We start from the raw sequence: 70,665 nt of genomic DNA, 5'->3' as shown, positions 1-70,665 counted from the left end.
TTCGAAAGAATTGAGGAAAAAAGTGTCAGGTGAGGGTGATGCCCATGCGGAGGGTTTATTTGTTAGGGGAAGAACAACAGAAAGGGTGGAGTCGAGTAATAGGGGAAGATCCAAGTCATCAGGTAAGAAGAAGGGAAAGTGTAATTATTGCAAGAAACCCGGGCACTGGAAAAGTGACTGTTTAAAACTCAAAGAGAAGGAAAAAGAAGACCAGAAAGGGGGTAAAGTAATTGCTGGAATTGCTGAAAGTTCAGATGAGTCAGATAATGTGTTATCAGTTACAGAGGGCGATTCTCGCTCTAATACCGAGTGGATTCTAGATTCTGGATGTTCATACCATATGTGTCCGCATAGAGAGTGGTTTTCTACTTATGAGGCGGTCAATGGTGGTACAGTTTTGATGGGCAACAACATGGCCTGTAAGACTGTTGGTTCAGGAACGATTCAGCTTAGGATGCATGACGGTATTGTTAGGACTTTATCTGAGGTTCGACATGTTCCGGATTTGAAGAAAAATCTTATATCCCTGGGTGCTCTTGATTCTCATGGTTGCAAATTTCTCGGTGAAGGTGGAGTTTTGAAAGTCTCAAGGGGTGCATTAGTACTGATGAAGGGTCAGAAGCGTGGTAACCTCTATACACTCCAGGGCAGTACAGTTATAGGTGCTGCAGCAACGGTTGCTTCATCCAAGGTTTCAGATTCAGACTTGACTCGATTGTGGCATATGCGCCTTGGGCATATGAGCGAGAGGGGGATGACAGTTTTGAGCAAACAGGGTTTGCTATGTGGCCAGAAAATTGAGAAGCTGGATTTCTGTGAGCATTGTGTCTACGGCAAGCAGTGCAGGGTAAAATTCAGTACAGCTGTTCATCGCACCAAAGGCACGGTGGATTATTTTCACTCGGATCTTTGGGGTCCCGCAGAGGTAACTTCTAAAGGTGGTTTTCGATATTTTATGAGTATTATCGATGATTTCTCTCGTAAAGTTTGGGTGTATATGTTGAAACATAAGAGTGACGCCTTTAATACATTCAAACAGTTTAAAACTTTGATTGAGAATCAGACTGGTAAGAAAATAAAACGTTTGAGAACTGATAATGGTATGGAGTTTTGTCTTGGTGAGTTTGATAGGTTCTGCAGTGATGAGGGCATTGTGAGGCATCACACAGTGAGAAAAACCCCTCAGCAGAATGGTGTGGCTGAACGAATGAACAGGACTCTTTTGGAGAAGGCACGTTGTATGTTGTCCAATTCCGGATTGGGCAAAGAATTTTGGGCTGAAGCCGTTTCCACAACATGCTATTTGGTGAACAGGTCTCCGTCGACTGCTATTGAGTGTAAGACTCCGTTTGAGGTATGGTCAGGTCATCCGGCTGATTATTCTGTGTTGCGTGTTTTTGGGTGTCCAGCTTACGCTCATGTCAATGAGGGTAAATTGGAGCCACGGGCCAAGAAGTGTATTTTCTTGGGTTATGCAGCAGGTGTCAAAGGGTACAGGTTGTGGTGCTCTGATGATTTGAAGTTTTTGATCAGTAGGGATGTGACTTTTGATGAAAATTATCTGATTAAGGGGTCTAAGCAGGTTGATGATACAGTTCAGGAACATAGTGTTCCAAAGCAGGTGGAGTTTATGGGTGAATCTTTCGACTCAGGGAAGAAGCATATTGAGAAGCCAATTGAAGAGGAGTTCAAGAGTTCAGACACAGAGGTTGATGCGTTAGTTGAGCAACCACGCACTATTGCTAAAGATAGGCCAAGGAGGGAGATTCGGCCTCCTGAAAGGTATTCGGCTTATTCTGAGATGGTGGCCTATGCTTTATCAGTTGCTGAGACAGTTGAGTATGAAGAGCCTTCCAGCTATACGGAAGCTATTTCGAGCACTGAGTCTGCACAGTGGTTTGTTGCTATGAATGAGGAGATTGAGTCTCTTCAGAAGAATCAGACATGGGAGTTAGTAGAACCGCTGAAAGGGAAGAGGATTGTTGGATGCAAGTGGATCTTCAAGCGCAAACCAGGTATTCCAGGGGTAGAAGACGCTCGGTTTAAAGCTCGGCTAGTGGCGAAAGGATACAGCCAGAAGGAGGGTGTTGATTACAATGAGGTATTTTCACCAGTTGTAAAACATAGTTCCATTCGCACTATACTTGCTATTGTTGCATGTTATGATCTTGAGTTAGAGCAACTTGATGTCAAAACTGCGTTTTTGCACGGCGAGCTTGAAGAACAGATTTATATGCGTCAGCCTGAGGGATTTGTTGTTTCTGGTAAGGAGGATCACGTTTGTTTACTTCGTAAGTCTTTGTATGGCCTCAAACAATCCCCTAGGCAGTGGTATAAGCGGTTTGATACTTTTATGATAAGCCAGTCATATTCTAGGAGTGAGTATGACAGTTGTGTGTATTTTCGAAAACTTCCAGATGGTTCATTTGTTTATCTACTGTTGTATGTTGATGATATGCTTATTGCTGCCAAGAGTGTATCAGAAATCAACAGGTTGAAACAACAGTTAGGTGGTGAATTTGAGATGAAAGATTTGGGTGCAGCAAAACGTATTTTGGGTATGGAGATTTGCAGAGATCGAGTAGCTGGCAAACTATTTTTAAATCAGAAGTCTTATGTTCTTAAAGTGCTTGAGCGCTTTGCCATGCAGAACTCGAAGCCAGTCAGTACCCCTTTGGCAGCACACTTTCGACTTTCAGCTGAGTTGTCACCACAGTCGGAGGATGAGGAGAAGTATATGTCTCAGGTTCCATATTCATGCGCAGTTGGGAGCCTTATGTACGCCATGGTATGTACTCGTCCTGATATTTCACATGCAGTTAGTGTCGTTAGTCGTTATATGGGGCGTCCAGGAAAGGCACATTGGGAGGCTGTGAAATGGATACTACGGTATTTGTGCGGAACTGCAGGTGTTGGTCTATTGTTTGGGATTGTCAATTCTGGTGATCATGCTGTTGGTTATGTTGATTCGGATTTTGCCGGTGACCACGATAAGAGGAGGTCTCTGACAGGTTATGTCTTTACTCTGTCCGGAAGTGCCATTAGTTGGAAAGCTACTTTACAGGCTACAGTTGCGCTGTCTACAACAGAAGCGGAGTATATGGCCATTGCTGAAGCTGTGAAGGAGGCATTGTGGATGAGAGGTTTGCTTTGTGAGCTTGGTCTTACACAGGGTGTGAGTTCAGTATTTTGTGATTCGCAGAGTGCTATACATTTGACTAAAAATCTGATGTATCATGAGAGGACCAAGCATATCGATGTCAGGTATCACTTCGTTCGGGATATCATCTCACAGAAGCAAGTTGAGGTGAAGAAAGTGGGTACGGCAGATAACCCAGCAGATATGTTGACTAAACCGGTTCCGGTTGCCAAGTTCAAGCATTGCTTGGGCTTGCTTGGTATTTGCAGTTGATCGCCCCTCGGGGGCATTTGGCGAGTGAGAGGTTAGAAGGGGATAGCTATATTTGGTGATTTGGTTCGGTGGAATTCAAGTCAAGGTGGAGAATTGTTGGGAATGCCTTGTTTATGCCTTGTATTCTTTAGTCCCACATTGGTTAACTATGTTGCTCCTATTTATGTAGCCTATTATAAATAGGGCTTTTGGGGAACTTCTATGGTATCCTTTTGGGGCTGTCATATTGGTGGCCTTTCTAGACGAGTTACGGATCATAGCCGGCTCTTTGTATCTCTTCTTCACGTTGGTTAGTGAATCCTCTCTCTCCTCGCCCGTGGACGTACCCAATTTGGGGAACCACGTATATCTTGTGTCTTTGTGATTTCTTGTTTAGTTTTAGTTTTTTCAATTTCTCGTTCTTAGCTTGCGTTCATAGCGTTCGTTACAACACAAACTTCCAGCCATCTCAAAGTGTTGGCCCCCCCCCCCCCCCCCCCCCCCCCCCAAAAGCTTCTAGCCACCCAAACCCAATGGTGGACCTCTCCCATTATAAAATTACAGTATTCACTAATTTAAGTTCTTAGACCTTCTTAAAAATTTAGGCATTGGGATTTCTAGATGGAGGTAGTTATTAAATAAAGCATTTTTTAGATGGCCCATAAAACTTCCTATGAGTTTATCTTACCTAACTAAAGATTTAACTATGTGAAATGAGACCCCCTTTTTTTCCCAATGTAGATAACATCTTCAATTATGGTATCTCCATAGTGGATCCCTAAAAGAACAAAAAGCATTAGCCTTAGAGCAAACTCTTTAAAATATTATTTTTGTTATATTACAAAAAGTGTTAAAAGTGAGGTCCTTAGAGGTTTTTTAGGTAGAGGGTTAAAAAAAATACTCCATTTGACACTTCTAGGTGTTTATTAGTGTTCGTTTGAAGTACAAAAAATAATTAAATTGAGACCCACTTTTCTCCTTTTTTTTTTCTCTTCTCTCTCTTTTATCTCCGCCACTTTCTTGGCAAGGCTAGGCAAACCTTGTCCTCGTATTATTTCCTCACTGTCTCTCTTCTTTTTCTCCCTACAAGATTTTAGCCGCAGCTGCCAATGATCCTAAAATTGAGAAAGTTTTTTTTATTTTTATGTAGTGAGCCCTCTAAATTGTTCAGATGGAGCAACTCATGAATGCAAAATGAAGGACTAAAAATGCTTAATGCAAAGAGCCGAATGTGGATGCTTCCAGGGGCAACTTACTAAGCACAGGCTGATAGTAGACCACGAACTAAAGAAGGCCCGAATTTAGACCCAATCAGGCCATTGTAGCAAATTACTAGTAGAGTACATGGGTAATTCGGCAGCAGAACACAAACTAAACAGCCCAATACTAAACTGGGACCAATATAAAGAAGGCGGCCCAGCTTAAATCGGCCTAATAACTACCTGCATTGGGGTCGTGGTGAAGTCTTGAACAAGTGATTTTTTTGGTACACAAGTCTTGAAGAAGAGTTAATCCCACAGGAAAAATTATTTGCCCCCGAGGGCAACCCTTTTCCATCACAAAGTGTATGAATCTACGGTGACTTTTTAGCATGCATGGTCTTTTGGTTGTTTTCTTTTAATTTTACTAGATTTCAGTCAAAACTTTACGCCATATTGCTTGTGTCGATGAGAAGAATCATGAAAATATAGACAAAAAAAAATCAGATAAGACAACGAAAAAGACCGAAAAGAATGACTTTTTGAGAAAAAAAAAACTTATATTTACAATCTTTTTTGTCTTCTTATACGAACATCTTTTACTCAAATATAGTACGAGATAAAAGAAGTCAAAAAACATGCCAAGAAGACACAATTAAGTTAGGGCCTAAAAAGAGGAGTTACGGCGCCTTATTAGGGAGGTTTGGCTTAAAAAGAAAACAACTTGACGGGAAACTTTTCACGCGAAGAAAAACCCTCAGAGAAGCTTGATGTCTCTTACATGTTGCGCTATACTAGCATTTTCTGTTGTAATAGTTGGATTTATTATCCATGGTATGTGTCCATATGCGACTAGCGTTTAGCATAAAGAAATCCCTTTAATTAATTCCATTGTTAGTTAAGTAGACATTGACTATTGGTTGTTCCTTAGTAGGTTTGTTGTGCTAATTAGATGAACTCGATCGGGTGATGGAGTTGACTTGGAGGACAGCTATGTACCTCGACTTGATATGATAAGTACTGCCGAGGTTAGTTGATTGGCGTCCCTAAATTAATCTAGTGCTGGTTTCAGGAGTTTTTTTTTCCAAAACATTAATTGTATTCTGCTAGCTATATATAGTGTTGGCTTGAGAATGCTCGCATATATATATATATATATATATATATATATATATAGAGTTAGGTTCCGGTGAGGGATCCCTCATTTTAATAAAATGAGGGACTCTCCTTCCCGATTGAATTTCGATGATCCGAGCCGCTCAAAGTGATCAGAACGTGATTTTAAGGGTCCCGGTGAGAAATCAGCAAAAAAAAAGACCGGGAAGGGCTTCATCCGAGCAGTTTTCATTGAACGGTTCAAAAAAACTGCTCGGGTGACGCCCTTCCCGGTCTTTTTTTTTGCTGATTTCTCGCAGGGACCCTTAAAATTACGTTCTGCACACATTGAACGGTTCGGATTTTCAAAATTTGATCGGGAAATGAAAGTCCCTCATTTTAACAAAATGAGGGATCCCTCACTTGAAAATTCCTCTATATATATATATATATATATATATATATAGAGAGAGAGAGAGAGAGAGAGAGTTAAGTTCCGGTGAGGGATCCCTCATTTTATTAAAATGCGGGACTCCCCTTCCCGATTGAATTTCGATGATCCGAGCCGCTCAAAGTGATCAGAACGTGATTTTAAGGGTCTTTGTGAGAAATCAGCAAAAAAAATGACCGGGAAGGGCTTCATCCGAGCAGTTTTCATTGAACGGTTCAAAAAAAACTGCTCGGATGACGCCCTTCCCGGTCATTTTTTTTGCTGATTTCTCGCGGGGACCCTTAAAATTACGTTCTGCACACATTGAACGGTTCAGATTTTCAAATTTTGATCGGGAAATGAAAGTCTCTCATTTTAACAAAATGAGGGATCCCTCACTTGAAAATTCCTATATATATATATATATATATATATGCAAGATATATAGCGCAATTACTTTCGGTTTATTGTGGCTGTATTAATTGTTCTTTTGGTTGTTGACGTGCACAAAATGGGTCAACTAATTAACTTGTTAATTAGAGTACCGAAAGAACTCTCTTGGGTTGGTTCAACTGTGTTCTGTTTGCCTCCAATGTGATCGATCATGTCTTGCCCCCAATTCCATTTTCCTTGTTTCGTTGCATAATCCTGAAGTGTTATTGCATGCAGGTGGCTGGGTGTTATTACTTGTAGCAGTTGGTTGTTGGAACACAGTAATTAGTTGTTGGGGAATTTTGTGCTCCTCCTTTATGGAATGACAAAGGCTCCTATACGCTTTCTTTTTAAACTTTATTTTTCAAAAAAAAGGTAATTTCAATCTCAAATATAATGAAAATGAAAAATAATTTTTTAATTTTTTTTTGCACTGTTTAAAAGATCTCAATGAGATCTATCAAACAAGATCCATATTGGTAGAAAAATTATTTGCATAAACACATAATTTTTGAGCTTAAAATTATCTTTCTTTTCTAAAAACAGTCTTGCTTCCGAAACTGGAACGAGGCCAAAGCCTCATTTACCCTTAATTTCCTTCCTTCTTCTTTCTTTTGTGATTTTCCTCTTTGGAAGGGGATTTTTCTGAATGGGACCGAAATCGAAGAACATTATCAACATAGTCCTCTTGTTTACTTTTTTTCCCGCGTCTTTCCCGTGCTGGAACTGCTGCTGTTGTGCCAATTTATTATTTAATCAGCTACATTAGTCTGAGTTTGCAATACATTTGTTCAGCTGTCCTGGGCTTCTGCAGATTGGAGTTACATGTCAAGAAGCAGGAATGCATGAAATCTGCAAGAATCGTTACTTTATATTGCCGAAGGATTGAGAAGGTTATAGGACCAATGTTAAGAAGCCAATACTGATCTTGAATTCTGTAAGTGATCAAAAGTGTTAACATGTAGTTCTAGTTTTAAATTCTCACACTTACTGTGAATGTACATATAGCATGTTAAACTTATATTGGTTGGATAATATAGTGGTTTACTTGGTAGTATTTGTTTGTTTTCACTTAACAAAGCATGAGTTATTTTTCTAAAGCCAAACTTACTAACAATGCTAAAGTATATATAGTCTATTCTAATATATAAAGGGAGAGCAATAGTTTGGCATCTCCTGTCACAATTTTTCATCTTTCAAATTTATCTTTTTAGAATCTTTTATTTACAAGTTAAATGTCCTTCTTCTTCGATAATTGAAAAATCTAAAAGGACAAAGACGTAAAAAGTCCACCCACAAACTGCTCCACTACGTAACTGCAAATAACTGTTGTACGTGGTTATTGTTTCCTCTTCCCATCTCTACTATTGCCTGCATCTGAGGAAACCAAAAAAAAAACTCTCTCATGGATTGTTGCATGGAGATATAGGCTTCGACCAAAAAATGGTTAGATTCTCTCTCTCTCTCTCTCTCTCTCTCTCTGCTTTATCAAATTGGAATTGATTTTTATACCCAGCTTGATTGGGCTGTTTGGGGCACTATTTTGATGTCGCTTTTTTTAACCTTCTTCATTATAAATGGAACAAATAAAGATAGGTTGGATTCGGTGCATTTGGGGCTTTTTTTATTTATTCTATCTATATGTACTTTCCCTTAGGCGTGTTTGGCTAATGAGTAAATATACGGAATTCATCTTTACAAATTGAGGTATGTTTCTCTGAATTATTATATTTTGACAAAATATGCACAATATCTTTCCATTTATTATTTGATTGATTGAATTTGAAGAAGATATGCAAAATCAAGACTTCTACACTCATACCCCGGCCTATTACAAATTAACTGAAACCCAAATCCACTAACTTGACATAGATCACATGTTTCATGTTTGGTGTATATATTTCTGTATTAGTACATTGTAACAAAAGGGCTCATGTGCTTTTCGAATTCCCACATCTAAAAGCAACCTTCTTGGTCAATAACACAGTTTTGTCCTAACATAAAAAAGGGTTCAATGCATCTTTGAAAGAAACACTCCGCACTTTGGTATAGACAAAATAGTGTCGTTGTGTCAAACGTTAATTTCCCCTAATTACCTACTTGAATTACCCTTAACATTCTACTAGAGACGGAGGCATACGCAATGCCTTTGTAAGTCGGATTTTGACAAATTTTGTACAAAAGCTTCCCACTTATATTGTTTGATCGAATTTTGACAAGTTTTGTCAATATCCACTTACACATGCATCGCGTGTGCTCCGACCTCAAGTAGACATTCAAGGTAATTCAAGTGAAGAACCGGATCCTCTCATTTGATAAAAACAGTGCTCGTCACGATCTTATTTTGAGGATCTTGACCGTTAAAGTTAAACATCTCCATTAATCGTAATCCATTAATCGTAAGCCAATCATATAGGAAATGGAGTTAGTCAGGTATCAATAAGTGTACATGTGATTGAATAATACTTCTGTGTAACGTCTCATTTTTCTCTGTATGGAAAAGAAAAGAAAAGATTCCTTCAGATGACTCGTTTTATTATGGTGGCTCCATGAATAGACCCATATTCTACATGTTAATGTCTTTTCTTCCTTGGACGAAGCAATAACACGTGACGTGACTATCCTGTCGAATTCTACGATCCAGTATGCTAGCCCATCTATTTTTGCACTCGTCCTTTTCTGATAATAATGGTCCATTCAACATGATGAAATTGATCGTAAGTCAAGTATTGCATTCAATTGGAGGAGTACGTCCTTTGAGTTTGAGGTCCACAAAACAGGATGTGATGCGTTCACTCATTTAAACTATATATTCTATTATTACCGGTTGAATTGCAGTAGAAAATATATAAAGACCTTTTTGTTAACTTAAATGGACTATAAATATATGTTTTTACGAATTTCTAGGCAAATTATTTTCTTCACATAAATTAACTAAAATATCATTTAGCGAAAACAACTTCGCTGTTGCCATTAGCATTTAATCCATTTAGTATAGCGAAAACGCAACACTATTTTGCTTCAAATCAACATCCGTCTGTCAAACCCGAGGACAAGGATAGGACCGGAGGGGTTTAGTGGTGGCAACCATCACGACAAGAATTTTAGAAAATGTAATTATTATATTAAAAAAAAATTATGCTCAACTTATATAGTCTCGCCACCACTAAATTTTTTTAGTATACATTTCGCCACTGCTAGGGTAAAATCTTGGTTCCGTCATTGCCCAAGGATGTTGTAAATCATAAGGTAAGCAACTGGTTATCTCTATAATAATAGGTACAAGTTTACCTCCATATCTCAATCTAAATCATTGATCCAAATCGTGTATCTCATTGACTCTGTAAAGAATAATTGTCTTTGAAATCACATATATTTTTCGGAAGTCGATGCATGTGTATTTCAATCAACGAATCGGATGCCTGCCCTAGTTTTAGTCTCTCTCTAGCCCTCTGCTCTTTCTCTCTCTAGAAAAAAAAAACCCTAGCTGCCGCCGCTTGGAGGAGGAGGCCTCCGCCTCTCTCTCTCTCTCCCTTCTCCCCCCCTCCTTTTCGTTCTTCCTCCCTCCCCCTCCTCGCCTCGTCGTTGCCAGGCGTTGGGCTTCCTGTGCTCCCAGTTTGGGGCGCTTGTGGTTTTGGGCCGGCGTGGTTCCCCCTTTTGGCGGCTCTGTCCGGCGACTGGTGGTGCTCCACAGTCCGATGTCCCACTCGGCGGTTCCAGATCTATTCTACTCGGGACCAGCGTCGAGGTAATAAGGTGTGCAACCGAGGTGGAATTTTCCTTTTGTTGTTTTCGTTTTTTCCGGTTGTCATTCCGGTGGTCTTCCGATCTAGGTCTTCCTAGATTCGGCCTGTGTTGGTCTGGGTTTCCCCCAGGTCCGGCGGTTGGGTGGTGGGCAGAATAAGCTTATTAGGTTCCGATGTTCTTGGCCAGTTTTGAGGGTGACTGTGGTCGGCAGCTATTGCAGTGGTGTTATGGAGGTTTTTCGCCAGTGGCAATAGTGGGGTCTCTGTTGAGGGTCTTTGTATCAGCTCCAGTTGGTCTCGTCCGCATTTCTCTTTACTCTGGGCCATCAACGGCAGATCTGTGACATCCCACTTTTTCAGTAAAAAAAAAAGTAATAATAATATTTTTGACGCAAATAATTAAATCTTTTATTTTTCTTTTCAAACTTTTTGCTAAAAAAAAAAAAATGATGGGATGCTTATTTTTGGCATCAGTTACACGTATCGCTTAAAATCCTAAGTTTGGTTAAACTGGGAATGGGTCCCCATAAGTGATTAGTTAATGTAAAAAATAATGTTGGGTAGATTGTGTAATTAGACTAGATAGGTTTTAAGTTTGAACGTGGACAATTTATTAGGGTGAGGAAACGTTTAGGCTTATTTTATTCCAAAAAGTTGAGAACGAGAGGGAGGAAGAGAGAAACCGCAGTTGAGAGTTCGTCGGGTAGTTTTCGGATCGGCGAATCGTCGGGTAAGATTTTTATCGTCTCTTTTTCTTCCTTGTTGAGTATATAGTTTATGGTTATATAAACACATAGAAATAGGGGCTTTGATTTGGGAACAGTGGGGAATTGTTGATGGAGATCAAAGAGATGTGCGTGCAAGTGGTGCCGTGTGTGAATTAGGAAGGAGAAAAGTGGTTTGTGAATGGGCTGTTGGCTAATGGCATTGACAGTGGATTTTGTTGGGTGTCGTGGGTGTGCATGTGTTCGGGAAATCGTGGTCTAATTAAGTGTTAGATTTAATTGTATATTAATCATAACAGTAGTGTTAGGTAATAGTTATGCATACTTATAATTTTATCTGTTTCTTTTATTTGTGATTCAGAATAGCCGATTAGTATCACGCTTCGTATTTGGTGGCATTCATTCGGACATCGAGGTGAGTGGTTAAGCATGTGATCCCTTCTTTTGGATTCCCCTTGAGCCTATCTGCTCTTGACAATTCGTTTACTCGTTGTAATTCGATAAGTGATGTTCTTATTCGTCGCTCTCATATTTATTGATGATTGACGTACCCTTTGGCATACAAGGTTATTGATAGTATTTTTGATTGTTAGATTGCCCATATCTTTCTTGTTGCTTGTTCGTTGCTCCATAATATTATTGTGACTCTGCAACGACACAGAGAATATTCCTGGTGCAGGTGACTCTGGTTTGCCGTTGTTCTTATGTGTTTGGGACCATGGATTATATTTATATTTGTGAAAGTCCAAGGGAAAGACCCGTGAAATATCGTGGTGACTTTGGCTGCTAGGGAAAAGACTTGTGAAATACCCTGTGACTCTAGTGCTCAACGGATAGGGAAAAGACTTGTGAAATACCCTGTGACCCTATTCCGGATCGGCTTAGGAAAAAGGTCTCAGGCGCCATCCTGTGGTGACTCTAAGTATGGTGTTTGATCCAACGGGTAAAGCCTTGAGAAAATATTTGGCATTTGGTACTTGGTAATTGGTGATTATGGTTCCCACTTTGGTTTAGACTCCCGTTTTTCGTTATTCATCTTTGGATATTATTGGACTCTTTGTTTGGTATAATTATTGTGGTGATTCGATTATTGTTCATATTATTCATTAATCCATTATTCGTCTCGTGGATACTAATTGTTGAGCCATTGATTTCGTTAGTTTATTGGTATTATTCGTTGAACTTTCGACCTTCCTTAATTTGACACGATTTCTTTGGAACCCTTATTATCGTTCGTTCATAAGTACACCACTTTGTATTATTACCCTTAGCATGCTTAACTACTCACTGAGCTCGTCAGCTGACGGATTTATTCCACATTATTTTTCAGGTTAGTTCATGGAGCATTATAGTGGACTCTGCAGCGTTTTCGGGACCTTGTGTTTGGACCTCTAGGATGTCTGCATTTTTATTTCTTTTCTATTGTCAAAAAGCTTCCGCACTTTTATTTATTAGCTTCCGCACTTTTATTAATTGGCAGTTCATTATGGAGTTGGAGATTGAAAGATATGAGTTATTGTGTCATTTGCTTGAGAAAAATATTGGTTTGGAATCGCCCATTTTATTGTAATAAAATATCCGGTATTTCTTTATTTGTTTCAAGCTACTAAAAATATTTTTAATTAGGTTTCGTGTCCCATGATTACTTCATGGTACACGGCCGGTCATGCTCCCGGATTTGGGGCGTGACAAGATCGAGGGTGAAGGGAGGTCTGGTCGCGGCCTTGGGCCTGTCGAGGCGGTCACTCCGGTCGTGGTGGTTTGTCCATGGGAGCAGCCTTTCTCTCGCTTGTATTTTGTTCGTTGTTTCGATTACATCTGTTTTATTGTGTAATGGTTTGTACTGGGATTTCGTTTGAGATCTCTCTTCTTTGTCCCGGACGGAATTTTCATATCGGCACCTCGTGCTGATTTGCGTTTGCAGGGTGTCCTAGGGTCCGGATTAGGTAGTTTAGTACACTTATGTATTTTGCGATGTAATCTTCGCCTTCGGGCTTGAATGAATTGACATTTTCAAAAATAAAAATAAATCAACGAATATATTTTAGACTTAAGCCCTCAATTCCATTGAATATAATACAACTAGTACATGCCCATTCCTGAAGGCACGACGCAACGCTTTTTTAAATACAATCTAAATGAAATATCAAACACTGGTAGTTTTTAGATTAAAAAAAATCACTTTTTCGAATTTTTTTGGATACAACGGTTGTTTTTAACTCCATCTCGTATGAGGTGAATTTCATGTATATGTATGTCCCGCCCCATACAAGAAGACGTTACAAATAACCATTAAATTAAAAATAGCACAGAAAATGTGAAAGGTTGGTCTTTTTTCTTTCTTTTTTTTGGAGGGGAGGGGGAGGGAGGAAATCACAGAGGACTATAATGTAAATAAATCTAGTGGGAAGGGAGAGATCTCAATTTTGAACGTAAGATCTGATTAGTGGCAATTGTGCAATTACCACTGTTTGAACGGGGGGGGGGGGGGGGGGGGGGGGGGGGGGGGGGGGGGGGGGGGGGGGGGGGGGGGGGGGCGGAGCCGTACGATTTATGTGGCAAATTAATGATTAGGATTTATGTAGAACATAATATTCAAAAACCGTTCTCCCTTATTATGTAGATTAGATTGATCAAGTTGGTTTTTAAACATGTAATTTTATTTTTTTTTTGGGCTCAGCAACATGTAAATTCTTATGTGTGTTTTTAAACTATTCGAGCTACTGTTATGTGTGTTTTTAAACTATTCGAGCTAATGTTATAGGCGCGGGTGAAACCTACAAAATCGAGCTCGGAATGGTCTCGAGAGATGGGGCAAATGTAATTATAAATTGTGTTTACTGGGAAACTCTTTTTTTGGGTAATTGAAAGTGCATGAAGAAATTAAACATTGACAAGTCTATATATGGTATTCAACCCCCATAGAATCCGCTAATTACAACAAATTAACAATACAACTAGAAATAAAAAGATAGATATGAAATCTCCAAACGGAAATATGCACATCTTTTGTCAACGCGTCCGCTCGTTGATTTGCGTTATGGTTGGCATGCTTGATATTGATCAAGGCTTCAAATCTCTCCCTGAGTAACCCCTGCAGTCATAAATAATAATGTTGCTAAGCGGGTGATAATCTTGAGCAAGAAGTTGTGTGAGAACCAGATCGAGCATCCACTTCTATATATCCCTCAATGCCCATAACTCGATCGAGCATAGGGGTAGCTAGCTAGAAGTTGGCCTCTTCAAGGAATAGTTTAGATTGGACAGATTCCTTTGGAAAGTTATTTATTGAACACATGATTCCTTGCACGATATTCTCGACAAGTCTAATGATAGAGATTAGCTAACTAACCAGTGGTTGCAACGTCACCGGACTTTACACTACAAATATATAAAAGCAAAATCCTCAATTACTGGACTACTAAAAACACAGGAGGGTTTTTGGTTTTCACTTTTCATCACCGGCCACCTACCTTTTTGCACCTACTTATTAACAAGAAGTCAAGCATTTTAGGTTAAGCCACGATCAACTGCTTTTATCCATAATTTCTTTGGAGGGTCATTCATTATGTTGCCTTATCAACTGAAAATGGAAGTTCTAAATCTTTCTCTTTTACCTCATTCCGCATGTTGCGTGTTGGTTTTTTAATAGGATTCTTGTCCCGAATTTAATTGGGCTTCTATCTGGTGGATAATGATAAATCGACAATAGAGCTTTAGTGATTAGTCAAGATGCGTGTATAATTTGGTGTAAATTCTATGATGATTCCCTTATGGTAATTGCTGCTTAAAAGAAGCCCCTCTCGTTAAAAACAATGTGAAAAGTGGATATTATTATTATTAGTAGTATAAAGTAGTAAAAGGGTAAGGTTAAGGATATGAGATATGGCGTAGTAATCACGTGGGCCATAGTTTAGCCAGAGAATATGACACATAATGATACTAAGGTACTACAAGTATTTGACTATTTAGCGTCCAATGCGTCATGTTCTGTGTACCATAACACTGCCAGCTAGCTGACCCACCGCATGCCATGGAGAGATGAGAGAGAAGAGCACAGCACTTCCTCTCTCTCTCTGGGAGCAAGTCATGTGAATTATGGAAGAAGCCAACGAAGAGCAGAGGAATACTACCTCCACCACCCACCTTGTCAGTGTTTTACTACTCCCCTCCACCCCCATCATATCATATCATATGCTCTTCATAACAGATCTATGGACTATTTAATACAAACAACAATCATACATACTTTCTCTCTCTCTCCTCTCTCTCAGGTTGATTTCGTAAAATCCACAACAAAGCTCCGTGCGTGCCTTTGCATCTACTGCACCTCTCTATCTCTAATCCTGTCCACACTCTGCCACTGCTGATCAATTCTGCATTGGATATGGATTTGGTCCTGTATTCATAGGTATGAATCGGAGTCTGAAGGAATCTTTGGCCGGCGGGAGGAATATTCCGGGGAGAATGGAGCACCGGCGAGGTCTGAGTTTCAACGGAGGAATGCCCAAGGAAACCGACGAGAACTTGGATCTCTTCTCTAGGAACCGCCGCAGTCTCTCCGTCGCATCTTCCGACGAATCAGACGGTACCGCTCTCTTTCACCTCAATTTCCTTTTCGTTTCTTCATTCTGCTGCTTCCGTAGACCGATATACCTTCCTGAATTGTCATATATCCCGTCTTAATTGGAGTATGCAATAGGATCACGGATTGAAAAATTATTGGTTTTCTGGAATTGGATTTCGATGTGATCAATGATGTATCGGAACCTTGGATGCCAAAAGTTATCTAGTTTTTTTGTTGACTGAATTAACATTAGTTTTTCATTTGTTCTTTTGGTTCTTCGGTATTTTTTGTTTTGTTTTGTTTTTTCAATTGGAATGGGTTAAGTGTATATTCCTTAGATGGGTTTCGCGCATGGATTGCAGTTTCGGTGAAGTTGGGGAGACTTTCAGTCGGGCCAGCGAAATTGGCCAAGAGTGGAATGGATGATCTACTGTCAGCGGCAGATGGAGGAAAGCATGATTATGATTGGTAACAACCCGCACATGTTATTTAATAGTTGGCGAATTCAATCGTCTGGTTTTGATCGATCGTAGCCCGATGATTATGAATTACTTTTGTTTAATTAAATATTAAGCACGGTACACTGGTAAAATAGAATCTTGAATCGCGGATCTGTGCAAAGTCGATGATACTGTCATTAAACTGCAACATGAACATTTTGCTTGATTTAAGTTCTTTGAACAACTCATTTCCATCTCCAATAACAGAGAGATCACATTGACTTAAACCGATGGATATTAGGAAGCCACTTTTATTCTAGAGTTCCAACTGCCAACACTTTTATTAGCAAGCCTCTTGTGTTCTGCCTTGAATTATTTACTGAAAGGCTGTGAGAGCCAACGCTTGTGTAAGGAATAGGATAGGGGACCATGTCCAGTTGTCCACTAGCATGTTTCACCATGTTCTCTGTTACTATTTGTTTTTTTTTTTTTGTTTTAGATTTTAAGCCTGTGCATTTTTGTCCTTTTTCTCTTTTTGTCTGTTGATATTGTCAATTAGAGAACCTTGCTCAGCATGCACATTCTTTTGTCCCTTGATCATTTTTGTACTGATACGAAGTTAGCTTTTGAGAGGCTTGTATATTTGTATGAGTAAATGCGCTTGCCCGTTGTGGCTATTTTAATTGGCAAACCTAATGCACATCCAGTCTTCCCAAATTGTCACTCCAAAACTAGCAATAAATAACGGCAATTTGTGCTAAATGGACAGCTGTTTGTTAGAACCGCATGAATATGTTTGTTCGATACATTTATTTACTGTCTTGTGGTGTCAGAAACTGACCCATTGTTGGAGATGTTATACCATGATCTGCATTTCTGTAATTCTGTTGCAAATTTTGCTTTTGCTGCAGAAGAACTTCTATGATCCAAACAGCCTCTTTTTTCCCTGGATTTTGACGGACTTCACCAATATTTTATTTTATTTTTTTGGATAAAAACAAAAGACCAGTGAAATATATGTGGATCTTAAAAAGAGATAGCTATCAATCATCCCCTGTTTGTGTGTTTGTATCTCTTGTTATTCTGTTACTTTTTACTATCAAACAGCATGTTCTTCAGGAGATAGATGTACAATTGTACAACCTTATGGCTTTTCTGCCTTGTCCTAATGCTTCTGGGTGTTCAGTGAGCATTGTTTTGCCTTGCACATTGAAGCACTATGTCAAGCAATACGTTGAGTTTCTCCCGAGATAGGAGCCTTAAAGGGGAAAAAAAATTTGTGGTACACTGAAGCACATCTCCTCGTGCATCTTTTGACATTGTTAAAACTAAGTGACCCAATAGAGATATGAAATACAAGTTTAAGCTAGATGTCGTCGTTTTGTTTCTGGAACTTCATCAATTCTATAAAATATTGCTTGGACTTTGATAGTTGCTTTGGTGAAACTTTACTGTAATATCAAGAGACTGTTCGTTGTCGCTTTCTGGTTTATTGTTATACCATTTTGTGTTCATAGGCTGCTCACTCCTCCTGGAACTCCTATTTTTCCTTCATCGGATAGAACCGAGTCTCAACCACCCTCAGCGGCTCCAAGAAGCAGTTCATTGGCTAGATCAGTTTCTACAAATAAGACTTCAAGGGTAAGATATTTTCTTTCTTATAAAGGAGTAATGTCCCTCTATTCAAATATTGCTTGTGCATCTGTGGTGCATTTGCCTTACCTTGGTTTCATTATCATATGACGCATATGGTTCTGTTTGGATCTTAGATTGTGGATACTCTCCACGGCACTCGGCTTTTGCGCTTGACTTGACTTGAATAGAGTTTCTTCTTTCTTGCTCTTCCGAAAGATCCAAACATGTTATAATTATTTCTTTTGGTATACCTTTTGCATTCAAAGACCTATGGTAGTGAATAGTCAGGACTCGGGACATTCTTTTTGTCAAACTCGGCAAAATCAACAAAGTGGATTAGGTTTTGGCTGGGGGTTTGGTCCACCAAGGTACCATATAAAGTCCCCTTGGATATTTTGTATGCTGGCCTAGGTTGCTTCTGTACATTTCTATTTTTGGGCTGCAAGCCAACCTTGCTGAACAAAGCACCATCTGCCACCTGGGTTTACCCGCATAAATTAAGCCATGGCTCACCACTCACCAGTAATGTCTTCTGGTAAATTGTAAGCCTAGCACGTACCCCACCTCATCTACTTCAAACAATTGAGGTCTGTCTTATTTCAGTATTTTCTTTGCAACCATCTAATTCAGCATAGATCTTTTATCAATAATGACTTGTCATCTTAAAAATTTGTTTGGGTGCTAGAGATTTTAATGAGCAATCTTCACACTTTCAGCTTTCAGTGTCCCAATCAGAGAACAATCATCCATCGAGACTAGTCAGAAGCAACTCAGTGACTCGCCCTTCAATCTCAACTAGTCAATATAATACCTCCTCAAATAAATCAACCTCAGTCCTCAACACCAGCTCGGCTTCAGTCTCATCTTACATAAGACCGTCCTCCCCTGCTACTCGTTCCTCAATCTCCTCCTCTACTGCAAGACCCTCCACGCCTTCATCTCGCTCCTCAATGTCCTCATCTACTGCGAGACCTTCCACCCCATCAGCCCGTCCAGTGACATCCAGACCCTCAACTCCTTCTAAAGCTCGTCCATCGCCCACCACCTCTTCCATCGAGAGAATGAGACCATCCCCAAATTCAAGACCCTCAACTCCAAATTCAAGGCCCTCAATTCCTGCAAACTTGAATACCCCAGCCACAAGGTCAGCTTCCCGCCCATCAACACCTACTCGTCGGAATTCAGCACCTTCTTTATCTCCATCAACAGCACCTTTGTCTCCAGAAGCAGGACTTTCAACACCTGTTGGGCGGATGCCATCAAATGGGCGCAATGCAGCAACGTTATCCCGGCCTAGCTCCCCTAGTCCACGAGTTCGGCCTCTGCCTCAGCCAATGATTCTTCCTGATTTTTCACTTGAGACACCACCAAACCTGCGAACAACATTGCCCGACAGGCCGCTTTCTGCTGGTAGGTCCAGACCAGGTGCCGCTCTGACTGTCAAGGGGAATGTAGAAACCCCCACTCCCACAAATGTCCCTAGAAGACAACCATCACCCATTGTTTCTAGGGGAAGAATCATGGAATCTCCTGTAAAGGGGCGTTTGCACGCTGTTTCACAAGTCATTGATACAATGGAGACTCGTAAGGCATCGCATGTTCCAGAGTTATCATTGCGGAAACCAATAAAATCTTCAGCGACATCCACTGAGAGCTCTGGATTTGGTAGGAATATCTCTAAGAAATCGCTGGACATGGCTATCAGACATATGGTATGCACTCTCTTCCATCCCTACTTTATATCAAAATTATCGGTTTCATATCAAAATGCATAGTCTGATATGTCTGCAATTTCGTTGTATGAAAGTGCATCCTTCTAGATGTCTTCACTTTCATTATATTTTGTTTGCGTGTTTAAATTAAAAAATATTCATCCAAAATCGACCATTGTCTTTTAATCTTATCATTAACCATCATGTATTTAATGTTTGGAGCATCTTGTGGTTATCTTGATGCAATATAAATGCAACTATTTCCATCATAATCATCCACTTTGGAAGTTTAGTTAGAGTCACACAATTTGTAATCAATCAATCTCGTTTGGTAACTATTCAAGCTTTGCCACGTTACATAAGATTGACGGCTTCTTAACAATAAATTAAGATTGATTTATTGATTAGAGCTTGGGCACAATAAATTAAGACTGATGAGCAGGCTTCTTTACACATCTAAATGGCAGGAAATTTACCATCAAATGTGGGCTTCAATAAATTTTTAGGTGTATGCTTTAGTATTTCCGATCAATCTTGAATGTGTTTCCATTATACTCGTAGGACATTAGAAATGGAACCAGTGGCATTCGCCCTCTTTCTGGAACCACACGCTTCCCTCAGAGCATTCGGTCTGCTAATCCAAAAAACCAACCTGGTCGTGCTTTAAGTGCTCCAGCTTCTGTCAATGGGAACCTGCCTGTCAGCAATAATGGTTTCATTTCAGAAGATGGAGACTATATAAATAGGTCTCCCGAAAATGGAACGAAAGAAGTGAATTACCGACTTTCAGCGAAACTCAGTGAAATGGACATCTATGAGAGCTCCCGGTATGACACAATTCTGCTCAAGGAAGACTTGAAGAACACAAACTGGCTGCATAGTTTTGATGGTAAGTCTGATCAAGGACCCCTCTTTGACAACGGATTTGAGCCCCTGCCTGAACCTTTTGACCCCTTATAACCTCTGTGAAGTAATTGTCCATCATGTTATTTCTTTTTTCAAAATTATTTTTAGATTTATTTGTTCGGTTTTTAAGAACGGTGTCTTTTGGTTGCGCCATGTTTACAAGGTAAGAGGGTTACTGTACTATACATTGTTGGTCTCTATACGTTGTTTCCTCAACAATGGGAGTGAATAACAGCCTATGTTCTGTATCGAGGAAAAGATTGGCATTCTACTGATTGTTAATTTGTTATGCATATATGTTTTCGTTGAAACTCAGGACGAACTTTATGAGTTTATCTGGCTTGTACCAAAATTAAAGAACCGATTTACCATTTACCAAGATATGATCCAATGCCCTTGGATACCACCACATGGTGCCTCATACCCATTTTCCGCAACACAGTAGGCGTGTGCCCAAGACAATTGTGTAAGCTGCCCCCAAATGTTTGGTGGAAAAGGGGTATGGGGCAATAAACTCTCCCAATTTCCCTCCGTTCTTTAGTGTGTTCTCTGTTTGGTTGATATCTGTATGTTGGAAAGGAAGGAAAAGAAAATAGTTTAAAAATCTTTTGACTAGCATCCCTGATCTTACTATTTTTCTGTCTGGATAATAAAGAATACTTCTAAGAATGGCTAGCCATGTTGAGGAGAACCAAAAATACTGGGAGTTTGATTTTTTTATTTATTTTTTATCAGAAAGTAAACTCAATTTATATATAAGCAAAACACAGTACAGGGAGTTTGATTTGAATAAAGAGCGAAGTTATCTGCCGACTTATAAGTTATTGGATGTGGACAAGTACTACACCACCACATAGGAAAGTCAAACAGGCTATATGTGTGTGTGTGAAATCCTCGAAATAGTATTTTAGTCATTTAATACTAGTTGTGAAGTTAAGCGAGGCTTATCTTTTGAGGAACGAACAAATGCAGCTTAATAAAAATCAGATACAAGCTACGTGATCCATCGGCTCAGAATTGATGCTATGTGTATCCACCAAATATAATAGCGCTTGTGACTGTGTGAGTGTATGCATTAAATGGAATTCAAAATTCGATACCTCCGCTGCTCCGCACATTAGGTGAATGATAATATCCCAATAATTTCAAACAGATTCGGAAACCAATACATATTTCACGGGAGATCATATTGTGTGGGTGCTGCAGATACAATGTTTTTATATAGTAGTTCATTGAAATTCATGTATGATACTGAGATATGGTATCAGGGTATGGATTCAACAATTGGGAAATCATGTAGTGCAAAACCCAGCAAGACACCCTGTAGGGCGCACACGAGCCATCAATCTTGACAATGAATGATTGGATATAATCCGAGTTTCTACAGATCCTACCCATCTATTGTTTGGATGAAAATCCAAGCCGTCCATTGCCGAGATAAACGGCTACAGCACCCCTGGGTCCATGATTCAAATCCACAAGCTTCACTCGGTAGGAAAATCTCACTTGCTCGACCGGTTTAAAATTAAAACAACAATGCTACAACCACACACAAACACTTACACACACACATATTCACACTCAAAAAGGACACACTAGATGTGTGGAGTGTGTGTGGAGCCCACTTCCTTTATGAGTGTTTGTGTGTGATTATAAAATTATTGAAATTAAAATGTCGTTTACTTTGGATTGCTTATCTGTAACTTAAGAAGAAAACATTAAAATAAAACATAATGAGCGGTAGGTCGTCATGTCAGCTAAGGATTCGGCTTGGAAGCCAAACCAATAATACATGATTGAAAATACTTTAAAACAGCAAAGGAATTTTAATAAGGACGAGGTTGTCTGGTACGTAATAGTAGAGTTGGTTTATGAATTGTTATATCGGGGTGTAAATTTGCCCCGAGGCCCAAAACCTGTCTGAACCCGTTGAAATTTAGCCCGGCCCTGGGCCCTACCTGATTCCTATGGGTAGGGCTTGAGGCAAATTACATGCGTTTCAATTAACGAATATGTGATTATGTAACGGATGGTGATTGAATGCACTTAATAAATCATTGACCAAGATCAATGACATACGAGTAGCATTGATTGAATTTATTTTAAAAAATCACTGATCTTGATAATGACATATGGGCAACATTACAGTTGTATCAAAATCAATCAGAAAGAATTGCAATAACGAAGTCAGATAAACTTTTTAGAAATTGCCTCACGACGAAAGTTCTAAGAAAATGCCCTAAATAGCCCAAGCCTGTATTTGTTAGGGCCACGAGCTGGACCTGGGCTTAGGTCTTCCAACCTTGGACCGGCCTGGCCCAATCAAATTTTTGTTGGAGCTTGATGGGCTTGGATCGGGCTAACCCGAGCCCAATTATTTAAGGGCCGGGTCGGACTAGGCCAAATTTCCACCCTGAGTAGTTATATAACCATGTTACACTATCGTAGGAGTATTTTGTTTGATGGGTGTGAGGATATTTATACTGTACTAACTTGAAACCCTTGGTTATAATCCTCCGGACAGACAAACCAGAGCCTTGCTGATCTCCCAAAAGTGTGGGGAGAGACAGATTCGTTTACAAATGCAATCAACCATGACCCCCTCATCCGATTCCTCATACAAGGGTTATCAATCAAACATTAAAGTGGAGAATATCAAACGCTGGGCTTCTCAGAAGAATTGGAGGAGTTTGGAAAATGACGGCCCATGACGTGTTTTGATAATTAATATCCATCAAAGACATGCTGATAATATTTGTTAATGCCGAAAATGTCATTGACTGGTATTAATTATCTAAACACGTCATTGGTCGTCATTTTCCCATTGGAGTTTCAATTGGGTCTGCTGGGAACAAAATAGTGTAGCTCATTGGATAGCTGCTAAGTTTAATGGTAGATCTAGTTTCAATCCAGGTTGTATTCCGCCTGGGATTGCTAATCTTCTCCTTCCGCTAAATCTGCGCCCCCGCCCCGCCCGAGTATTCCTCAAACCAGCTGGCGTTCCATACTCCAATCAATTGATTAATATTAGCTTCAAGATGCACCCACACTCATATGGTTCCGTTTTTCAAGATTCCCTCATTAATTTACTTGGCAAAAATACTACTACTACTTACTCTTTTTTGAACTCGGGTTCGAATTCTCTCCGGTACAAGTTTTGGACTAGACGAGACAATTCAAATTTTGATTGTCCATTCTTGCAATTAATGATTCGGATTGCAGCAATGAATGATCCAGATTTAGATTGTCCCGTAATTAAGAACCGAAGAGGATCCAAGTCCTTTCAACTACTATACTCTATTTACATATTTAGGCATACTTTAAGATTGATGAGACTTTGAATCCCATAATGGTTGGTGGTAAGCCAAAAGAGTAAATATTCAATGATTTTTTTTTATTCTTTCTACAGTATTTTCCTTTCTGCTTAGTTGCTTTGTTCTTGCTTTGGGAAAACTTGTAAGATTGGGAAATGCAGTGGCCAGTTTCGTTGTTGGATTGGATTACCTGCCCTGCTCTACCCTAAGCAATTTTAATGGATGTAACAAGTTTATGATTTTATTGCTACAAGTAATTAGTAAGTTGAACAAATAAAAGGAAAGTGCACTTTCCCTTAATGGGAAAGACTAGGATACACACCTTTTTATTTGGGTGTGTATCATATGCACTCTCAAAATGTTATGAATTATAGAGAAAATATTACGAATCATATAAAGGTTACAAGATATACCAAAATATTATGAATCGTAATGAAATATTACGAATCGTACTGCTGAAAGGTTATGAATTATAGGACAAAAGTTACGAAACATACTAAAATGTTATGAATAAACCATAAAATAGATGCATATGGTATACTTTTTTAAGAAATGTGTTCTGGCATCAAGTTCATCGATCCTACAAGCATTGCTTTAGGCTTTAGCAAAGAAATGTTCCCACCAAAGTGGGTGAGCATGATTTTGGAATCATCTTCATAGGCTTGTTAACGTTTTCCTGAGATATAGGCACGCAGTTTAACAAACCCTAACCACTATACTTTTAGTCAACCATCTCAGTATTAATTCATTGGCAAGGCATTCCTACACCCAAGTTTGACTTCATATTATCATATTTATTTGATAAGGACTCAAACAATGAAGAAATGGACCCCAAGGGGTTGGGACTTCAAAATTTGCTCCCTCTCTCTTTAGATCTTAGATTCGGAATCTCTTATGTGTTATTAACTTTTTTGGGGTCGGTTAATAAGGAGATTTACTCCGACTTTAATTGAGCTTGCAACAAGTGAACGGTGGAATTAAACTCCATAATTAATCAAGGTGTGCGTAAACTGGTCCAGATCCCAAAGTTATCAAAACGAATAGATGCCTTTTAAATATAGGAGGAAAGATGTGTCTCATGATCTCATCGCAGAGCGATATTCATTTTTAAACACGATTTTTGGAATCATTTTCAAATTGGTGATGTAAGAGAAAATCAAAGGGTGCCCAAATTTATGCTGAAATGGGATCACACTCTTGTATGAGAGGTTGATGGTTCAACCCCTAAAATAGAAACGTCATTTGGTTGGAGTATGGGTTCCTAGCAAATAAAGATAAAGGTAATATACACACTCGACATAATATCAACTCTTGTGGAGGCAAGTTGTCCACATTTTATATGGGCTCTTTACTAATTTATGGTGAGATTGGTCTCTTTAAAATAATTTGAGGTACACATAAATAGACACCTAAGTTATAAAAGTAAACAAATTAGGAAGAGTACAAAGAAATTTCCTAGGAAAAATGAAAGACTATTGGCCTCAGTGGCGACTTCAGAAATATGCGAGCATGGAATCATTCATAAACTTAAAGCCAACGATAATCTACAGAAATATGAATTTACATTAATGAAATATTTTGTAATATATTTTTAACAAATCACATAATAAAAGCTCAACTTCGATCCACATTTTCATAGTTTTTTATTCATTTGGTCAAGACGAACGAGTAATAAAAAAATTCGATGAACTGTTAAACAAGTAACAACAGCAAAAAAGTATATGAGCAAAAAATTAGGAAGAACAAGCCCTTACTTGAGTGTTGTTGATGATTCAAGAGTAACAAACAATTAATTCCAAAAAATACGGAGAAAAACAAAACTTACGAAAAGTACACAATATCGAAAGAAATACCAATATACCATAGCAAAAATTTAGGAGAAGCATGATTGTTGTTGACAATAAAGAGAGAGGCAGAAAGACGAGAGATGAGTGACTTGAGCCAATTGGACTAGGAAACTGGACGGTGACTTTGTATGCAATGGATTTAACCTTTTACTAGGGAAATAAAATCTACTGGGTTTAAAACTTCATTTCATTTCAAAAAATCTACTGGGTTTAAAACAAAATCTTAATGGGTTCATTTTTGAACTTAGGAAAAATTTCAGTATAGCTGTAGGTGATTTTTTTTCCTGCCATGGGGTCGGCTGACCCTATAGCCAGCAACATAGGGTTGCTTCTGAATTAGGCTCATTGATAGTAAGCGTTAGAACAAATGAATAACATCTAATAGTGTGCATACATATCCGAACACATATGCGTTTAATAGTAGTATCATTCAGTGCACGTAAATCTCACAAAATAACAGCAGCGCGTTCATGTGCATAGATGGTTCTGGCCAGATGTGCCTAAAACAGAGATCAAAATTCAAACTATCACCAGTACTTAAATTCTACTGAAGTATATAACAAAACATTAATCTGGGTCAGTCAATAGTCATCTTTAAAAATCTGCTGAAATGATTTGTGCTTGGAATTTTTTTTTCCTCAGCCAACAAGATGTCATGGATCCAGTCCAGTCCAGTTGCGATCACATTTTTTGTTTCAGTTTTCACACACACAGTCACAGAGTGAGAGAGAGAGAGAGAGAGAGAGAGAGTCCTAGCTAGGAACAAAGTCATATCGAGATCTGAGTTTTCCTCCGTTTGCTTGACGAAGAAGCTGAGCATTTCGGTTGAACAAATTCGACTTCATTTTACCCTTTCGAATTCAAAGCGCTCTCTCTCTCTCTCTCTCTCTCTCTCTCTCTCTCTCTCTCGTTCCTAGTTTTGCTTGACGTAGAAGCTGTGGAGTTTCAGTTAAATCCCCTCATTTTTAAAAGTGATTTTCAACCTTTGGAATAAACTGCTTTTTTTTATTTTTACTCTGTTATCGACAGCGGAATTCTCTCAAGATGGCGTAAAGGGAAGAATGCCGTTGGAGATTAGACGGGAAAAATAGCTACACATTACATATTTACATTTACTCTTCCTCTGTTTCTGCTTTCTTTAAGCTTCTCTCTCTCTCTCTCTCTCTCTCTCTCTCTCTCTCTCTCTCTCTCTCTCTCTCTCTCTCTCACCTTCGCTTTTACAGATCCTTGACATTTTTCTTCCTCCCTCAGGCCAATTTAAGATCAAATAGTAGAAAATTGCTCAGCCACATTCGCAGAAAACAAGGTCTCATCTCTCTCTCTCTCTCTCTCTCTCTCTCTCTCTCTCTCTCTCTCTCTCTCTCTATAGATACACGTATCATTTGCAAATGTTGATCGACGTGTATTCTTTCTCTTCACTTCCTCACCGTGTACTAGTAATTTGCAAAGCGTCTCTACATTTTTCAGAAATTTTGGCAATTGATTAGTGCTACACTCTGAAATTGCAAAATCAAAGTTTGTTAATTTACTTTCAGATTCTTCACTTTGTGATTGAACTGTTCAGTTTCCATGTAAGTGCTGATTTCACTTTACTGTCACTCTCTCCGTAATAGCATAGCATACTTTGTGATTGAACTGTTCAGTTTCCATGTAAGTGCTGATTTCACTTTACTGTCACTCTCTCCGTAATAGCATAGCATACTAGTGTTTCAACACATCTTATTTGATTCATTAAGGGGGGTTTTTTTTTTTTTGGGTAGATTTTGATTTAAGTTTTTTTTTTTTTTTTTGAAGATGGATTTTGATTTAAGTTCATTCCTTAGAAATTCGTTCTTTCCCTTTAGTGCATCCTTTTTTCTTAGGAAGCAGAAATATTAACACAACCAGTACAAAGGACCCAATGGTCCACTCAAATACAAGAAACAATGCCAAAATATTTTTAAAATAAAAGCGGCAAAATCTGCTTAGTGTTGGAATCCATCGATCTGCTTGTCAATGTGGGTTGAGAAACCATCATCTGCATCAAGCTAGAGCCTATTTCCACCACCGTGGCATCTGCAAGACGCTGCCACCATTGCTGGTGGAAAGCTCATGAATCCGTCGCCATAGCTGATCGGATCAAAGAGCCCCCATAAACCCAAATGGCCCCTATAAACCCAAATCTGAGGCCCAGAGTCTAAAAATGACAGGGAGAACGGGAGATCTTCCTTTCATAGGGAGAAAGTCTCAACCATCGCACAACCATAGAAGTAGGAGAGGAGGTCCTTTCATAGGGAGAAGTCTCAACCATGGCACAACCATGGAAGTAGGAGAGGAGGTGGAAGGGGGAGAAAGAAAGGGTTTCTACATAGAGGAGCTCTCAAGTCTCTCACACTACAACAAACATAGTGCGTCCTTTGTTGTTCCTGATTTCTAGTGAAAAATATAAAGTGGCTATCATACAGTAACCGTAAGAGTTGTTTTCTTTCTCTTTTAATTTGTATTTACTACTGCTTGTTTGCATTTTTTGTATGCTCAGTTACTATTCTTCTATGGTGGAAGGAGGAAGGGGAAGATGACTAGTACAGTTTCATGGCTGTAACAGAAGAACTAGGCGAATTGCTGAAGTTGGACTCACACAATAGGCATCCCTTCCACAAGCCTAAAACCAACTCATCTCCATGAGGCTACGCCCTGGTTTTGCAGCATTACCTTTGTTGTTGTTCCTGTTTCTCGCCTCGGAAAGTATTGCTGACCTTAGCGTAGACAAACTAGCCCTCCTTAATTTTGCTGCGGCTGTCCCCCATGGCCGAAGGCTCAACTGGAATTCTAATACACCAGTTTGCACCTCTTGGATCGGTGTCTCTTGTGACTCAAATGGCACTCGAGTAACTGTTCTCAGGCTCCCTGGTCTGGGATTCGTTGGTCGAATCCCGGTGAATACCTTTGGGAAGCTGGATGCACTCACCATCCTTAGCCTTCGAAACAACGGCTTTACCGGGAAACTTCCATCCGATGTCCTTTCCATTCCTTCCCTCCGCGATGTATACCTCGAAAATAATGACTTTTCCGGCAGTATACCGTCCTCACTCTCCCCACAACTCAACGCGCTTGACCTCTCCTTTAATTCCTTCACTGGAAGCATTCCAAACTCGATACAGAATTTGACATTTCTCACTGGATTGAATCTCCAAAATAATTCCCTGACAGGACCAATCCCCAATCTCAATCTCCCAAATCTTAACCATGTTAACTTGAGCAACAACCACCTGAACGGATCAATTCCATCTTCCCTCCAGAACTTTCCTGCTTCCTCTTTCGAAGGGAACAACATGTTATGTGGCTCGCCACTGAACCAGTGCCTCCTGAGCCCCTCACCCTCTCCCTCCCCAACTTACTTGCCACCATCTCCTACCCCATTTTTCTTGCCACTTTCTCCTTCCCCTACTCATTTGCCACCATATCTTTCCCCAACCAACTCACCAACAGTCCCTCAAGGAGTCGGAAAAACAACCAAGAAGAAACTTACTACAGGGGCTATTATCGCTATTGCAATTGCGGGATCTGCAGTGCTTCTCCTTCCAGCTTTGATTATGGTTCTATGTTGTTTGAATAAAATAGATGGTGGGGATGTTGGGAGAGCAAAGGCTTACGGTGGTGAAAGGAGTGAAAAGCCTAAGGTGGATTTCAGCAGTGCAGTGCAAGAGGCTGAGAAGAACAAGTTGGTTTTCTTTGAAGGTTACACTTGTAATTTCGATCTGGAGGACTTATTGAGGGCCTCTGCTGAAGTTATGGGAAAGGGGAGTTATGGGACAACTTATAAGGCTATTCTGGAAGACGGAACAACAGTAATTGTGAAGCGGCTGAGGGAAGTGGTGATCACTAAAAGAGAGTTTGAACAAAATATGGAGATGGTGGGGAGTCTTGTTCGCCACCCAAATGTTGTGCCCCTTCGTGCTTATTACCATTCCAAGGATGAGAGACTTCTGGTTTACGACTACATGCTGGGCGGCAGCTTGTCCGGGCACTTGCATGGTATATAATACTTGCTTTTTTTTCCCTTCTTTTTCCAATATCCAAGTTATTTTCTACCTGCAGTACTTATAAGTAGCTCTAAATAATCTTTAACACATGAATCAACCATTACACCAATGCCCTTGTAAAGTCGCATACGTGCATTTGAGGAAGTCTGGCTATGTGAATACAAAAACCTCCTTTACCAAGCTTGGAGTGCAATGATGCATAATATGTAGGAGTATGGTAAGGCTGAAAAGTGCCCTACTAAGCACAAATAAAACCGATGAGAACTAGTTGCTTGCATGACAGAAGAAAGAGAGCATTTCTTAGGTCATTGTTTTTGGGATGTATACTGTGATAGGAATGCATTACCATTCCATGGCTATGATTCGCAACTTTGAACAAGTGTTTCGCGCCCATGTGGACATAATACAATTTACTTTATTTCTTAGAACACGTGTACACCAAGATTGAAGTTGACTGAAAACAAGTAGATTATAATCCACTAGTCCTTGCAGGTTTTCAAAATGCAGAAACATATGCCAAACAATTGAAAGAAACTCCACAGACCGACTCCGAACTGTGCAGAATCATAATTCACTTGTTGCATTTAGAATTTGAAATTTTAGAAACCCCTGATGCCTACATCTCTGCACTAATAAATACTGGTTAAGCGTTCACCTCCATAAAACAAATTATTCTTCTTGTCACATTTTTGTGTTCTAATGACTTCAGGAAGATGGGAAACTGGAAATGCACTTGACTGGGCATCCAGAGTAGAGATTTGCCTTGGAGTCGCAAGGGGTGTTGCCCACATCCACTCTGCCGGTGGGGGGAAATTCACCCACGGAAACATCAAGTCGTCCAATGTCTTCCTTACCCAAGACATCAATGGCTGCATTTCTGATTTTGGCCTAGCTCCTCTCATGGGCTTCCCTCCTGGCCCCAGCAAAACTCCCGGTTATAGAGCCCCAGAGGTGATTGAAACAAGGAAGCCAACTCAGAAAGCGGATATTTACAGCTTTGGCGTTCTCCTCCTTGAGATGCTAACAGGAAAATCACCAGTTCAGACGCCCGGGCATGATGACGCAATCGATCTCCCAAGGTGGGTCCACTCTGTAGTTAGAGAGGAATGGACAGCTGAGGTGTTTGATGTTGATCTGATGAAGTATCAAAATATTGAAGAAGAGATGGTCCAGATGCTTCAGATTGCAATGGCGTGCGTGGAAACAGTGCCGGACTTGAGGCCTAAGATGGAAGATGTGGTTAAGATGATTGAGGATATTCGACCATCTGAATCCGAGGATACCAAGCCAAGTAGCCCAGCCCCACAGACACCTTGATCGCTGTAACACTGCTGCTCCATAATCTTAGGATTTGTATTTTGCAGTTCTTTTACCTCTTTTCAATAGTCAAATTGCATCCAAAGAATAATTAGTTCTTTCTGGCATTGATATGTATCAAAAAGGTTAGGATTTGTTCTCCTGTTTAAGTACCAGCAACTACAGTACTCCAATAATGCATCATTTGGAACCAGCTTCTTCTGCGTTTTTGTTACCAATTTTGTCTTTTCGTGCATTCAACAACCACCCACTTGGCCGCGGTTACAGCACAAATGATGTCCAAAAACTAAAAATTTAATATAAGGTGCACTATATTATTTTGGTATATTTTCACTTCTACCAATACATCCCATCTTTCTACTTCCTCCGTCTCTTTTTTTGTGTCCAGTATTTTATTTTGGGCTGTCCCTTAATAAGTGTCCATTTTGTAAAGTTAGGGGGGTAAAAGTTGGTGTATTGTCTATTTTGTTCCTAAAAGTAGATTTTATTTTGAAAAGTTAGTGAGTAAAAGTGTAATGATAATGGGTAAGTAGGGAAAGTGGAGGAAAAAATTGATGTGAAATGTGTAATGATGATGTCTTTTTAATAAGTTGGAGTTACGAAGCAGGACACTTAAAAAAGGACGGAAGGGGTATTAGGTTTGTTTATCTTCTCACTGCTAACTTCGGAATACAAACATGGTTGACTTATGTCTAATATACAGAAATTTCCCTTCTGGCTATTTTTTGACAAGTCTGGGATGAAAAAACTTCTACGTAATGGTACAAGAAAATAACTTGGCTCCTGAAGCTTGCACAGTATCCAAATCAGAGCAATCCTTGATCATTTATCATTTCACATAAATTTAGTAAAGTTCATCCAAGATTTCAGACTAGTTGTCTGTCTATTTCAATTGTACAACTACATCAGAGTACAAGGCACATAAAAAAAAATGCCATGTAAAATTGAACAGCATATTCTCTCTGAGGGGGAAAAAAAAATCATGTGTGTATCAGAAAATCAATGTCCATGAACCCATTTGGACATGTTATCACAAATGAGAAGCGGATTTTAGTCTATCTCTTGTTTACCAAGTCGGCACCGCTAACATATCTAGCCATGAAAGATATAAACCGGAAAGGAGCCCCAATCAGAGGAGCATCTGTGAGGGGAACATCAATCTTTTCATCATGATGGGGGGGCGGCAACCGGGGATCCCCGATTTCTTTCTCGTCCAATGGAATCTGCACAATTTCTTCAGAGTCAATGGTATCAGGTGGAGAGTTCTGGATTACAGAAGCGCCGTTGGTGTAGATATATTCACCATTTTGCCCAGAGACATTTTCCGGAGACTTGATCCTCTTGCCTGATAGGGATGTCTTCTCACTCAATTCAGACATGGAATCGGCAACATGGGCAATATCCTTAGCATTCGCATCATCCTCTCCATTCCTCTCCTCTGTAATTGGAATATGCTTTTCAGAATCTATTCTGTCACCAGATGCAGCTGTTGTCTCCCCAAATTCAGATACAGAACCAACAGCTAGAGATAGTTCAGCTGTTACACCCTGTAGATCAAGCTCAACACATAATTCATTCACCTGAAGCAGAAAATAGAGATAAGTCAACTAAATCCAAACAACATATATGAAAGGATCAAACCTCATTTTCTTATATCCTTATTTGTAATGTAAAATACTAGAAAGAAAGACGAGGAAAACACACAAGAACAGTTAAATGCATCTGGCATATCCAAGTAAAACAAATGCCTATCCCTTATCCAAACAAACTAGAAGTTCCTTCCAAACTGTGTAACATTTATCTACATACATTCTAATGCACACAGAATCAAAGAACAAGCAAGCAAGACAAACCCATGACGACTTCATGAAACTCCCATTGCTGAGGTTTTCTTTATCATTCATTCTTTTATTTTACTGTACTAAAAAAACAATAAGGATGGTTTATCACCTTCTCTACAAGCTCTTCATTTTCAGCAACTAATTTTTCAACCAGTTGACTTGCTGCTTCCCTCTGAGAATTAACGTCCTCACTTCCTGAAGCATCCTACATTAACAAACAGAAGCATGTGATATTATCAGCATAAGAACAGAGATGGTAAATTGGGGAAATACATCTCAGAATAAATTGTTCATTTGTGAAGTACCTTTGATAAAGATAAATGGTAGGTCCAACTATAGACAATTATATCTTGTTCAGGGAATATTCTAGGTGCTGGGTTTACCCAACTGTAGTGTTACCATCGACATACATCACAAATTTGTGAAAATGTTAGGAGGGGGTCTTAGGTGGAGGCAGACATATCTACACAACAATCCTTAAAGGACTCCCAAGAGCATGATAAACCACATTAGAACTGAGACATGGCCCAAGTCCTACAGGAGGCAGCATTGGGGAACTTTGGGAGAAGACATATGGAAGTGGGCAGGATGGCAGAAATAAAGCCTCCCTCTAGGAACATCAATGTTATCAATTCCAGAGAACACCCTGAACTCCAAGTTATGCACCAGAACACCATGATACAATATGATTGGTCCAAAAAATGGCAATGAGCTAGGACACAAGAAACATACCATTAATGCCACAGGCAATGCACAAGAAGAGACAATACTCTTCTCAAGACTTTGGATCTGGGATTGCATACGAGAAATGATTTCTGTGAGCCGCAGGTTTTCTTGTAAGAGAGAGTTTCTGGATTCCTCCAACTCCATCACCTGCCAGGCTTTTATTTCAATATCTGTATCAGAACAAATACTAGAGCTTGATCTAGATGGTTTATAAACAAGTTATAAGTTGTGCTCCCTCCATAACATTCTTTCTCTCCCCACTGTCATAGACAAAATAACCACACAACAAAAGGACATCACAATAGAAGGCAGACAAAAGGGAAAATTTTGAACAAAAGGACAAAAAGATCAAGAAAGCACATGTTCCCATGGACTTTTCCACTCGAGTCTTCACTACCCTCATCAGCAGCTTGTATATGAGAAAGAGCACAACTAATACAGGAAGGCATAATTGAGATCACCTTCATTTGAAGTTGAAATTTGACATAACATAACCTCAAGCAAAACAATAGAAAAAAAAGATCTCATTCTAACCACCTTAGGTGCAACAAAAGTATCGATATGCTCTTATGGTCAAGATGTTGCTACAGTTTGTTGTAATAAAAGTTGGAGGACGAGATCAAGATCCTATAATAGCACAAAATAAAGAACAACTACCTGTTTACATTTGCATATACTACATAGCCCAAGCATTTGTGAACAAAATTTAGATAATCAACTTTATTAACTGTTAGGGTGCTAAATGTTCTACCTATGCTCCCAAATCAGCTGATAACCCTCCTTATCTTAATCAATAATTACGTTTACCCTGATCTATTGAAGTCTGGCACAGAACCAAAGTAACTATGCACCAAATTCAGTAGAGTATTGTGGTTGTGGGTACATGGTACCAAGTATCATGGAGCGAAGGAAACAAGGCGACTTCAGGAGGCGAAGGTTAGCCCAGCCTAAGGAGACCCTTGGGGCACGGCTGAAGGATAACCCACTCCTGAAGTCAAAGGCTTACACTTGGGCTTGGGCTGAAGGCAAGGCCCAAGAGGTCTGTGGCCTTCAGACGACCAGCCATTGAGGACCTTCCACGTGTCCTCAGTCCAGCTGGACTTCAGGCCATCTCTCTCCTATATAAACGACCCTTGCCTTCATCCAACATATTACACACCCATTGCTCTTGGTCTCTCTACTGCCACTCTCTCTCTCTATAATCTGCCTTGGGCTCTCTCCTCCTTTGCCTTTGGCAACCGGGGCCTTCAGTACATAGTTGGTATCCCGGATCACCCTCAGGTACTCTTAACTTACACACAGTGGTGTATGGTGTTTTTGGCTGCTGGAGGCACATACCTGTATTTGCAGTCTTGTGTTCTCACCATTCAATCTAGCAATTGTATCTTCCATTGAGTTCTATTAAAGAGGAGAAGCAGAAAATCAAACAAAGAGTAAGTACTAATACCGAAACAGTTATTTCTGTGTGTAATTGAAAAGAGGAGTGGTTTTCATCAGAAGAAAAATGATGAATAGTACACAGCAAGAAGACAGATATGTCATCTATTGTTGAACAACTTATATATATGTAGACAGAGGTAGAGACAGGGAGACGTTTCAAGTTTTGAACTTCTCACACTGCCATAGAACCCTGAATATAGTGAGGTGGTGGCTAACAGGGAGGGCGCTGGCAGCGGGGGTGGTGGGATGACAGGACAAGATATGGGAAGAAGAAAGAGGAAGTGGTGGGATGATGCCACAATGATTGTTCTGCAACTGGTGTTAATTCGACAAGTGGCTTTATGTTGGGTGTGTATATGTGGACAACCAAAGACAACCAAACCAAACAGAGCCTTATGTCCCAATCACTTGGGGTCGGTTACATGAATCCTTTTCCTCCATTGAGCTCTGTCAAGGGCCACTTGTTCATACAAACCCATTATGCTCATATCTTTGTGCACCACAGCATCTAATATCAATTTAGGTCTACTCCTCCCCGTAGCATTGCTACCCAAAGCTATCATATCTATTCTCTTAACTACTGCATCTCCTGGTTTACGGTAGACATGCCCAAACCACCTCGGCCTATTTTCCCTCAACTTCTCCTCTATAGGTGCTCAGCCTACCATCTCACGAACTGTTTCATTTCTAATCCTATCTCGTCTAGTCTTACCACACAATCACCTCAACATTCTCATTTCCACTACACTCATCTTGCTCACCAAAGACAGATAAAAAAAAAAATTGGAGAGGTTGATGAGGTATGATTGAGATTGTGGTGACAAGGAAGACAATGGTTGGATGTTGTAAGCTCCATAGGCTGAGCTCCATTTTGGATGGCAAGTTCATGTCAAAACACTAATTAAGGAGATAAAACATAGCTAATGATCTAAGGTTTTTCAGATATGGTTGTGGTTTTCGTTAGTTGGTTATAAAAGACTATTTTTAAGGGAGCAATTACACATCAAACTAATGAGGTTGGTTTTTCTCCATTACTTAGGGGAGGTCAGTGTAACCCTAAAAATGACAAAAGATAAAGCAATTACCTCCTTTTGGACCGAAGAAACTCTTTCTCTCTCCATTTGTTTGATTTTTTCCTCAAAGCTGACCTGTTTAACAATTACAAGTTCATCTTTGGATGAAATATATATTTGCCCTAGATGATTTGCGAAATGGTAGAACACTGAACAAATGACAACACACAGCGGAAAACCAGCTGTTAAGTACACAAAATTAAAGAGAATATCTTGATGATGGAATCATAGAGTACAAAGAGGAATTACCCCTTTCAAACTCAAGCTAGCTGTTTCCTCTATCAACTTGCTAATTTCCCCTTCAAAGCCAACCTGTATGTAACAAGAACAAGCTAATAAAAATTTCAGAGTACAGGGGTTCAAGATGCAATCGAAATGATTGAAGTTTCCGAAAGGAGAATGACCGTCAAAGACTACATGCAGTATTCATGGAAAGAAAAAATCTTATTTTTCTTTTTGAAAGAACTGGTGTTTAGGTAAAACTTTCTGATAGGTAAACACATGGTAAAAGAATATGTTGACGTCCCAGATCTCAAACTCCAAGAGATCCCATCATCCAAAAAATGCACCTCTTTCTGAAGCCAGGAATCCTTCTCATTCTCTAATTGCAAAAGTTTCATCTCCAAAGAAGCCTGTAAATCATAGAGTAGAATGGACGATCAGTGTGTTAGATGAAAGCAGGTTAACACAAGAAGAAAAAAGAAACATATTCTCAAAGAAATCTGTTGCATCCACATACTACAAACCCACTACAATTGAACTTAGATTACCCCTTTCTCCACTTGAGCGCAATTCTCCTTTTGCAATCTGGCAATTGTCTCTTCTAAGCTAGCCTGCACATCATACAAAGGAATGGATTTTTTTACCATCAGATAACTAGCGGATATAGGATGATTAGAATAAAGACGCCACTTATCCAACAAAAGAAAGAAGAGAACATTATTACCTCTTTCTGTATGTGCCCATCATTGTCCTTTTGTAACTGAATGATTGTCTCTTCCAACCTAGCCTGTGAATAACACATGACGGATGTTATATCCTACCAGACAAACAGCAGGTTTCCACAGGTAGAAGAACGTGCAAATTGCCAATGAATTCCTCCTACCAAAGATTTACCTCTTTCTGTATGTGTATATCATTTTCTTTTCGTACTTCTCTGATCCTTTCTTCCAAGCCAGCCTGTGGAAAGCCAGGGAAAACCAGACGCAGAATGTCAAAAACGAAATATCATATGTTTATTATACAGGAAAGAGGATGATAATCATACACAGTTGACAAACAATCCTCACCTCTCTGTCCATCCAGTACAGCTTCTCTGCTTCAGCTAATGAAGACTGTAATAGAAAGTTTGAGAAATGTCAACAAATTAAAAAGTGGCAAATCATATGGGGACCAAAAGAACCTGGAATTTGAGAATCAGAATACAAGCATATTTGAAACAAATATGACAAATGGTCACAATTACGCTTGTTAAGGACTAGCATTGCTATGCTAGACAATTATGCCTATTCTAGGGAGGCAACTACTGAAGTATAATTAAAATTGCAACCTTAGTGTCAAATCCATTATCTAACTTAAAATTACTAGCATGTTTGTGCTTCTTTGAATATCAGGTGGAAGAATGCATATACAACTGCATGGAGGCTCCCCCAAGTCGAAGAACATCACGAATCTTGAAGGACAGTTTGTTATTGTTCCTCTTTCTGTAATTTTCTTTTTCTGATAACTTATTAATAGAAGGGTGAAAGGGAAGTAAAGAGAAACAACAGACGAGAGTAAAAGATCATGAGTGAAAAAAGAGTGACGGACAGAAGGACATAAGAAGTTCTAGCAATGGAGATGAGAAAAGAAGAGGGCAAAAAAGGAAAAGGAGAGACAGATGATTCAATCAATGATGCTGAGAGAAGCAGTGTCTTTTTTAAGCTACGTCAAATGTTCACTAAATTAATCCACCTAAAGTTGAACATATTTTTCCCTCCAAGGCATATTCAAAGCTTTAAAAGAACGAAACAACATGAAAGTACCACAAGCTATCAACCTTTCATGGAATTTGAAACATCCTTACAGTTCTTCTAAACACAACAATATTCTCATATTATAATCCCAGTAGAGTACTGAATCATCTTCCATGTCACGTATACCTAGAGTCCATAATCAAAGGCATACTATATCAAGCTCATCATTTTGGTGGTCATAAGATTTTTGTCATTTATTTAAGTCCAAACCTTTCATAACTGACCAAGAACCAGAGGTCTGCTCACCGACAAGAACAATTTTAGAACACATATCCAAATGAAAATGCTAATAAGACTCTCACTTGAAGGAACAGGCGTTCCAAGTTAAAGTGGAATTGACCAAGATTCTGGCATCGCAGGCCGTTCAAACGAACACAATTTTAACTGATCTTTACAATATTCTAGGTCTGGGCCTAATCCTGTCCCGTGTAGGCAAAAAACAGGAGACCTAGATTTTACAAAAAGATATATCTGAATGCAAGTGTAATGTTTTATTTACATCTGAGGCAAAAACAACGCCATTATAGTTTAATAAACTGATTAAGCATTCGACAGCAAAAAACAGGAGACCTAGATTTTACGAAAAGATATATCTGAATGCAAGTGTAATGTTTTATTTACATCTGAGGCAAAAACAACGCCATTATAGTTTAATAAACTGATTAAGCATTCGACAGTAGCGCGTTTTACAAAAAGAAATAGTGGGTAATGATTTAAGTTGTTAATTTTAAGAGCTGCAAAATATCCAAACATAATGAACATTCCTGTACATATACAAGACTAGCAATGCTTAATTAGTTAGCCTCCAGAATTCAGACAAAAAGGGAAATTCAGTTGAGACCGAACTTACGCCATCAGTACCATTGGCACTATAGCTATCCAAATCCACATCGGTCTTTGGCTCATCAGTATGAACATCGGCAGTCGCCAAAACTTTATTTTCATGATTCTCTTGACTGACGCGATTCTGATCTGTATCAATGGATTCTCCAACGCCATGAATGACATCTCCTGGTGTTTTGGTTTGCTTGTTCTTCTTCTTCTTGTTTTTCTTCTTGTTTTTGTTGTCCTCCATTTGTTTGCCTCAAATTCTAGCACTCAAACCCACTTTAACAAATTACACTCCCTTAAAACCCAGCAACAGTGCCGCAGTAATTATCAACAGTACCCCAGTTTTTCCACCTGCAACAGAACAAAATGATAATGGATATAATCGCATGCAGGGCCGGCCCCAAGGTTTTTAGGAGCCCCTGGCGAATCCCCAAAATGGGGCCCCCCCTTAACGTTTTCAAGAAATAAATTCAACATGATACATGTTATCTTTAAAAAATTAAATAACTTCAAAAGGCAAACCCACAAAAACCACTAATCATCATAAGAATTTGAAAGTACAAAATCACACAAAACACGTATCCTTACATGAACCCAAGAGTATCACTTGATATCCAATTCGGCTAATGAATTTGGGCCATTTTTACCCTTACCTAGTGTAGGACCAAATTGGGATGCCCGACTAGGGCAAGGCCCACGAAGCCATTGCCTAGGGCCGGGGCTGATAGTGCGTGTAAAAAAATTCATGACATATGCAACTCATAAAACATAGAAACCTCGCGTCATTCAGTCTATGCTAAAAAAGAAAAAAAGAAATTGGATCTTCATCTTAGTATATGGAATAGCTGATTCAGCATCAGAACTGTATAACCCAATGTTAGGATAGGTAGTTAATCTGCCGCGTTCTAAAGCTATACTATAGCATCGAATCGCAACTGAAACGAAAGCACAATCAACCAAATGACCAATAGATCAAAACGGCTTCAATGCATTCACATTCAAGAGACCAAAAAGTAAAAACAAAAACACACTTGGGCGACAAAAATCTAAAAAGGGTACAGAGAAGGCTATTAAAGTGAAAAACATGTAATTGAAACCGTCGCGAAATGAACAGAAGCGTACCAGAGATCAGAATGAAGATACGGCGTAGCTAAAGGTAAGGAGCTTGGGAGGGCTCGTAGATTCTGTGTGCCTAAAACTGATGGAGGCTTTTTACAGGAGACGAAACCCACGGTTGGAAGGATGTATATATACGCGAGAGAGAGAGAGAGAGAGAGAGAGAGAGAGTTGTAACGGTTATTCATTAGATTCAGCTATAGGGATGTGTTTAATTAGAAGTTAAGGGACTGAAAATAAAATTTTCCTGGTTTCATACGCAAGAAGAAGGATAATTTCTTTCAGGGAGAATTTTTTCCTATTAGTAAAGATATAATAACCCTGATTAGTCTAATATACCCCTGCTTTCAAAAAATTTTTTATCCCGTTTATTTCTCCATTTCCGTTTTTTTCTCCCTTTTTTCCTTCATTCCCTTTTTTTTCTCAGATTCCTCCATTATAAAACCCACCCCCCCCCCCCCCCCTCCCTTTTCCAGACGAACAAAACCCAGACGATGTCCGTGACGCGGGTAAAATGGCCGGGACACCCAAGAAAGAAAAAGTCCCAAACGGAGGAGTCAACTCAACTAAAAACGATTTCTGCAAAAAGCACTCCGACTCATCGCCGATGACTTGGGAAAGCCCTTGGGGTTGAGACGGCGTCTCGTGGTACGTGGGCAGACGAAGTGTGGGCGGCGTGGAGGTCAGCAGGAGGAGGATGGCGAAGATGAAAGTGCTTAAGTTCCATAGTCGAAGGGAAAGAAGTTACGAGATCTCCTCTTTTTTTTCTTTTTTTTCTTTTGAGTTAGAAAGGACAGAATCTCATGTATAACGTTATAAGATTATATATTTATTTTTTGTCACACGTATTACGTTTTTTTTTGTGTATTTATTTATGTGGCAAAGTAATCGAAACACAAATAAGGTTCTTTGTTTGTTTTTTCATTGTAAACATATATAAAATTATTTATATGTTCTTGCATTGTAATAAAAAAGATTTCAGAAGCTCATACATATACGGTTATCATAAGCAATTCAATGAGGCCGTTGCGCTGACCAATTCAATAAAGTATATAACGTTATATATGTACAATGACGTTATATTGACATTATATAAAGTTAAACCTAAACAACCAAAATCATTTTAGGTTTGCATCCTTAATATCGTTATATGTGGTCTTCTGTCATGAGTGGATGAGTATATAACTGTTGAAAAATGTATGCATTATAATTTGTGAAAATTTATATGCATCTCTATTAATTATTTTGATGATTAATTCAATGATATTTTTATTCGGCAAATACAAAATTATCGAAAAGTCGATTCCCGAATTAAATATTTTCGTGACCTTGAAATATAGCATAAAGTCTCTTGGATTCATGATTTATATTTACAAAGACTTTATTGAGCTCAATACATGCTTTAACGGTTTATTTAGATGAAATTGTGAGCCACAGGTTGACGAACCGGCTGACAAGCCGGCTGTCTGAACAGAAAGCTGTGACAACCGGAAACCATCGGACGACCACCCGGATGACCACTCTGTCAACGGCTAGTTTCAAACGGCTAGTTTCCAACGGCTAGTTTCAAACGGCTAGTTTCCAACGGCTAGTTTCCAACGGCTAGTTCCAACGGCTAGGAAGCATATGGATGGCTATATAAGGCATCAAGAACTCATTAATGAGTATATACACAAGCTACAACATTCCATTTTATTGCAAGAGCAAATTCTCAAAAGATCAAAGCCAAAAATTCTCATTGTTCTTCCACTTTCATATTATTCTCGAGAGAAAATTTGTACAAGTCGTGAGCGATAATTTTCATACCTTCTTCACATACTTGTATTTCCTAAGTGAGTGTTTGAGTCAAACACTTGAAAGCTTAGAAGACCAAATTCGGGTTGGAATTTGGGTGTTATTGTTTTTGAGAAGTTTTCGGAGAAAATTCTTGCGGTTGTGCTAGCTCCTCGGGAAAGCTAGAGGCATTCGGTTCTTGTAAGCACCCGCAAGACTTACAAGTTGTAATCTTTTAAAGATTAGTCTAACCTTCAAGTAATTGCTTGAGGAGAAGTGGAGTAGGGCCGGACCGTGGACAAATCCGGACCGAACCACTATAAACGGGTTCTATCTCTCTATCTCTCTATTTTGGTTGCATACTTATTGTTTGCATATATTGTTAGAGATAAATTTTTATTGGTAATTATTACTAGCAATCCTATTCACCCCCCCTCTAGGTTGCATAATTTGGGTAACAATTGGTATCAGAGCCTCGGCTCTTGTTTGTAGATTTAACCATCTAAGAGTTAAGATCCATGGCAACCACTAGTAATGTTTCTTGTATCGAAGGTCAATCGTCCAATAGACCTCCCTTGTTCACCGGAGAAAATTACTCTCATTGGAAAAATAGAATGATGATCTTTATTCAATCCACGGATTATGATCTATGGAAAATTATCAAAAATGGTCCCATTATTCCTACTAAGAAAGTTGGGGAAGAGACTATGCCTAAATCAGATAATGAGTGGAGTCATTCGGAAAAGACTTCAATAGAAAAGAACTATAGAGCTATGAACCTTCTTTTTTGTGCTATTACTCCCAATGAATATGATTGTGTTTCCGCATGTGAATCGGCTAAAGAAATATGGGATAAGTTAGAAATGTCACATGAAGGAGATAGTCAAGTTAAGGAGTCCAAAATTGATATTCTTGTGCATAGCTATGAGCTCTTCAAAATGAAACCGGATGAATCTATATCTCAAATGTTTGCTAGATTTGCTAGTATTACTAACGGTTTAAAAGCTCTTGGAAAGATTTACAGTCAATCCGAAATGACAAGGAAGGTGCTCCGTTCCATGCCAACCAATTGGGACACTACCACCTCCATCATCCTACAATCCAAAGATTTCTCAAAATACACGATGGACAAGCTCATGGGATCTCTCATGACGGAGGAAATGCATCACAACCTCAAGGGTGAAAAAGAGAAGAAAGTTAAGGATCTTGCCTTCAAAAGTACAACAAGCAAATCAAAAAGCAAGGAGGATTCAAGCAACGAAAGTGAGGATGATGAAATGGCGCTCATCACAAAAACGTTCAAGAAACTCCTCAAAAATAGAGCATCTCACAAAGGCAGAGGATTTTCAAGAAAAGATGGAGGCAAAGAAGAAAATAGTAAAAAGGATCCAATCATTTGCTACGAGTGCAAGAAGCCCGGCCACATCAAAAGTGAATGTCCATATGCAAAAAAATATTCAAAGAAGGACAAAAAGAGAGCTATGATGGCCACATGGGACAATAGTGACGATAGTAGCTCCGATGAGGACGATGAGCAACAAGAGGTCGCTAACTTGTGTTTCATGGCCATCGAAGAAAACGAGGTAGATCTCGACTCATCCTATTCCTTTGATGATTTGTTTATTGCCTATAAAGAGTTGAAAGTAGAATTTGAAAAAGTTGTTTCTAAAAACAAATTTCTTAAAAAGGTTGCTAAAGATCTCTCACTAGAAATGGATGATTTAATTGAAGAGAAAGATATTTTGGAGGAAGAAAATGAAAGTTTAAGAACCTCTTTGGCAAAAGAAAAAGAGTATTTGAAGGATACTTCCAAAAACGAATCTTTAGAAAAACAAATTGATGATTTAACTAATTCTCTTTCAAAACTCACTAATGGAAAAGAAAGTTTAGACATTCTTCTTGGAAAACAAATGGTTTCTTTTCACAAGGCCGGAATTGGTTATAATCCCACTCAACACAAAAATCTTTTTGGAAAAGATGTTCCTCCTTCTAGCCATTCTAAATTGACATGTCATTATTGTGGTAAAATTGGTCATATTTCTCCTACTTGTCCTATGAAAGGATACTCATCTTCTAATGCAAAAAAGGTTTGGGTTCCTAAGAACCGTATCAATGCTAACCTTCAAGGACCCAAGATGATTTGGGTACCAAAAGTCAAGAATTGATGTGCTATTGTAGGTATGCTTCAAAAGTTCTCTCAAGGAAGGAAGTTGGTACCTTGATAGTGGATGTTCAAGACACATGACCGGTGACAAGAGGGCTTTCAATTCTCTTTCGTCTAAAGATGGTGGACATGTCACATTTGGAGACAACAACAAAGGTAAAATCATAGGAATCGGCAATATAGGTAATTCTCCTATTATTGAAGATGTTTTACTTGTTAATGGTTTAAAACACAATCTTCTTAGCATAAGTCAATTATGTGATAGAGGAAATCGTGTTATCTTTGAAAAATCCAAATGTATCATTGAAAATGACAAAAGCAACAAGACACTCTTCGTTGGACAAAGATTTGAAAATGTATATGTTTTTAATCTCAATGATTTAAGTAATTGTGATATAAAATGTTTTTCCGCTTTGAGTGAAAATAGTTGGCTTTGGCATAGGCGCCTAGGACATGCAAGTATGGATGCTATTTCAAAACTCTCTAGAAAAAATTTGGTAAAAGGTCTTCCTAAAATCAAATTTGAAAAAGATAGACTTTGTGGTCCTTGCCAACAAGGAAAACAAACCAAGGTTTCTTTTAAGTCCAAAAATGTTGTTTCAACTACTAGACCTTTGCAATTACTTCATATGGATTTGTTTGGACCAACTCGCTCTCCAAGTCTTTGTGGAAACTATTATTGTCTTGTTGTTGTTGATGATTTCTCTAGATATACATGGGTGATGTTCCTAGCTCATAAGAATGAGGCTTATCCTAATTTCACTAAACTTTGTAGAAGAGTTCAAAATGAAAAAGGCTTTGTTATTTCTAACATTCGTACGGATCATGGAAAAGAACTTGACAATTCTTTATATGAAAAGTTTTGTGATGAACATGGTATTGGTCATAACTTTTCCGTACCTCGTACTCCTCAACAAAATGGAGTAGTAGAGAGAAAAAATCGTACTCTGGAAGAAATGGCCCGCACTATGCTTTGTGAAAACTCTTTGCCAAAATATTTTTGGGCGGAAGCCGTTAATACCTCATGCTATATTTTGAATCGAGTTTTAATTAGGCCTATCCTCAAGAAAACTCCTTATGAGCTTTGGAATGGTAGAATACCCAACATTAATTACTTTCATGCCTTCGGTTGTAAATGTTATATATTAAACAATGGAAAAGATGACTTGGGTAAATTTGATTCAAAATCGGATGAAGGCATCTTTATTGGTTACTCTCTTACTAGCAAAGCATATAGAATTTATAATAAGCGCACTAATCTTGTTGAAGAATCTATTCACGTTTCCGTTGATGAATCTAATCCTTGTGCTACTAAGGATGTTGTTGATAATGATGACTTAGAGATTACACATAAGATTCATGACTTGAAAATTCAAGAAAAAGTTGATGGTGATACTCAAGTAGAAAGCTCTCAAATCAAAGAAGATGAAGTTATTAATCAACCTCAAGATGCCATGGGAGACAACCAAGATCTTTCCAAGGATTGGAGATTCGTGCAAAACCATCCAAAGGACTTGATTCTTGGAGAAGTTTCGAAAGGGGTAACCACTCGCTCGTCTCATAGAAATTTTTGTGAAAATCAAGCTTTTGTTTCTCAAATTGAGCCTAAAAACTTTCCGGAAGCTCAAGATGATGAAAATTGGATTTTGGCCATGCAAGATGAGTTAAATCAATTTGAAAGGAATAAAGTTTGGGTATTAGTACCTAAGCCTCTTGATCACACTATTATAGGTACTAAATGGGTTTTTCGTAACAAGCTAGATGAATCCGGAAATATTGTTAGGAATAAAGCTAGACTTGTTGCTCAAGGTTATAATCAAGAAGAAGGTATTGATTTTGAAGAAACTTTTGCACCGGTAGCTAGATTAGAGGCTATTCGCATATTACTTGCCTTTGCATCTTTCAAAAATTTCAAGCTTTATCAAATGGATGTGAAAAGTGCATTTTTGAATGGGTTCATAAATGAAGAAGTTTATGTCAAACAACCTCCCGGCTTTGAAGATCATGTATATCCCGATCATGTTTTTAAACTCTCAAAAGCTTTATATGGTTTGAAGCAAGCACCACGTGCATGGTATGATAGACTTAGTTCATTCCTGCTTGACAATGGCTTTACTCGTGGAAAAATTGATACTACTCTTTTCATTAAAGCCAAAGGTAAAGATATGCTCATTATTCAAATATATGTTGATGATATTGTCTTTGGTGCCACTAATGATAATATGTGCAAAGAGTTTGCTAAGTGTATGCAAGGTGAATTTGAAATGAGTATGATGGGGGAGCTTAACTTCTTCCTCGGACTTCAAATCAAGCAAACTAATGAGGGGATCCTAATCAACCAAGCCAAGTATGCGAAAGAACTTATTAAAAAGTTTGGCATGGAAGGATCAAAGCCAACGAGCACACCAATGAGCACATCAACTAAGCTAGACAAAGATGAGAATGGTAAGGCCGTCAATGAAAAGATGTATCGAGGTATGATCGGCTCATTACTTTATCTCACTGCAAGTAGACCGGATATAATGTTTAGTGTTTGCATGTGTGCTAGATTTCAATCATGTCCTAAAGAATCGCATTTAAAAGCTATTAAACGTATCTTTAAATATGTTGGCGGTTCTCATGACTTAGGATTGTTTTATCCACGTGGAGCTGCATTTGATTTAATTGGTTATTCGGATGCGGATTTTGGAGGTTTCAAAGTTGATCGTAAAAGTACAAGTGGGACTTGCCAATTTCTAGGGCACTCTCTAGTGTCTTGGCATAGCAAGAAACAAAATTCCGTAGCTCTATCTACCGCCGAGGCGGAATATGTAGCGGCCGGAAGTTGTTGTGCCCAAATATTGTGGATCAAACAACAAATGGAGGATTTCAATTTGCAATATGATCATATTCCTATTAAATGTGATAATACTAGTGCAATTAGCTTAACCAAGAATCCAATTCAACATTCTCGAACAAAACATATTGAGATTAGACATCATTTTATAAGAGATCATGTTCAAAAAGGGGATATTGAACTTAACTTTATTAGTACCGACAAGCAATTGGCGGACATTTTCACAAAACCCCTTGGTGAAGAACAATTTTGTTTCATTCGACGAGAACTCGGCATGTCTAATCATTTATGAAAAAGTTGTGTTCTTGATGTCAAAAGTTTTTTTTGGATTCAATGTTGAGTTGATTGAATTCGTAAATATTATACTTGATGGAGAGTACAAATGATCTTGATAAAGAAATCACCCTCCAAACATTTTATCATATGATTCATTTTCCTGTGTTTGGTATGCAGAAAAACAGTTTTATGGTCTTTAATGCTACTCCTCTTAAACGTTTTCTGGACTTAACCTGCATTTGTCAGTGTAGAGACCCGTATTTTATTTCCATAATTCTTTATGTTTTATTAAGGCATGAGTTGTGATATAAAATGGAGAATGAGTTCGGATGTCGAATGTGCTAGAATTTAGAAGTTCGGGATGCAAGTGTAATATGCATGGGTGTATAAGTGAAGGTGTGTGTAGGGGATAATTCTCCCCCACATATATTTCTTTTCTTTTCCGGGCAGACACACACACGTTTCTCTCTCTCTACTCCCTCGACCGACTCTCTCTCTTTCTCACCTCTCCTCCAAACTTCTCTCTTCGATTTCATCGCCTTAGAATGAGATTTCGGAAAAATCCCAAGTACTAAAGTTGTTCTACGCGACGAGATCTTCCTATTGATCGAAGAAGAATCATGATCGGAGCACTTTGAGGTTTCCTCCATGTTCGGGCTTGCTTCTAACCCTCGAGGTAGGGATCTCCTACCTTCTTTACATGTTTAAGTGTTGGTTAGATGTACAAGAATCAAGTTTGATCATTTATTTTGAGTCTTGAACAAATCTGTTATATGCTGATAATTTCGTGGGTTTTGGAAATCTGTCTTTTGGGAGCCCTCTGCTAGAAATCACTGGCATTTGTCATGATTAAGACCTCAAGGGGCGGGTCAGGGTCGTGACAGTCAGTCGGATGTCCAAGCGGATGTCCAACCGGACAACCGTGAGGTTGAGACTTATTCAAGCTTTTGCGTTGCTAACTCTGATTTATTAAGTCTGTTACACTTAGTTTGTATGAACTTCATGGCTTAGTGCTTAAATTGTCTCTTATATACTTCGCTGATATGAATTTCTTGTCTCTAAGCTTGCAGGGATAATCATTCTCGGTAATACCCCTCGCATTCTTTAAAAAGCTCTCTTTTAGGGGGAGCATGTATTAAGGGGACACAACAATAAACACCCGAACACAATTTTCTTCCCCTATTCTTGTCCTATTCGGCGCCGCATCCCCTATCCTATCTCTATTCGGTGCCGCATCCCCTATTATCTCTCTTTCGGCGCAGCAATTCAATCAATTCGGCGCACCATTTCAAACACTTCGGCGCACCATTTCAAACAATTCGGCGCAGCATTTCAAACAATTCGGCAATCTCATACTCTATAAATTCAACAACACAATCTCTATCTCCTCATCTATCTATCTTTCCTTCTCTCTCGGCCTAAATCTCTCATCAAGCAATGGCAAACATACCGCAAGGGTTACCGTTTGAGTTTTACGAAAGAGATGCCGAACGAGCAGAGTTCAGGTTGTTTATCCAAACCATTTGGATGCAACTCTTTATCTTCATTCTGCTGTGTGCGTTACTTACAATAAGAATACCACCATGGTTCGGGTGGAATGTAAATGTGGATACTCTGTGGTATTGGATTGGCATTATAGCTGCCGTTGTAGCAGCCATTATTCGAGAATACGAAAATCAAGGACGCCAAGCTCTCAATGAACGAAGATAGAGTGCTACAGGGCAAGAGCGGCATGGTGCTGGAACCATGGCCCTATTGTTTTTCTCTTTTTAGTTTTTTTTTATGATGTCACAGGGGGAGAAAAAGCCAAGTTTTAATTGATCTATCTTGCCATTTTGGGCAAATTTAAAAAATTGCTTGCTATGATCTGATGATTATTGCTATTACTCGTTGATCGTAGATAACTGCTTTGGTGCATGTATTAAGGGGGAGATTGGCATAACTCCTACTTGAATAAAAACTATCATTTTGTGTCATCATCAAAAAGGGGGAGATTGTTGAAAAATGTATGCATTATAATTTGTGAAAATTTATATGCATCTCTATTAATTATTTTGATGATTAATTCAATGATATTTTTATTCGGCAAATACAAAATTATCGAAAAGTCGATTCCCGAATTAAATATTTTCGTGACCTTGAAATATAGCATAAAGTCTCTTGGATTCATGATTTATATTTACAAAGACTTTATTGAGCTCAATACATGCTTTAACGGTTTATTTAGATGAAATTGTGAGCCACAGGTTGACGAACCGGCTGACAAGCCGGCTGTCTGAACAGAAAGCTGTGACAACCGGAAACCATCGGACGACCACCCGGATGACCACTCTGTCAACGGCTAGTTTCAAACGGCTAGTTTCCAACGGCTAGTTTCAAACGGCTAGTTTCCAACGGCTAGTTTCAAACGGCTAGTTTCCAACGGCTAGTTTCCAACGGCTAGTTCCAACGGCTAGTTTCCAACGGCTAGGAAGCATATGGATGGCTATATAAGGCATCAAGAACTCATTAATGAGTATATACACAAGCTACAACATTCCATTTTATTGCAAGAGCAAATTCTCAAAAGATCAAAGCCAAAAATTCTCATTGTTCTTCCACTTTCATATTATTCTCGAGAGAAAATTTGTACAAGTCGTGAGCGATAATTTTCATACCTTCTTCACATACTTGTATTTCCTAAGTGAGTGTTTGAGTCAAACACTTGAAAACTTAGAAGACCAAATTCGGGTTGGAATTTGGGTGTTATTGTTTTTGAGAAGTTTTCGGAGAAAATTCTTGCGGTTGTGCTAGCTCCTCGGGAAAGCTAGAGGCATTCGGTTCTTGTAAGCACCCGCAAGACTTACAAGTTGTAATCTTTTAAAGATTAGTCTAACCTTCAAGTAATTGCTTGAGGAGAAGTGGAGTAGGGCCGGACCGTGGACAAATCCGGACCGAACCACTATAAACGGGTTCTATCTCTCTATCTCTCTATTTTGATTGCATACTTATTGTTTGCATATATTGTTAGAGATAAATTTTTATTGGTAATTATTACTAGCAATCCTATTCACCCCCCCTCTAGGTTGCATAATTTGGGTAACAATAACGTTAAATGCGAGCTGATAAATGAGTATATAATGTAAAATGTAAGTATTTCACGTTGAATGTGAACTGATGAACGAGTATATAACGTTATATACAGTGTATCAGAAAAGAAGAATCTTCTGTCGCTCTATTGAGGCCGCTGCGCGTACTAATTCAATAAAGTATATAACCTTATATAACGTTATATAAGTACAATGACGTTATATTGACATTATATAAGGTTAAACCTAAACAACCAAAATCATTTTAGGTTTGCATCCTTAATATCGTTATATGTGGTCTTCTGTCATGAATGAATGAGTATATAACGTTAAATGCGAGCTGATGAATGAGTATATAACTTAACATATACCATTTTATGTTAATATATGAACGTTCAGATGTAAACGTGGAATGTTATATGTTCTTGTATTATAATAAAAAAAGATTTCAAAAACTCATATAACGTTAAATGCGAGCCGATGAATGAGTATATAACGTAAAATGTAAGTATCGCACGTTAAATGAGAACTAATGAACGAGTATATAACGTTATATATGTACAATTATGTTATATACAGTGTATCAGAAAATGAGAATCTTCTGTTGCTTTATTCCAACGTAACTTCTGGAATTTCAAACGTAGAACGGATAATGGGCTAAAAATATGAGATTTGAATGGAAAGGGTAATCTTCTCTCTCTCTCTCTCTCTCTCTCGTTTAGACTCTGTTTCCCTTCTGGATATGGGAACAACGTGAATATGAGAGATTTTATAGGAGTGGGATATGGGAGATTTTATAGGAGTGAGATATATCAGATTAACAGTTTTTAAAGGTAAGGGTATTTTGGTCCTGAACTAATTCTTTTTTTAATTGAATTGGATTTAAGGCCTCACCAAAACCTAATTAGTGGACTAGAGGGGTTATGAAATTTAGAAGTGAATTTAGTAGGTTACAAATATGCTGTAGTGGACTTCCCAATAATTTTTTATTTCTTTTATTCCCTCAACTATTTAATTTCCTTCTATTTCACCCTCTATCTATCAATTAAACCTATTGAGTCCTTAGACTTTGCAAATCGACATCCACTTAGTCTTATTTTGATTCACAGTATGTTTACTTGCTAAATAGTAACAACCATTGTTCTGTTATTGGTTGACACTAAAACTTATTATTATCATCAACTGATCTAGTCCTCCTCCCCCCAGGCCGTCCCTCCTCCCTCCATCCTTCTTCTCTCCCTCTATCCTCACCTGCTCCCTCCCTCTCTCTTCCCCCCTCCCCCCCAACCATGTCTTAGTTCCGATTGGGGTCAATGCCTTCCTCTGTGTGGGAGGGCGTGACGCTCGAGGCTCGGCCTTTTAGTCTCCGACTGGTGGTCCCTTGGTTCCTCCAGTATGCCTAGCGGCATTGGATGACTCCTGATCTGCTGTGGTGGTTTTGGGCGATGGGTGGTGGTGGTGGTGTGGCGGATTTAGGTGGTGGTGGAGGTTTTTTTTTCTGTTTTTTTGCAGGTTTTATTCAAAATCGATTGGCAAAGATGGCGGTCAGATTTGGTTCGGTTTCTCTCAAGCGGCGGCAGTGTGGTTACGGTCCTCATGAATGGTTTACTCTTGGTCGTTTTTGCGAGCCGAATTCCGGCCGACAGCCTTTCTGAGATCTCGTTCGGGCGAGGGATCGGCAGGTCGTCTTCTCTGGTTGGTTGTTGCTGCTTGTTTGATCGTGAAGCTTGAGGGTTTTTTGGTGGTTGGTTTTGGTACCCATGCCGTGGCTGCCTCAATGGTCTCTCTCGTAGGCCGGATTCCAACCGCCGATTGAAACATCTAGGAGAGGTCGGATCGGCTTAACGGCGAGGCTGGGTCCTCCGATGTCTTGTACGGTGGTGGCTGCCATTGTGGTTAGGGTTATGGGGGTTGGCTTGGGTGGGGCGGTCCAGGGTTGGGCAGGATTTTGGGTGTTTAGACTGTATTGTTTTACTTGGGTGTTGGGTTGGGCTCTATTGTTTCTATGTTGTAATCTCTTGTAGACCCTTCGGTGTTTGGGCCTTTGCTTGTTAGTTGTGTATTCCAACTTTTTGTTAGATCCCCTCTTCCCTCTCCCCGATTTTAATGAAATTTTCATCTTTTGCCGATAAAAAAAAAACCTATAAGGTGCACCGTGCAAATATATTTTGTATATATTGATTGGATGTTAGCAAAAAGATTACTTTTTTTGTTTTTTATAATACGGTTAAGAACATCATCCTGATAAAAATACATAGATTATTTTATCAACAAAAATGCTAACCTCTACTTGGGGTTAACGTGCATCAATATACGGAAAATATATTCATTTTTGTGAAAGTTGCATTGATAAATGTTCATAAACAAAAATCTAATATTTTTCTGGGTCGAGATTCCACCAACTTATAGTACTTTGAATACCGTCTTTATCAATATAAACTAGATTTTGATCCGGTTTAAAATTAGTGAGATGCACGAGGATTTTTTCAATGTAATTTATGTTTCAACATGTCGAGGGTAAAATCGTCATGTCTTTTGATGAATAAATAATTTTGGATTCAAACTACTTTGATTAGAAAGTAGTCTAGACAAGTTTTACAATGGTTCAGCCAATGTCCAAATCGGAGTTCGAGAGTGTCTATGGCAATACCACAAAGTTTGGCCGTTTGTGAACTTTAGGGGATGAGCGAATTGTGCCTAAGGCGTATAAATAGTACACAATATGTCAATTTTGCGGGCTTATTCCGAACTCCGATTTGTGCGTAGCTTGAACCGTTAAAAGGCTTGTCGAATCTTCTTTCTAACCTAAGTAATTTGGATCCTAATTTATCTGTACATCAAAATATATGACCATTTTACCCTTAGTTAGTCAAAAAATAAATCATTTTGGCAAAACGCTCCCATCTCCCTCATTTTAAATCGGATAAAGACAAATAATAAATCGATAAAAAGGATTTTCAAAATACCAGAAGATAGAAGATGGTGGAGTCCAACCATAAATAGTAAACTTTAGTTTATGGAAAGGGGTAGAAATCAGGCCACTACAAAGATCGTTGAAGTACTACGTACCACTCGTCCATCACCAACACGATCACCCTAAAACCATCCCTCTGCCACGGTCACTTCACCATCTATTCCTAGAGTGACATAGGATTGGGCCATCCGAGGCCTAGAACCCCTTGGGTAAAGCTCTGAGCTTTGATGCCTCCATTTGGCCCCTTTTTTCCCTTGAAGAATTGAAATAACCATGCCATAACCTTGTTTTCCTTAGACGTGGGTTGGGCTTGATACACAGGTGTTCAAAAAGGTGCTGAATATCAAAGATGAGCTAGTTGAGAACTTTGGCAACCTTGGAAGAGGAAGAAGGGGCAGGGAAAGGCGGTACATTACCAACGAAAGATGATGTCATAAAGCTGCTAGACTAAGGAGATATGCTTTCTTGGAGACAAAGCAAACAACTCAAAATATAACAAATGGCGTTGCTAGTGTGCATCAAATGGTGGCCAAACAGGTCGCCTCCAATTGGTAAGCCTGATTTAGTTAGGGTGATCTCGAGATTCTCAACGATTATTGGAGCCTGATGGCTTAAAGGCCACAAAAGATAGGAGTTGTGCTTCTTGTGCACGGAAACATGACTCCTGAAGAGCATGCCACTGGCTATTGTAGTTGTGCTATTGTAGTTGTCTGCGTTCAGATCTCTCTCTTTCAGAATGAGTAGTACTTAAGCTAAAGTTCATCTCGGGAGGAGGAATGATCACCTTACTGAACTTGTAGCTATGCCCACAATATGCGTGGGCTATTGGAAAGTGCTTAATTGGGCTTTAAACAATTGCATAACATACCCTTACCCCTTTCAATCCATGCTTTGTGGGATAGTACAGAAGTTTCCATTATAAAAAGGAGGCTACTAGGGATAATGATGCTTAGATCATGAGAATATGTATGCTACCTATGTTCACTATCAAGGAATGCAACTTTGTTCACCCTCTTTGAAAGAGGCTAGGTGAACATTACTCTCATTCTTATTGATTGAAATGGTGTGAATCCTACTACAAAATGATGTCATGCTTACCATACAATACGCTTTTTGATAAGCATGACATCATTTTATGGTGAGATCCACACCATTTTAACCAATAGGAATGAGGATAATGTTCACCCTCTTTTAAGAAATTTATAAGGAGGGTGAACAAAACTCAACTCAACCTCAAGAGGCTCACAAAGTAGGAATAAGCGGTCATGTTATGTTTTGGCACCTCAATGGCATTTTTCTTATTAATAATACGGGAATGAATAGTGAAAAATTGCAGTTAGTGAGAGGGCATACTGCATATAGTTTCAATCCTTCGATATGCAATCTCATATACCTTGGTAGTGAAGGCTTCATTTTGCGACCTGTTAATAAATTGCTACCGTAGTTGTTAGCAGAATTCTGTCCTGCTACACTGCTGGATGGCAGATAATACTTGCCTCTGAATCAGGTCCTCTTATCCAAATCCCGATGATCCCTATGTGGCAGAGATTGCCCATATGTCCAAGGCTGACTGATACGAGTATGAGACGGCTGCCCGCTGTTGGGCACAAAACTACGGAAGTATATACCATGCGATTAATGTCAAAAATCCCTTTCAAATTTACTGGATTTTCCCAAAACATTGGATAAACCTTTGAAAATTTTAAATTTGAGGACTCAAAAGCAGGTGGAATAGGAAAGGGTAAGTTACTGTTGTTGGAGTGTAATGTTTGTTTGTTTGTTTGAAGCTGGCTTCTGGTGTGTGGAATAGAATTGGAGCTACAGAAGAGCTTGAAAGTTGTTCTTGATCTATTTTCCCCGGACTATATATAAATTACAAATGTTGTAAAGAATGTGTTTGTATCTTGCAATGAAGAATGGTTTTTTAACTTTTTATGTCAAAGACTTCAGACTGCAATTAAAGGTAAATAGCAAGATTGTTATACTATGTTCTTCCCTCTATTCTCTCTCATAGTTGTTGTAGAGAACTTGTGAAGAGGCAAGTTAAGTTTAGTGGCCGGCCTTATGGGGAAAAATCACTTTCTCCAAAGAAAATGCGAGTTGACTCCCAAAAATAGTGAGTGTAATTTGGCTGCGAATGCGTTCTACCAAAATTTATTGGTGCTCCTATCCCAACAACCTTTCAACACCGAATATTCTTGCGGGATCTATACACTGTGTATGAATCTTGAAGTACCATGTGACTGTGCGTCTGTGCCCTAAGATCACTAAGCTAGTAATCTCACTTCTACCTACAATATACATCGGTATGGTTGGGCACTTCATGCATTTCTTGATCGGTTTCCGCACACTTTCATCAATTCTTGAAGGATCGATACCTAAAAACCCCTACATGAAAAGAAAAAAAGAAGTTACAAGAAAACTGGATCATGTGATTTCAGGTTATCAATATACTGTATCATTTTGTAATGAGATGAAGTCTACGTCAAGGAAGTTGGTTTCTTTAATTAGTTTAGTGAGAGGTAGGACGATGAATCAAGCTAGCTTGGATATCCCTATTTTTAAAAAATACGTTAGTGCAATGACTGGGTAAACCAATGCCAAACTTGTTTCCTTAAAGCTTGGATTGGTAGGCCAACTGGGCCCATAGAGGTAGATCAAATTGTCCATCATTGGATAATACTGTATTTGATTTTTTTTGAGAAACATAACCTTTACTTATATTGAGAAGGAAGAATTCTATGATGAGGTTGAGCTCATATTTCTTCACTTACCTCTTCTTCTTCTTCTTCTTCTTCTTTTTAATTGCGCCATCAAATCAAAAGACTTGTCACAAGCAACAATTCACCGTCTTCTTTTAGTGCCATGGTCCAAACGATACAATTTCCATTAAAAAGAGCTTATATTAATTTTAGGAATATAAGTTTAAAATACAATTATAGATAATTATGTCCGGAATCATTCGACGTACATAGAGACAATATTCGTCGAACGGCACGAACACGGTTGTGTTTAAAAAAATAATCTTGACTAGTGTGTTCCTAGACTTCTTCTTTTTCCAGCAAAAAAACATTAAAAGAGCAGGTCTCAATAATTTAATACTACTAGATATCAAGAAGTAAGAAGGTTTTGGTTTTGAGTGTGGGTGTGTCGGTGATGGAGACCAGGAGACGATTCACAAACTCCGAACACAATAATGAATTTGGCATTCAACAGCCAAAACATGGTTGGAATATGTTCTTTCTGACAAAACCTAGAGCCGAATCCAAGGAATACAATTTTTGGTGCTCCATTTCAATACTAATTTATGCGAAAGATTCAAGGGGTGTAAACTTTAATCATGTGTAAGTCCAGATTAATACAATTAATCGAAACAGATCATGCACAAATCTTTTTGTGTACAGATTAATACGATTATAAATCGAAACAAATCATGCACAAACCTTTTTATTTGGTCCACCTGGGGTCCCGCAAAAATATTTCGAATTGCTCATTTTTCTTAAAATATTTGTTATGAGTTTTTTGAAAAAATAAACTCAATTCGTGGGGAATTCTAAAAAATTCCTTACCAAAATCATATTAGGCTTATGTTTTACAAATAAATATGTTCAAAAAAATTAACCACTTCAAATTATCTTTGCAGGACTCTCGAGCTGGATGCACGGAAAGGTCTGTTTAATCACCCATGACCCAGCCAACGGAAATACAAATAATGTACTTCAATTAAGGAGTAATTTTTTTTTTTGGGTGACAAAAACGTGGAGCCATCCGAAGTGGGTGGGCATACTAATGATTTAAGAAACTGTTTAGTTAGATCTTGCGGACAACCTCATTTATTTAACCGCCTTCTAGTGCAAAAATGACCAAAACGGCCTTGCCAATCTGGGAAGCATCGAATCAATCGAATACTCAAGCCGACAGTACGCATCTGTGGAACTCGTCGTCGTCATTCTCAGGCTAAAGGGGTTGAACTAATCCATTTTTTAGGGCTTTGATACGAATCGCCAACCTCTTACGCCGGAGTGGCCGACTTAAACGATCCCCCACAGGTTCGATTTCAAGGTTAGTTTTCGCACTCTTTATGTTCTCTTGATTCGTTGTGCGCCAGCTTTATTGTTCTTGAGGTACTTCCAACAGAACTTCTCTGTTGCGTGCCAATTGAAGAGATTCGTCAATTGGGTTTTTGGTTTTCTACTGGAGAAGCTCTGGGTTGATTGGTGTATCTTTCCCAATATTGGGGGAAGAGAAAAAGTCGGATAGTTTTGCCAAAGCTTAATAGGCTTTCTGGGTTTTTATTTTCAACTTAGAATCCTGGGTTTACTGTTGTAAAGTTCTTACCTTTAGTACTGCTTAATTTGTTAAAGATAGCTCATGAGGACTTGTATTGTAGCTAGTTTTGTTGTAAAGCTTGAGAAATTGCATACATGTTCACTGGATATCTTCCTATGCTGGCTGTATGAAGGTTTTAAGAGAAGAACGATACACTTTGAGCGTGCGTATGAATTGACAAACATATATTTGTTGTGGGAAATGATGTGTGTATGCAATCCAGTGGTTTGGACTAAGTTAGTGCGAGTAAACTCTTTTTCTTTCCTTATTGGGGCCGTGATTTACTATGTACTGTTTTTTTAAATTCAAATTTAAACGTTAGCTCATCATTTTTTTGATTCACTCTGGATTTCAGGGATCTGCAGCTAGGGTTTAGCATATCAAGCTCTCTCCAAACATTCAAGATGGGTTTCTGCTTCTCTAAGGTAATCTTCCTCAAAAAAGGAAAACCCGAGTAAACCACATGTGATTGAACATATGGAAGGCTGTGGGTCTTCATCTTATCTTATGTAAATCATCCATTTTTCTTCAGTTCCAGTGCTAGTATAGTGGTGGTGGTGATTGATTCTTTTTCAATCTTGTAGGTACTTTCATGTGGGTTTGCTCCTTTTTCCTGTGCAATTCTGTTTTATTGGTTTTCCTTACTCTCAGAAAACACATCCAGTCTGAGGGAAGGCAATAGAATGACATTTCCGCTATGCTTCAATTTTCCAATGCTTTGTAAGCTTGATGATGCCATATCAATTCAAGGACATGTGGAAATTAAAAAAGCCTGGGTTCCCAGTGGGTTTTCGTATGAACTTGGTTAACTTTGAGTAGAGATGGAACCATGGTTCAAAATCTTGATCCCTTTTGTTGGTGAACTGGACTGAACCACATGGCCAGTGATAAACCAGACAGTTTTAAGTCGAACCAGTCAGTCCAATGTTTGCTTCCTCTGGGTAAAAGTGTAACGCTGATTATTTAGCCTTATGAGGCTCAACCTAAGCATTTAATGTAGACTTTTAGTACGAGACAGCCAGTATTCAAACTCTGCGAGCGGCAACAATCCCCACCCATGCTTTGGAAAGGAATACTAGTATACTTCTCATCATAACATATTCTTGTAGATGGTTCACATAGTTGACCCAACGGCTAACAATTGAACTTTGACGAGCTCTTTCATTGGTTGGATGTTGGGTGTGGTTTTGATAACTGTGGCTCAGAAAGTTCATGAATGATGAAAATGTTTGCATTGGATGTTTCGTGCTTTTGCATATGTATAATTACTAACCCTCATAGGAAATTGGAAAAATCACCATGAAAAAAAGAGATAGAGGACTAAAATGTACCTCATTTTTTTGTGTTTCTTATTTCGAATTGTACTTGTTTATGTTAGCTAACATAGACTCATATCTGCAGGATGGTTATTATTTGTTTCAGTGACTTTTGTCTTATCGGGTATGGGTTTGTCTTACTCTTTGATGGCCTATACTAGGCTATGGGTATGGAACCAAAAGATGGCTGACTCAATTACCCGAGTGGTTACAATAGAACTGTTAATTACTGACTCATGCTCTAGGCTTCTAGCCCCATAAAAGGAGGACTTGGGAAATCCTTCCTCCACAAAAAAAACATTATTTAGTTGCCATTGTAATGTCATACTGAGAAGCTAATTAACCTTTTTACCTTTTTGGCATAAAAGTTGTAACTTTACTCTTTTTGTAGCCTCAAAACGACGACGACTCTGAGCATCATGTCGAGTTTGCTGGTGGAAATGTGCACCTCATCACAACGAAAGAAAGCTGGGATGAGAAGGTGTCACAAGCAAGGAAGGATGGCAAGACGGTAAGTACATAAGCATGGTAATACTCTGGCACAAGAATATATCATAGAAACTACGAGTACGAGCGTAACGAGCCTCAGCATGGTTCCTTAGTCCTCTCCTGTCTTATGGAATTGAACCCTGCTTATTTCCCTTTCTGACGTGAGTCATTTATTCTCCGCGAGGAACTATTAGAAGAATTTCATATCTGCTGCATAAAGTTTAGAAAACATTGAATAAAGTTTACCAATATCGAGGCAATGCGAACCTTTTGGGTATTGGAGAAACATTAAAGATGATGATGTGTGATGTATCACCTTAATAAGCTGCATTTACTATCTACTCATTCAACGGGTGGAAGAGCTGGAAAGGTTATCATGCTAACTGTTGGATTTCATGGGCTTTTCCAGCAAAAGCCCTTTTCATTCGAAGTCAAATCTCATGGCCACCCTTCAGTGTTCTACAAGAAAGTTTTTTGGTGTTTTTTTTTCTCTATAGTCCATGAGGAGTGCTTGATTTTATCCCTTCTTTCAGCCACTGTATTACCAGAAATAAGTGACCTTGGTAGAGAAACTTGATAATTGTCACGATAGTCTTTTAGGAGAGAATACATGTTCAGGATTCAGATTGCTGGCCTTTTGTACACAGTAATTTTGAAATACATAGCTTCTGTTTGTATTTTGTTACTCGAGGAGAATGGCACTTTATTTCGTGAATAATGGCATCTAATGGCGATAAGTGCTGCTTTTGGGAAAACTGCTAAGATGGAGGTCCTTGATGAAACTTTGGTATTCCTTTTTTCAGTTTGTTTAAAATGTGGTTTGTCCTGTATGTAGCTTATAGATCAAGTTCTCTCTTTTGCTGCACCATTTTAACTTTTTTTGTTTTGGACAGTTTTAGGCCATGTTTTTTTCCCTCATAGGAACGGTTTCTGAGAGTTCATGTGACTTGAAAAATAATTTAGAAGCAATGCACAGATCTCTTGTAAGCATTAGGCATGGAAATTACTACCATTTATAAGCTTCTTTGGAAAGTCTTATTCTTTATATGATTTTTATTCGTTTGTGAAGAGGTCTGTCATGGTTTTCATTCTAACTGGAGCTGATTCTTCAACAGGTGGTTGCAAACTTCAGTGCATCATGGTGTGGTCCCTGCAGAATGATTGCGCCCTTATATTGCGAGCTTTCTGAGAAATACCCTTCTCTGATGTTCCTAACTGTTGATGTTGACGAACTTACTGTAAGTAAGAAAAACCTGTTGCATACTTGGAAAGTGAAAGAACATTGACAATGAGTCTTCATTCAATCAAAGACCATATCTCTTGTTTTGTGCCTCACTTGAGCAGACGTTATTTGAGATACTTTGTGTTTAAAAAAAATCTATTTTTTGTGGACTGATTGTCTCATTCCATATGTTGGGATGATTTTGTAGCATAGGTGTTATGTACGGGAAACAAATCCTCTGTTTTTTACTGGTGCAGGATTTCAGCACATCATGGGATATCAAAGCCACTCCAACCTTCTTCTTCCTAAGAGATGGCCAGCAAGTCGACAAACTAGTTGGAGCCAACAAACCGGAGCTACAGAAGAAGATCACTGCAATTGTGGATTCAGTGAACCCATTTCATGCATAGTTGTTGCATGTTTCCCATCGCATTTATGAGTGGTTAGGGCACTGCCAATTCTCTCTACTTGGTGTGATTCTCGTGTGATTGGTATATATCTTTTGCCTTTGCAAGTTAAGTGTCCTGTGTTTTTGATAATTACATTAGCTTAAACCCGTGTATCTTTGTCAATAATTGTTTGAGAAATTGGTGATTGTCCTGAATGTGGAGAGGTTTTTGTTTATGTGGAGTTAATTCAATGTCTTTTCTTTCTCGCTTTGGTTCTTTCAGCCTAACGGCAGTTGCAAAATCGTGATCCTCCTCCAAATTGGTGCATAAACTGAAGCAACAAATGATGCATTACATAACTACTAGGCAATGCTTTGAAATTTGGTTTTTTATACCGGTCTATATTGTTGGTCCATTTTCTAACAGCTTTAGCTTTTGGGACAATTGCTAACTTAATGTTGCCGGAGCTCTAGTTGGAAGAAGTCTTGAGTTGAAGTCCCTCTATTTATGTTTGTTCTTCATTCGCATTCTCTTCTTCTCTTCATTTTGTTTTGCTCCCCCTGTTTATATTTGTATCTCAATGTGCAAGTAGGGAAAATGTTGAATAGTTTGATATACATACATTGTTGGGCAAATTGTCGAGCTTACGCTTTGGGACAATTAATAATTTAACGATTTCTGCATTTAATGTGTCCTAACTATCTTTGAGTTCATATGTTTCTCAGGTTTGGGCTTCTAAAATGTCAGGGTTAGAGGAAATTCTTTTTCGACACTTTTTTTTTTTGGTTTTCCTGTCCCTTTCGTCGAATTTGATAATAACCAGCTGAGTTCACAACCCCCTCTATATGTAGAAACCTTTGAATTTACTGCTCTTCTACCATACATCCACAACCAAAATGATAATTGAAGGATTTGGGCGGTACCAGTCTAGCGTACAAGTCTGATTAATCAATAAACAGAAATCCCAACTAAATGCCAGTATTGGCACTCATTCTTTTACTACTATGTTTTCTTTTTCGAAACATGAAGTGTTCCCTTTTTAGGTGCTTGTTTGAGTCACTAGGTAACAGCCAGATGCCGTGTCATTCATCTCTTTAGTTGCCCAAATGGAATGATTTGGATCCCAGAGTTTGCCAATGCCAAATTTTGTGCAACATTTCTGACTGGCGCTGGTGAAAATGAGTTCCATGTTGAAAGACAAATTCTACAAAGCTGGAATTACCTCTAGCAACATATATCATCCATAAGTATGTGCTCTCTGATCGGAGATAGTGGTGGTACCACCATTAACAGATAAAACGGATCAAAGCTAACGATTGGAGAGACCTCATTTAAACATCAACCACGCGAGATACCATTATGTTCGTTACTTCTGTTTCCGTTTATGTTCTTTCTTTCACCATTTCGGAGTTTAAGGAAGAGCAACTGGTGGCAAAACATTTATACAACCCCATGCTCAGACAATTGTCATAGCGGTGCAGGGAACATCACGGGCCTGAACTCTCTCTCTCTCTCTCTCTCTCTCTCTCACACACACACACACACACACACACACACACACGGAGCAACAAACAGCTTTTGCAATCCAACTCTCTCCTTACGTTCTGCCAGCTCATCAGGTCGATTTTACTCCTATCAAGTGTCCAAAAAATAATCGGGAGTGTTAACCAAATAGTTAAAAATAATCGGGAATGTTAACCAAATGGTTAATTGGAAATTGAATATCAACAAGACAAGGAACCCGTCCACACCAGTAAACAGAGACGGTTATTGATTCTAGGTAGCTCACTGATAAAGTTAAGAGTATACAATCAATAGAACAATTGGACTGATTCATCGTTTTTTTCGTATGGACCAATTGGTAGGTAACAAGACTATGAAGCATTTACACAAACGCTAATGAATCACCCCCATCTTAATGAGAGATACAACAACTCTTTTCAATCTTCCGTGTCATACTTGATGCAACTTGTAATGGTTTTGTTGTAAACATACTAACAACCCGATTAATACGACAGAGGTAAATAAACGAATGATTTAAGAAAACAACAGATGAAAGAAAATTCACTTCAGCGGTTAAGCAACACTTGAACGAATTTACCGGAAATCAATGGCTTTCTGGTCATATCAACGTCCTTTTGGGTTCATAATCTGTGAGAAAACAGCACTAGGTGTCAATCCATCGGAATCTTCACTAGCTAAGCTCCGGCCACCAATGCTCATCGAAATCTCACTGCTCCTTGAATCTGTCACATGACTATCAAAACAAGGGGAAGCTTCTGAATCCTTCTTTCCTTTAGAGGCTACATGATCAAATGAACCTTCTTCAATGTCCATTCCACCGAGCCCTTCTCCATTTTCCTCCGCAGACTCCTGCAATTGGAGAGCAAACTCAAGGTTCCACAACACATCACCCATCGACGGCCTGTCAATCCCCTGATCTCCCACACACTTCATCCCCGTCTCAGCAACCTTTTTGAAGCATTCTGATGCAATCTTACCCTTTAGATATGGGTCGATGATCTGCTCAAGAATACCCTTGTTCTGGCAATGCAAAGCCCATTCTGCCAAACTCACTTGCTCCTTTGGAAGCGTGGGGTTCAAAGCTGGCCGAGCACACAAGATCTCAAAGAGTACTACTCCAAACGAGTAAACATCAGATTTATCAGTCAGCTGCTGCCTCCTGAAGTACTCAGGATCCAAATACCCGAAACTGCCTTTAACAACCGTGCTGACGTGAGTGTGATCCAGTGTAGGACCTGTTTTTGACAAGCCAAAATCAGAAACCTTGGCCACCCACTTCTCGTCTAATAGGATGTTGGTTGTCTTAACATCGCGGTGGATAATGGTATGTTTGGCACCGGTGTGGAGATAGTGTAAACCACGAGCAGCTCCAATGCAAATCTCAAGCCTCTGCTTCCATGGCAATGGAGGATTATTGGTCTTGTATAAGTGCTCTCTAAGGGTTCCGTGAGCCATGTAGTCGTAAACAAGGATCATTTCACAGTTCTCTTCACAATAACCAATCAGTGAAACAAGGTGACGGTGTCGAAGCTTCGAGAGCATCTCTATTTCAGTTTGGAATTCATGCACACCTTGCTCAGACAGGGGGTTCCCCCGCTTGATCGCAACTGTAGTCGTCCCACCATCGATTTCACCCTTGTAAACTTTGCCAAAACCTCCGACCCCAAGAAGTAGCGCTTCGTCAAAATTGTTGGTGGCAGCCTTGATCTCAGCAAATGAAAAGTGGCGGCAAAGGTTTGAAGGGAGGGAGGAGGCATAGCTTCCTGTGGTGTTAGTCTTTGCGGAGCCTGCTGAGTGTGAATTTCCATATAGCGAAAGAGGGAGCCATCCAGATGGTCCATCGCTTGGGCTTGAGCACTTCCTCTGCCTACGATGATGAGAAACAACCCAGACAAATAAGCCAACAAGAAGGATTGCAACGATACCACCACCCACACTTCCACCAATAATTGCTTTGCGCTTATTTGACCAATTTGAAGTAGCTGGATGATTAGTTGATGACGGGACCATTATATCTTCTTGAGGAGCGGGAACCAAATTAGGACCGGCAAGGTTTCCAAGAGTATCATTTACTTTGAATACCTCCACACCATTCAAGATCGCATTAGCATACTGTGGTTTTGAGGCCATGTTTGGATGCAGCGCAAGCCAAAGATCCTGCCGAGGAGTGCCTGTGGGAACGAAGACTACGTAATCCTGATAAACTGGAACCCCGTTGTCGTGTGCCCAAGCAACCACATCTGCCTCACTCTGAGCAGTTTGATTATTGAGGAAGATATCAAATACCCTTTGATTAAGTTTCGTTATGTCTTGTTCAACCTCACAAAAATGTAGCCTAACAAGGTAAGAGAACCCTGAGTCGATCGTGAAGAACCAAGTAAGATTGTAATTCAAGTTGGTATTCTCGTAGGGACCCATTGATCTAGCAGTGGAATAGACATTAACTGGTGCAACATAAGAGGGCATGCTTGAAGGATAACGAATTGTCATGTTTGGAGCACTAGATTCTGTAACCCCAAGGGATGCCCCAAAGATGTATGGCGCATCATCATTCCAGGATCTAAACAACCCTGTATCACCAGAGGGCGAAATGTCTTGCCCGCCAACATTCAACCTGTAAACATTTTCCAGAGCAGTGCTATTATCTATAATAAATGCTGTAGTTTGCCCCACGATAAAGGCATTTCCATCAGCAGTATCATAGATGTCAGGCATCGAAATCACCTCAATACCATTTACAAAGGCATAGGAATTGGGAGAAGCAGGAGAAGGTTTGAAGGTTAAGTTCAAAGTTGTGGTGGGCACATTGACAGAATACTCTTTAACCATAAAAGCATAGTTCAGAGCTTGAGCTGTTTGGGCAACACTGAAGTTCTTGAGAAGGGTATATGGCCCGGAACTAACAGAGAAGATGGCGTTTGAGGCATTTAGCCCCGAGTATGAAGAAGGATAGAAATGCAAGCGGATAAATTTACGACCGGAAGCTACAGGGAAGCTATAGGTGTATTCAGATTCGAAAACCCTAGCAGTCATGTAAGGGACATCAGGAACTGAAGGAGCTTGCGTAGCAGCAGTTGATGTGGATGAATTCCCACCCGCAGAAGCAAATTTTGAGCCTATATCTGAGGTCCATTTGCGACCATCAGTATCAGTAGTTTCTGGAGGCCCCCCACAATTCATGAGAATTTTATCGGTTGGTACATAATCTGCAGCTGAGACTAAATGCAGCACAGAGGCTACCAACAGAAATCTGAAGATCTGAAAGCAGACATATTTACGCGAGCTTGTCATCGAAAATGTGCTGTGAATCTTCCGAAACACTGAAATTAATTGCAACACAAAATCAGCTTCAAATAATGGACAATGCTAACCATCTTTAAATTGAAAGTGAATCTGAAACTATAACTTTATTTTAGATCCCAAAATCTTTAAAATACAATGTCATGTTTGTAAAGTTGATCATTGGGAGTGTTATCACCGATTTGACTAGGGAGTCCAATGGCACAAAAACTACCCATAGGCACAAACCTTAACGTAATTTACAAATTTTGGCCTAAATTAAATTAATTTGTCTTAAAGGCAGTTGGTATTATTTACCTTCAGTGATCTCATGTTTAGTTTCTCGCCAAAATTTGTGGGATCTCTTGGTATGAATATTTTTAAATATAAATTAGACCGAATTGAAAAAATTCAGATAATACAACACTAAACAAAATAAAGATAGTTATTTCGAATTTTTTTGGTCTTTAATTTTTTCTTTTTGCTTTTGATCATACATTTTGACAATTTAGGCTCAAAGGTTAATCTTAAGAAATTCAGAGAGACGAAAAAAAGACCAAAATATTAATTTAGTATCCTAATCTTATTTGCTTTACAATAACAGGTGACTAGACATAGGTGATGAAGCTGAATTTTAGTGAAAAAGAAGAGAAAATCAGAGTCCAGTTTAGCTAAATAAATAAATATGAAACAAGCTTAATAATCTACTCAGGTAACAAAATAAAATTAAGTACAACTATAAAAGCTACGTAAAAGAAAAAAGCAAAGTTTTTTTTACTTAAAAACAGCAACAAAGCTTCTAGATCCGGCGAACAAAAACGCTCGTTATATTCAAAGAAAAATGGAACTAAAAACTAGCCATAGACTTAGAAGAGAAAAGAAGAAATGCAGTGGATAAGTTAATTACCTTGAAGAAAATGTACGGAGAGGGAGAGATCCAATTGAAGGAACTTCGGCTCAGGCAATTTGTTTAGAATTTAACCAACCATAGCTCCACGAAATGGAAATGGTAGCTCCATATGAATCAGCGGTGAGAGAGAGAGAGAGAGAGAGAATGGAAGAAGAGGAATTATTTGGAACCAAAGTCAGAAAGAAAGTTGGCCGCTTTTTATGTCATCTTCTCCTCCCCTCGTTATTATTATTAGTAATAAAAGTCACATGATGGGCTGGCGGGTGCGAGTGTTGATGTGCAAGTAAAAGCGTTTTTCTAAATTTTTTAAAGTGGTCTCGTTCGTTCGGCTAAGAGAGTAAGTATTTATTTTTAAAATTAAATATAATATAATATATTATAAAAAAATAATATGTTTTGTAAAATAAAAGATATGTATTTAAAAAAAATAAAAAGTTTAACTGAACCGGGCCAAAAACTAAAATTTATAAGTGAAAAAATTGAGAAAGGGAGCGAGATAATTTCGAATGCAGTAATTACTACTAGTACGTTGCTAAAGACCAACATATCCTTGGTTTGGTGTTTTAATTAATTAAACTACTACTCCCTTTGCTATCTTAATGGCGGGTAACAGTGAGACCCCACAGCTGAAAAATACAGAGTGGGATTATAAATGAGTGACAGCTGATTTTCAATTCTTTTTTTTTTTTTTTTGGATCCTCGCTGATTTTCAATTCATCACTCCAAAACAAAAAACACAGAACATGGGAAACGCGTCCAATGTGGGACAGGGGTTCCGAAAGAAATCTATCTTGTATTCTTCTTGTGATACTCCTGGCCTCTCCCTCATTTTGTAAATTGCTAATCCCCCACGACACCCCCCCCCCCCCCCCCCCCCCTCCCTTCGGCCTCACCTCCCTTTTCACATTCTACCCCGCCCCCCTCTCTCTCTCTCTCTCCCTCCCTTTTCTTTCTTTCTTTTTTTACCGATTGGTTCTTCTTCTTTTTTTTCCTTTTCTTTTCAGTTTCAGTTTCGTTTTTTTTTTCATTTTATTTCCTTTTCTTTCTTTCCAGTTTGAATTTTTTTCTCTTTAATAATAGGTTCAAGTCTAATTCTAGGCTTTGTAAAATAATTGAGAGAAAAAAAAAGTGTTTCAATTGATCATGTTTATCCGACTGTTTTATTTTTATTTTTTTGTCCTTTATAGATTAAAAAATATAGTTACTAAAATAAGTGTTTCAATTTTCAATCCGTTTGAACCGGTGCAAAATTGTTATTTTTCTGATCATTTCATCCTAAATGGTCCTAATAAATTTTTGGCTCCAAGGCCTTTCAATGGACACCCTAAGGGAGTTTTGAAACTAAATAATGAGTTTTAGGGTATTTGTTGAAAGGCCTTAAACCAAAAAATTCATTATGACCATTTAAAATAAAATAATAAAAAAAACGATATTTGCTCTGATTTAACTGAATTGAAAATTAAAGCACTTAATTCTTGAATTGTATTTTTAAATATACAAATGGTGTATTTATAGAAATTAAATAAATAAGGTATAAGTAATTAAATAAAAAAATAAATTAAAAACTATGAGGACCCGGGGGCTCAACTGCCCTCATTACCACAGTAGTCCCTACGAAGCCCCTAAAACGTTTCCGTTTTAGTTATAAAAAAAAATAGAAACTAGCCATTTGCAATCCTATGGAGTAGAGACGTGATTTGAAGCAACATACTTCTGAATCAGTTAAGAGGATTTATGCTAAATAATGGTTAACAAATTTATTAAATTGTACTATAGTTAAAAAAAAGTAATCCTAAACATAACATTTGTATTTTGGATTAGTATGTTGTTTGCAAAATACATTTCGTAATTAGTTCCCGAACACTAATTGTAATCTTAATTGAAAATGAAATTTGAGTTAACTAAAAAAAAATAAGAAGGGAGGTAAATGGGAAAAGAAACAAATAAAGAAAATAATTGAAAAATAAAAAAAAGATTCAAAGTGGAAGGAAATAAAAGGAAATAAAGAGAAAAAAAACGAAAAAAAAAATCCAGCCAAAAAGAAACAAAAAGAAAATAAAGAGGGAAAAAGAAAAAGAAAAGTAAAGTAAATGGGCGGAGGGGGAAGCAGGAAAAGAAGGGAGGAAAAAAAAAAGTAAATGGGAGGAGCAGCAGGAGAACGGGGGGAGGGGAGGGGGTAATATGGAAAATGGGGTGTCGGGGGGGGGAAGCAGCCCTCCTCATTTTTAGTACTCCATTTGGGATATTTTCAAGAAAATTACACCCGGCATTGGAAATATATTACCATGTTTTTCCACTTGGGTAGGGATTTCGGTCAAATTATTTCTAATACAATACAATTTCTTCTTCTTCTTCTTTTTTGAATCCTGTCCTTTTTTAATGCTTTTACGGTTTCGGCCGTGTCTTTTGTGTATGCGTATTATGTAATTTAGGTCGTAACTCTGTCATTAATCCACGAATTTTTTAGATTTAATGTGTGTCTGAGCTGTTTTTGGGTCTAGACGTCTCCTTTTAAGATTGTTGGTGAGTTGTGGACCCCGTTGATATTTGGTTCTCGGCTGCTCATGGGCTGGACGGCACCAATGCATGTAGTTTGGACCCATCTCAAATGATTTGATCCATATGGGTCCCGTCGGTTACATACCACCCATGGCCCTTAGGTAATATTTTCTCCGTGTTCATTCTTTTGTCTCTTGTCTTATTTTAATTGGATAAAAAAACTAATTATACTCCCCGCATCTCCATTCTTTTTTCCCTCCTTCTATCTCAGTCGGATAAAAAACTAATTATAACTTTTAATTAGTAATATTGTTTATATGCATTATGGATATTGTTTGATAGATCTCAATGAGTTTTTTTAAACGATGTTTTCAAAATCACCTACAAGATTATAGATTGCAAGATATAATTAATTGAAAAATAGCACGGACATCTAAAAGGGACTAAAGAGTTGGAACAGAGGGAGTAACTTTTAATTGATAATACTATTTATATGCAATATGGATGATGGATCTTAGTATTTAATAGATCTCAATAAACTCTTTTAAACTACATTTTCAAAATCACCTAAAAAATTATAAATTGCAAAATATAATCAATTGAAAAATGGCACGGACTTCCAAAAGAAACTAAAGAAGGGGGATGGATGGAGTATTAGGGTCCATTCCAGAACGTGAATAAAAACTTATTTTTTGTCTAATAATAAGGCATGTTCCACGAAAGGATGAATAAGTACTTATTTTTTAATAATACAATTTCAAGCTATCAATATGGATCTTATTTGATAGATCTCATTGAGATCTTAAATACGGTAAAAAACATTGAAAATTTATTTTTCATTTACATTATTTTTTAGTTTAAAAATGTGAAATAAGCTGTTTATTTGGGCTTTGCGGAACAACTCTTTTTATTTTTCTTTGAGAAATTTCAAAATAAGTTTTTTTTTTTAAAGAAAATTTTTAGAACGGGACCTTACACTCCTAACTTCATAGCCGAGAACAAGTATTCTAGAAAATGGTGACAATTACCAAATTCTTGTGTTTAGATCAACTCTTGTAATCAGGTGCGAATGCACGTTACGACCAGGATGGTCCCTTGACCCCCTGGATTTTTTATTTTTTTACTTGTACCCCTACTAGTTTATGATATAGTCCATTCAATCCCCTAAAAATTGCACTAGTGTCCGATTGACATTTAGAAATTCGGTCTTGTTGACCTCCACCTACTAGGCGGAGGATAATACGTAGGGTTGAGCAAAAAATCCGTCAAACCACGAATCAAATCCAAACCGAAAGATTGGTTTGGTTTTTTAGTAATATGGTTTGGTCATGGTTTAAAAAAATTAGAAACTACATTATATGGTTTGATTTGTAGATACACGTTCACGGTTATGGTTCCAAATCGATCCGAACCATATATATATATATAGAATTATGATTCACCAAATAGATATGAAAGCCTTAATTAACTACTTTCCTAATTTTATAAATCCTATTAAATCCACCGCAATATTTATTTTTTCTTTCCTACCAAGATAATTTAGACTAAACTTCTATATATTAAACCCAATCCTAATTTCCTATGATTATTAATTTATCATACACAAAAAGCATCACCAAATCAGTCAACTTCCACGGCCCAATTCCTAAATTTCTATACATGATAAAACCAATTCCTATTCCTATAATTCCTTCACTACCAATAATTACCCCTAAATTTCTATACATGCAAATCGTGGTTTAAAACCAAAACCGAACCGTATTTTAATGGTTTGGATTGGTTTGGTTCTATACCTTT

General features: G+C 38.6%; 5 protein-coding genes across 13 annotated transcripts; 3 read left to right on the top strand and 2 right to left on the bottom strand.

Moving 5' to 3' along the window:
* The first annotated feature begins 15,014 nt into the window (after positions 1-15,014).
* On the top strand, positions 15,015-20,589 carry LOC131326178 (uncharacterized). 2 transcript variants are annotated; one of them, XM_058358817.1, is made up of 6 exons: positions 15,015-15,167; positions 15,293-15,606; positions 15,948-16,053; positions 17,543-17,666; positions 18,377-19,372; positions 19,934-20,589. In XM_058358817.1, exons 2-6 carry the CDS (start codon positions 15,432-15,434, stop codon positions 20,330-20,332), a joined length of 1,800 nt encoding a protein of 599 aa, XP_058214800.1. In that variant the 5' UTR covers positions 15,015-15,167; positions 15,293-15,431; the 3' UTR covers positions 20,333-20,589. The 2 variants fall into 2 exon arrangements, with proteins under 2 accessions (XP_058214800.1, XP_058214801.1); XM_058358818.1 differs by lacking the exon at positions 15,015-15,167 and having other exon boundaries at positions 15,217-15,606.
* Positions 20,590-26,151: 5,562 nt separating this feature from the next.
* On the top strand, positions 26,152-30,996 carry LOC131326177 (probable inactive receptor kinase At5g58300). 3 transcript variants are annotated; one of them, XM_058358813.1, is made up of 3 exons: positions 26,152-26,745; positions 27,958-29,453; positions 30,171-30,996. In XM_058358813.1, exons 2-3 carry the CDS (start codon positions 28,100-28,102, stop codon positions 30,776-30,778), a joined length of 1,962 nt encoding a protein of 653 aa, XP_058214796.1. In that variant the 5' UTR covers positions 26,152-26,745; positions 27,958-28,099; the 3' UTR covers positions 30,779-30,996. The 3 variants fall into 3 exon arrangements, with proteins under 3 accessions (XP_058214796.1, XP_058214799.1, XP_058214798.1); XM_058358816.1 differs by lacking the exon at positions 26,152-26,745 and adding an exon at positions 26,747-27,010; XM_058358815.1 differs by lacking the exon at positions 26,152-26,745 and adding an exon at positions 26,784-26,841.
* A 588-nt stretch (positions 30,997-31,584) lies between these two features.
* Positions 31,585-40,064, bottom strand: LOC131326176 (uncharacterized). Of its 4 annotated transcripts, none has more exons than XM_058358809.1 (13): positions 39,827-40,064; positions 38,724-39,055; positions 37,148-37,192; positions 36,975-37,037; positions 36,805-36,867; positions 36,629-36,691; positions 36,428-36,490; positions 36,108-36,170; positions 35,871-35,933; positions 34,684-34,743; positions 33,352-33,492; positions 32,729-32,824; positions 31,585-32,358 (listed from the first exon to the last, which is right to left on the bottom strand). In XM_058358809.1, exons 2-13 carry the CDS (start codon positions 38,946-38,948, stop codon positions 31,834-31,836), a joined length of 1,470 nt encoding a protein of 489 aa, XP_058214792.1. In that variant the 5' UTR covers positions 38,949-39,055; positions 39,827-40,064; the 3' UTR covers positions 31,585-31,833. The 4 variants fall into 4 exon arrangements, with proteins under 4 accessions (XP_058214792.1, XP_058214793.1, XP_058214794.1 ...); XM_058358810.1 differs by having other exon boundaries at positions 31,585-32,325; positions 39,827-40,039; XM_058358811.1 differs by lacking the exon at positions 34,684-34,743 and having other exon boundaries at positions 39,827-40,039.
* Positions 40,065-56,751: 16,687 nt separating this feature from the next.
* On the top strand, positions 56,752-60,921 carry LOC131326175 (thioredoxin H9). 2 transcript variants are annotated; one of them, XM_058358807.1, is made up of 6 exons: positions 56,752-56,973; positions 57,374-57,476; positions 57,596-57,665; positions 58,948-59,067; positions 60,161-60,283; positions 60,525-60,921. In XM_058358807.1, exons 2-6 carry the CDS (start codon positions 57,442-57,444, stop codon positions 60,675-60,677), a joined length of 501 nt encoding a protein of 166 aa, XP_058214790.1. In that variant the 5' UTR covers positions 56,752-56,973; positions 57,374-57,441; the 3' UTR covers positions 60,678-60,921. The 2 variants fall into 2 exon arrangements, with proteins under 2 accessions (XP_058214790.1, XP_058214791.1); XM_058358808.1 differs by lacking the exon at positions 57,374-57,476 and having other exon boundaries at positions 56,757-56,973.
* A 1,289-nt stretch (positions 60,922-62,210) lies between these two features.
* Positions 62,211-66,600, bottom strand: LOC131326174 (receptor-like protein kinase FERONIA). Of its 2 annotated transcripts, XM_058358804.1 has the most exons (3): positions 66,367-66,548; positions 62,758-65,500; positions 62,211-62,288 (listed from the first exon to the last, which is right to left on the bottom strand). In XM_058358804.1, the coding sequence occupies exon 2, from the start codon at positions 65,469-65,471 to the stop codon at positions 62,784-62,786; it is 2,688 nt and encodes an 895-aa protein (XP_058214787.1). In that variant the 5' UTR covers positions 65,472-65,500; positions 66,367-66,548; the 3' UTR covers positions 62,211-62,288; positions 62,758-62,783. The 2 variants fall into 2 exon arrangements, with proteins under 2 accessions (XP_058214787.1, XP_058214789.1); XM_058358806.1 differs by lacking the exon at positions 62,211-62,288 and having other exon boundaries at positions 62,408-65,500; positions 66,367-66,600.
* Between the last annotated feature and the right edge of the window lie 4,065 nt (positions 66,601-70,665).

This window comes from Rhododendron vialii, chromosome 5a, assembly GCF_030253575.1.
Source record: "Rhododendron vialii isolate Sample 1 chromosome 5a, ASM3025357v1".
NCBI classification, from domain to species: domain Eukaryota; kingdom Viridiplantae; phylum Streptophyta; class Magnoliopsida; order Ericales; family Ericaceae; genus Rhododendron; species Rhododendron vialii.
The sequence above is the reverse complement of the archived record's forward strand: the minus strand, read 5'-3'. Positions and strand labels throughout refer to the sequence as shown.

Excerpts from the sequence above, each read along its gene's own strand:
- LOC131326178 (XM_058358817.1), top strand. The coding sequence starts at position 15,432 with ATGAATCGGAGTCTGAAGGAATCTTTGGCCGGCGGGAGGAATATTCCG. Across the intron at positions 16,054-17,542 it reads GGAAAGCATGATTATGATTG|GCTGCTCACTCCTCCTGGAA; the intron begins GTAACAACCCGC and ends TTGTGTTCATAG. Across the intron at positions 19,373-19,933 it reads ACATGGCTATCAGACATATG|GACATTAGAAATGGAACCAG; the intron begins GTATGCACTCTC and ends TTATACTCGTAG.
- LOC131326177 (XM_058358813.1), top strand. The coding sequence starts at position 28,100 with ATGAGGCTACGCCCTGGTTTTGCAGCATTACCTTTGTTGTTGTTCCTG. Across the intron at positions 29,454-30,170 it reads CTTGTCCGGGCACTTGCATG|GAAGATGGGAAACTGGAAAT; the intron begins GTATATAATACT and ends TAATGACTTCAG.
- LOC131326174 (XM_058358806.1), bottom strand. The coding sequence starts at position 65,471 with ATGACAAGCTCGCGTAAATATGTCTGCTTTCAGATCTTCAGATTTCTG.
- LOC131326176 (XM_058358809.1), bottom strand. The coding sequence starts at position 38,948 with ATGGAGGACAACAAAAACAAGAAGAAAAACAAGAAGAAGAAGAACAAG. Across the intron at positions 36,692-36,804 it reads ATGGGCACATACAGAAAGAG|GCTAGCTTAGAAGAGACAAT; the intron begins GTAATAATGTTC and ends TATGATGTGCAG. Across the intron at positions 34,744-35,870 it reads TTTCTTCGGTCCAAAAGGAG|AACTCAATGGAAGATACAAT; the intron begins GTAATTGCTTTA and ends CCTCTTTAATAG.
- LOC131326175 (XM_058358807.1), top strand. The coding sequence starts at position 57,442 with ATGATGTGTGTATGCAATCCAGTGGTTTGGACTAA. Across the intron at positions 57,477-57,595 it reads AATCCAGTGGTTTGGACTAA|GGATCTGCAGCTAGGGTTTA; the intron begins GTTAGTGCGAGT and ends TCTGGATTTCAG. Across the intron at positions 60,284-60,524 it reads TTGATGTTGACGAACTTACT|GATTTCAGCACATCATGGGA; the intron begins GTAAGTAAGAAA and ends TTACTGGTGCAG.